Raw genomic sequence first — 72,089 nt, 5'->3', positions numbered from 1 at the left:
CAAGCTGGTAAAAAGTTGAGTTAGGCCAAGCCCTGAAACTTTCTTCATCCAGTCCCAGCATTTGTTTCTGTCCCAGTAGACCCCTCTGCAGAAAGGGGAACTGAGAGAGGGTGTATTTCTCCCCAAGTCAGTGACACTCTGGTTCTCACTGGAGAAGTCCTTCTCAAACAGCTGAGCAGAGCAGGGCTCAGCCAGCCCCACTAACATCACCCAGATAGGGAGAGCCCGAGGCTCGCAGTGCTCAGCAAAGGGTGGCAGTGATGATAGGGTGACTGGCTCAGCAAATGGCGACAATGGCAGGAGAATGATTGCATCCAAATATGTCTCCTACACTAGGAATCGTGTTGAATTTTCATCCAGCCGCCTCTCAGATGCCACTCTCGCTGTTCTTTGCCAAGCTGTCCCTTACCCTGCTGTCATTTTTTGCTCCACAGAAGATATACTCTCCATGGTAATCAAGAGTCTGCTTTTTAAGAGCAGGGTCAAGGGGAACTTGGAGTAGGGAGGGGCCATGACAGGTCCCTCCCATATTAATCTCTATCTGCAAATCCATTCCAAATCAACACACAATTTAAGAAAAAACTGAAATCTTATACAAATTCAAGACACATTTTCTGGCACCACTTGAATGTGCTCCCTCTAAGTGCTTCCCCCCAGGGAAATTCTGGACCCCTCACTGCTGCTCTCCACTCTTCCTCAACGCTACCCTGAGGCCCGCCCTCTGACACCAGTGCCCACCCAGTGCATCCCCTGGGCTCCGTAATTTAAACGCAATCACACATTTAACTAGCTTAGTCCTGAGTGTCTGACACAGAGCTTACATTTCATTTCTCTCTTTCCTGCAAGCTTCCAGAAAGCTGTACACAACCGGATTCATGTTGGGAGCTTTAGGGGTCATCTATCTGTCTTCTCCTTTCCTCTTTACTGGCTAAGGTGACTTCTCCTCACTCAAAATGATTTGCAGACCCTCCAAAAATAGCTGTTTTATACTTTTCCACCTCCCCAGCAAACACATTTTTGTCCTGCATAATGATTAGTATTCACATGTATGGGCACACATTGATTCATCACTTACATTTAATAAAGGTATTTCAAGCACCTAATATATCAGGTTCTGTTTTAGACACTGGGAGCTATAGCAGTCAATGAAGCAGATAGGGCCTTACCCTTTAAGAGCTTCTATTCCTCCCCCGGATCCCCAGGTAGCAGCAAAGCAAAGCAAAGCAAAAAAAAAAAAAACAACCCAAAATAAAAACACAGAGAAGTATCAGCCTTTTTTTGCTGATGGGGAAGGGAACCCAATAATTGCAAGTGATGGCTGGAGTGTAAAGATTAAATGCTCAGATCCTGGAGCAAGACTACCTGGGTTCATATCCAGGATCCATCACTTACTAGCTGTGTGACCTTAGGCAAATTATAATACTTAACCCTTCTGTGCTTCTGTTTTCGAATCTGCAAAATGGAGGTATCTACGGCACCTATAAGGAGTTGTGAGGATTTATGGTGCCAGCATGTAGAAGCCGTCCATAAAGCTTGTAACTGAAGCCCAGTAACAAAGATTCCATGGCTAATGGCCAATACTACCTTCCAAGCATAGTTGTAAACACCTTATACGTACTGAAGCTCTCACAACAACCTTATAGATCAGGACTAGTATTACTATGCTTATTTTAATGAAGAAATGAAAACACAGAAAGGTGAGATTACTTGCCCAAGATCACACAGCTAACATGTGCCCAAGTTGGGCCTTGAACTTGGGCCATGTGGGTCCAGGGTCTCCTCTCCTCTTCATTACACTATGCAGTTAAGATGCTGGGCATTAGCTCAGTTAAGACAGGCTTTGGATTATTTGTACCTTTTCATTTTTCAATCAGGAAACTCCAGAAGGCAAATTAGTGAGCATGGCCTTAGCATTTTCGATTGTGACCTCCCTAAGACCTTTCCCCTTTCCTTCCAGAGCAGACATATTGGGACCCCTACTGAGGGTTTCAAAGGCTCTGAGATCCATGTTGGGTGAAGAAAGAAAATTGGACTGACTCAAATGAACATGCACAGCACATGCATCGTATTGGTTTCTCTATCTTATGTTTCCCTCTGGGATAATTTAAAATCTTTATGCTGGTATCTCTTCATCATTAGTGTGAATTTGTGAGGTCTGAGATATGTAGGTCTGTCCCTCTCTCCTCCCCTGGAGAGAGGGACAGAACTACATATGGGCAAAGTCACTTTCATCTCATATTGTGGGGACATTCTCCTTATTTCTGCCACATTCACAGGCCTTCAGTAATCTTGTTGCCCTTCAATGGGCCTTTGCATTTCCTGTTACCTCCAAAAGTATCTGTCCTTGGAGGTAAAGTGACATAGCTGAGTGCGTTATACATGAAAGTGAGGATGCTCCATTGGCTTATGTTACAGCTTTATGGCATTTTTCATATTATCTATTCACTTAATATAGTCTAATTTGTGTACTTTCTGACTGCCGCCGTGGATTCTGCAAATATCTTTATTGGGCTGTTCTTAACAATGCCTAGATCTACTTCCTGTGAGGTGGCAATTTAGATTTATCAGTATATGGGAGCATGCTACAGTCTCGTCTCCAAAGTTCTCCTATCAAAATAGGAATGTGGAAGATTAACACATTTAATTAATAGACAAGATATTCATTTGTTCCTAAGGCCATCTACTCAAAAGGGAGATAAGCATTTTACAAGATATAATTCTAATTATGGGATGAGTTTTAGTGGTATTTCTCTATAATGTATATAAGCATGGTGTGACAATTTGAGATGGTATTATTCCATAAAGCAATTCCATAAGGATGTGTTATGAAGGAATCAAACAGTGTCTTTGTCTTCGTCTCTCAGTCACACATGTAATGCATATACATAAGATCAGACATACCTTGTTACAATACACAAGAGTACCTACACTTGCACTCGTACACACACTCATAGAATGCTATTGACCCAAACTCAGTAGGGTGGGTGAGTTTTCCTACCCCTGCTGATAAATCTTTACTGATTTATCCATGCCATTGTCCCCAGTAGCTGTGATTACCTTTCTCTGTACCGTGTTTCCTTCTTCTCTCTTCGTATAGAGATCCTTTCCTTCCTAAAGCCCAGATCAAATCCCACCTTTTCCACAAAGCCTGCCCTGATTAGTCCAGCTCACTTTGTTTTCTGCCTTGTTTCTATTCATATAGGATTCATGGTCAGTAACGTAGAATCTGAGATTACAGTTATTATCTAATTGCTTTGGGTGAATTATGTTGCCCCAGTAAGACTAGGGACCCTTGAGGAACCCTGATGAGACGTATCCAACTGTGCCTCGAATAGTGTAGGTTTTCAAAAATTTTAGTTGCTTCCAATGTGAAATATTAAAATCTTTTGTATTCTTCATAAACATGTAATACAATATTGGAGCAGTAATTGACATCAGTAAATTTCTTTGTGTAATGCATATATAGGTAAACACAATAGCCTGTGTTAAAATAGCAGGTTTTACAAAATCAAAGCATGTTCAGCATGAGATAATTGTTTTTTCGTAGAACAGGAAGTTTTTCATCAATGTAGTTTTCATGAAGTTACATGTGCAGGAGTAGCCTTTGGGGCTGTTTAGAAAAAAAATTTGTTTCTGAGGAGCTCTTAGAAAGTTGGCTTGAAGTCAACATCGCTTCTGGGTTATCCTCAGCAGGCAGAAACTGATGAATGCAAAGGGCTGGATGCCGCAAGGGGCTGGGAAGCCAAGTGTAAAGGAGAGCATGTGGATTTCTGCCTTAATGTGAAGACTGTCTTCCTCAGTGGCTCGAGTAGTGCCTGGCCCCAGTAGGTACTCAGTAAATATTCATTGGATTAATTTAGATATACTTTATGAATACTGATGTCAAGCAAGTTTTGTGATTTCCTAGTCTGTTGATCACAAATATTCATGCCAGACAGTATTTCTGGAAGGAATTACATCAGCATAATGCAAAGCCCAAGACAGTCTTTGGATAACCAGCTGGCTACATTTTTGGTGTTAAGTACTGACATGCCCTATAGATTATTTTAGGGGGCCAAATGATTTACTTTCCCAGTTTCAATACCAGTTAGGAACTTGATTAAAATGTGCCAGAATCAGGACCTGTCTCTCCCTATCAGTTGGTGATTCCTGTTTATTGCTTACATAATTTACCATTTTGCCTAGAGAAAAGACTTCGAATGCGGGGAAGCTTGTAACAGGTGTAGTGTATGTTCTTGTTTTTCCTAGTAGCAGATGGTGCTGAAAGAAGATCATCTCTGTGGGACCATTACAGGATAATGCAGAGGAATAAATAAGCACAATGATAGGTCTCAGCAAAGGTAGCCTGGTCTCGGGCTGGTCCCACATTTGGAAATGGTACAAGTACTATGAGCAGGTTTATCTATAATCTCAGAAAGGCTTATTTAAAACTCTAGCTCTTTCCTTTTTATTTTCCTTTGTATAACATTTCCTCCCACAAATCAAACCACCCTGCTTCTCACTTGAATTACAGGTAGTGTATTAAAAAAGATCTAAATAAAGTGAAGTTCTTTGAACAGTGCTTTTTACTGCAAGGGAAGAGGTGATTTGCCTTGGAGTTCCTTCCCAGCTCCCAACAACTTCTGTTTGTATTTTAATGGATTTGATGGGACCTGGTCTTTGATCTTGGCCTCTTAAAAACCAAAGGAGCAAAGGAAGGTTAATTCCAGCAATTCTATCATAATGCACCTCTGCTATTCTGCATGATGGACACTGCACTAATATAATTTAGCCTGGTAGTGGACTGAGGATATAATTATTTTCTCTTGTACAAACATAATTTTCATCTTTCCTGGAAAAAACAAGCCCCCTTAATATAAAAAAAAAAATATATATATATAATACGTATATGTATATGTATACACACACATATGTATTTTCAGCAGATATACTCTTATATTTCTCATATTTAAAAACATTTAAATTTGACAATGCCAGGGCAGTATTTCAGCAGGACCTAGGCTCATCTTTTCCCTCTCCTTGTTTAAATTTTATTCCTTAATATCCCAGCCTCAGCAGTATTTGAAGAATATTGTTCCCTTGGCCTGATGCAATTTTTTCCACATGATGTATTCTTAGCCTGTCCCTTATCTTCCCTTCACTTGCTGACACTACTGTTTAGTCCATTTGGGGCTAAAATGCACGGAAAGCAAATATGTACTATTTTAACATCCTGCCTGATTCTTGTTCATTAGTAAGAGATTCTCTCTAACAGGTTGGTTAAATGGCCTTCACCCCTTTTAAGAAAAAAGAGCAAAGGATTCTGTTATGTCTTTGAAAAACAGAAGTGGTGCACAGATACAAGCCTATCAAAAATAATAACATCTCCCAAAGCATCTGAGTGTGTATATGTGTGTAGCATGCATGTAGGTTTATACATATAATTGTGTATCCACAACTAGAGTCATCTTTCTTATTTCTCAGCAGCATAATTATTGATGCTTTCTGAAATCTCATTATGCATCTAGGTCTAAGACCTACTGAAATGCTTCCTTTCCTATATTAAAAAAATCATGTTTAAGTATTTAAAATGTGGCCTTTGTATGGCTAACGTCTACATGAATACAGGCATTTGAAGTATGGTTAGCCTCTGCAGTGCAAATTTCTGTGGGCCAGAGTGGGTTAATTTTTGATTGCCTTTTCTACCTGCATCCTTGGAACTGAAAGAAGCATGCACGAGAAAGAACAAAAACAGACCGTCTTTGTGCTATCACATGCATCTGCCTCTAAATTTTAGTATAGAACATAAATGGCAATAAGAATTGAAAGAGAAAACAAGAGAGAGATTGCTCTTGAACTGGAATTATTCCATTTTAAAGCTCTAAATTAATTATCTCTTCAGCTTTTGTGATTTCTCAAACATGGAGTTCATGTATATGAGTGGTGATGGGATGTGCAGGGCAAGAGAGGACTCATAAAAATTGGCTATATCTGAAGAAATCCTTTGTCATCCGCCTACCCCCCGACTCCCATTTGGCTAAATTGCCAAATAGTAACAATGACTAGGATATAAACAAAGTTAAGAGAATGATCTTTTTTGGTCAAGGCCTTGTGCTTAATAGTAATGAACACATAGAGAAGGCAAAAATAATTGTAAGGCTGATCATGTAGACTAAGCTTGTTAAATGAAAACAATACATTCTACAACTGAGAATCACACAAAAGAAAATCTCTGCTTTAGTTGGACAACTTAATATGAATTCCTTTTAGTGTTTACCACATCTAATTAGCCTTAGCTCCATTTCATAGGCAATATTTAATTATTAGTATTTTTTATTTACCTTTTTAAAATATTATCATCTTACCTCGAGTGCAATTATCCATGCCAGTCTAGTAGGAATAATTTGCTCAGGAGTTACTGCAAGATAAACACTGCTTAGAAACCATAACTTGTCTATTGTATTTGTCTAGTTAATAAAGGGAGGCATTTTATTTTCCCCCCGTGACCACTTGTACTTTGTTCAGTAATTAAGGAAGTAAGCTCCTACATTTTAGCCTTTCTATAACCTCTTCAGGTCTGTCTGGGATGCCAGAGCCGGTTGTATTCCGGTGTTGGGTAGTTATGGAAAAGCCTGGGATGAAACCGGAGAGGATTCTAATAGTAACACCTTAAATTAGTATCAATAATTTGATCAATATAAAATATATCAAATATGTTCTGCCTGAGAATAATCTGCAAGCTCCTTTTCAGCCTGTATGTTTCAGAGTTTTCAGAAATAGCTCTTCAGCTGCAACGGAATGCTTTAAAAAATACGTGTCATCTCTGTATATTTTTATGTGTACACTTGCTCATAGGAGAAGCTGCATTTTTGCTGTCAGATGAGGGTTTGAATCCTGGCTCTACCACTAATTAGTTGCATGATCTTGGGCAAATTACTTAGCCTCTTTAAGATTTTGCTTTCTCATCTATAGAATGAAAATAGCAATATTGCTTACTTCATAGTATTAATGTGAGGATGAAATGAGGCAGTGTATAAGAGGCATTATATGGCGCTAAGTACTTAATAAGAATTCAATAAATATTTTAATTATTTATTGTTAAAGTATATTTATATATAGACTGTGTGTTGGGTTATAAAGTTGTGATGCTGATTTTTGGATGAAGTTCATGAAATCATTCTGCTCACTTTCTTTTTCATTTATCAGTACAAAGCACAGTTACAAGCAATGCTCATGAAGTACAGTTTCTTGTTTTGTTCTAATCATGCTTCAAGTCTCCACCCAGATGTTTCCTCTTCATGGAAGCTTCTCCTCACTCCACTCCATCCAGCTGGAACCTTTTATTCTGTGTGGCACAGCACCCATCTCCATGAAGGCTTGGTCATTATATGTGCATTATAATCATTGCTTTCCATGTCTTCTTCTCCAGAAGGTGAACTTCGTGTCCTGTTTATCTTGGCAGTCACACTGCCTTCTGCACATGTGGTCATAGCAAGAGATCAGTAAAGGTTTCTTCAATAAATAAATGAAATAGAAAACACTGTTGTTTACATATGCAAACAAATAGTGATCTTTTTTCAATGATGTCCTTCCTTATATTATTTTCCCCTTATATTACCTTTAACCATGTTTTTGGTTTTTATTCAAGTCATCTTCAGAACTTGTGATACATCATGCAGCATTTAGGAAAATTTCATGTCATTTTACTTAATCCCGCAGGATCCCATGACGTAGCTACTTAGCTGGGTGGGGAAGCAACCTTTTCTGAAACCATTACATTTTTAACTGTTTTATGTATGTTGACTTGCCAGTTGTTAAGGCTAAAATGAAAAGAGACTAGAGGAAGTGACATGAAAGTCAAATTGTCATCCAGGGACAGCATTGTTTATGGAGTTTGATTGCTGCTTACCAGTAGCACAGGTGCCAAAACTCCAGATCTGACCCATGAACAGATTTGCTACCTCAGGGCAAAATCCAGCTATATCCCTTCCTGGCTCTAGGGCTAGGTTTGGTTAGTTTGCTTATCAACATCTAAGGCTCTGAGTGATAGTGTACTTGCTCAGGATTGCACACGCAGCATGGGATGCTTGTGATTCAAGCCAAGGCTTTTCTGACTCTAGTCAGAATGCAAGCTTTCTCTGCATAACATATTCAAGGTTGGAGTTACCACTTCATTTGCTGGTGGGGTCAGTTTGACCACCCCCTGCGTGCCTGACTGGCCACTGTCTGAAGAACCCATATAATGCTGATGCGTCACCAAGCCTGACCCCAGGCGACACAGCCCTGCAGAGAGAAGCTCTACTATCTTGAGTTGGAAGGTCAGCAGGGGGCAGAAGCAGGGTTGGGTAAAGGGGCAGCAGTTGCAGAGCTGCCAGAGGTGCTGACCTAAAAAGGGGCAAACGTGTCTGGAATAAATTAGCAAAATATAATATTTTCTCTCTTGTCAAAATACACAATAAACCCTGTGTGTGTTTATTTGTGTGTACATATATGTGTGTGTGTTTATCATGATCTATCTTCTCAGATGCGTATACAATAACAGTGACTTAAAGTCTACAGACTTAAAAATTCTGAAACTAAAAAGGCACGCTTAATGCCATTTACCAGGAATCAGAGTTCTATGTTATTATCTAAATTTCAAACCCTTAAATATATATCCTTAGAAGTTTCCTAGTTTTCACCTTCCAAACAAATTTAAAAAGTGGAGAGAGAACAAGTATTACACAAAAGTGGGAAATGTTTCCCGCCCCACCTCTGTTTTTTCCTAGCTATTGTCTGCTTTGGCTGTGGTAGTAAATTAGTAAGTAAATATATTTCTTTATATAATTTTATTAATTAAATGAGTTTCTCCTGCTTCCACCAAACAACTAAATAATTGGCCGCTTGGCACTTTATCCCTGGCACGTATGCTTTTCGTGGTGTTGAACGTGGCCGGTGTTAAGCCTTCAGGATCGGGTTGATAACTTTTGTCAACACTATGGGCACACTACATCTTCTGCTCTTCTACCCGCCCCCCCATGCTCTATCGTACACTGCTCCCTTTTCTGATCCTTAATTTCTTGTGAGCAACTCTACCCTTGTCTGATAGGGAGGGTTCCATCACAGGCACAAAGACATGGGAACACCCTGTGTCACTATGATGTCCCTGTATACACTTGGACTTCTTTGGTACTGTTATTTTATCAAATTCTGCATATACCTTCAAACTTAATAAGATATATGCTTTTCTTCTGGCCAGAATATTGAAGCTTATTCCTTAGCCTAGAGGCTGTCATACAGAGTGAAGTAAGTCAGAAAGAGAAAAACAAATCCCGTATGCTAACACATATGTATGGAATCTAAAAAAAAAAAAAAGTGGAATCTAAAACAACAAAAAAAGTGGTTCTGAGGAACCTAGGGGCAGGACAGGAATAAAGACGCAGACGTAGAGAATGGACTTGAGGACACGGGGAGGGGGAAGGGTAAGCTGGGATGAAGTGAGAGAATGGCATGGACATATATACACTACCAAATGTAAAATAGATAGCTAGTGGGAAGCAGCCACATAGCACAGGGAGATCAGCTCGGTGCTTTGTGTCCACCTAGAGGGGTGGGATAGGGAGGGTGGGAGGGAGATGCAAGAGGGAGGAGATATGGGGATATATGTATGCATATGGCTGATTCACTTTGTTATACAGCAGAAGCTAACACACCATTGTAGAGCACTTATACTCCAATGAAGATGTTAAAAGAACAAAACAAAACAAAAAACTTACATTCCACCTACAAGTAATTAAACATAGAACATTTTATCTTCACAAAGGACCTGAAGGGTCTTTCCCCCAGTATAAATGTCAGCATGCTATTGATGCTGAAGTCTCTGGAAAACCTAGCATCTTATAAAATGTGGCCCAAATTAGGTCATTACTTGAGCCCTCTCTGTTCCAAATAATATATGAAACCAAGAAAAAGGAATTGTTTGTTTTAACCATAGGTAAGCCTTTAATGTGTGTACACATGGATTTGAAAGATTAACCTCTCTGAAAGTTAAAAAACAAACAATCAAAAAAAACCCCTAAGGGTAACTGATGAGATATCTCAACTACAGGGAGAAAAAAAAATGCTTAAGGATAGATTTTATGTAATTTATATAACTTTGATTATTTGTACTTTAGATTTCCTTAACTAACTCACCAAGAACAGTTGAAAACACCCTCTCTTTTCCAGAGAAAATTTCTTAGTTTGTGGAAGGGCTTGATCTCTAACATATTGTAGGTGACACTTTGTGTGACAGCAAAAATATGTGAAACTCTTTATTCGTACACTATATTTTGAAAATTAGTTGTAAATAAGGAATGATGATTCCCCAGCTGCTGTTTTACTTTTATAGAGATAATATTAATGGCTATCATATTAAGAGCTAAAGTGCAATACTCTGCGCTTAGCAATAAGGTTACCTTTTTGCTTTTATTTAGTACGCCCTCATTTAACATTCAGTCACCTCTGTTATGGACTAGGCACAGGGAACACAAAGATGACTGAGGCATGGCCCATATGCTCAAATTGCTTATGAATCCAGTACAGGAAGGAAGAAAAATACCCAAATAACTACAACACGAGGCAGAGCTTCATAAGCACACTAGGAGAGTTACTGGGTTGTGGGCACGTTTGGAGCTCTGAGAGACCTTATATGTTTGGGAGGATTTGGGAAGGTTTCTTGGAGACGATGAACTTAGAACTAGTTCACAAAATATAGGTAGGACCTTGCCAGAGGCAGAAGGACAGAAAGAGATGGGAAGGTATGTCATGCAGAGGAAATGGTAGGGACCAGTTGTGGAAAGGACACTTTGTGGGGTAGTGTCTGAAGCCCCAGGACATGTGCATTTGGCTAGAGTAAGAGAGGCACAGGAGAAGACTGGGAGAAATGTCTGAAATTATAGGTTGTTTCTGATCATGAAGGAACTTGACATCATGGTTAAGGAGTTTGGAATTTGTTCTGAGGGTATAATCACAGGAAGTGGCTACTCAGAAGAGGGGCAGGATTGGCCATGCCTCAGGGTAGTTCCTCTGGTAGTGTGTGCAGCTCTCCCATTGATGTTGGGGTAAAGTCACAAATCCTTAATATAGTCTATGAGCCCCTGAGTAATCTAGCCCCTCTTCTGCCTCTCCAGCCTGCTCTCTCCAGGCCCGCACCAGGCCCACTCGGGTTCTTTTAGCCTGGGGGGGTGGTAAGCAAGCTGCTTCTTGCTTCTCCCACATCCCCTCTGTAACCAGTTAGTACTCACCTCTTCTTTCACAGCTTAGCTAAATGTCACATCCTCAGGGAAAACATCCCTGACCACCAAGCATCTTCCCTTTTTCTTTGTATTTATCACTTTATCTCATTAGTGGAATTAATAGTTACTGTGTCTCTCTGCCTGTTACAGATGAGAAATTCAAGCTCAGAGAGGTTTTCTTCCCCTCCTCCCAACAGGAGAACAAAGAAGGAGGAGAACAAACTAGGGCTCTGAGAAGTATTTACCCCAGAATAAATAAAGAGAAACATTTCCTATACTTAGTTGATTTTATGCAATGACTTCCTGCTTGTAGTCCTTGAATTAGAAAATATCAATTTGTCCTCTTCCGTAGTAACTAACCGTTACGGGGCTTTATAATTTTCATATCCACATGAATGTGATCTTTGTATCTCACTTGACCTCATAACAATCCTGGGAAGTGTGCAGAGCCGGTGTTACCCAGTTTTACAGATAGTGCAGTCCAGGGCAGAGAGGTGACTGGCCCAAGGGCATGGCTATTAAATGACAAACTCGGACTTTATCCCCTTCAACTTTGAATTCTGGTCTTTTGATGGAGTCATTTTTTTCCTCTGAAATAGAATATTACGAAGAGATATTAATATAAGTGCAAAAAATGCTGTGTAATGTGTAGCATAAACATCCAGTATTCAATTAACGTATGGAGAAATGGCGGGAGAGCAGGGAGCTCACTAAAAGAACGGAATGGAGTCAGATTAGGGCATTGATGCACTTCCAACTTGTTAGAGAGCATTTCTTTAAGTCAATTTGAAAAATTGGCTAGGAAAAAGTATTTAAATCCTGCCTAAATGACCTCAATTTCTATTCCAATAAATTACTGGTCTTTTTTGCAATTAGTCATTCAGCTTGTCAACCATATGAGCAGAGGATTTATTTTCTGTTTCAGGCAGTTCTGTTGAGCAGATGGGCAGGCTGCCATGTTAGACCCTGGCTGTGCTTCCAGGTAATAGGGGTGGGGGTGCCGGTGGAGGGGAGGGACACAGAACCTGGGATTATCATCTGGAGAAATTTTCTTATTGTTCAGTCGGCTCTGAGATGATATTCAGGCTTTGTTCTAAAATCTCATTTTAGATGTGTGGTTTGGAAGTTGAGAGACTTTTTCCTATTGTTGTGTCTGGCTCAAGGCCAGCTGGGCAGAGGGAAAACCAGAATGTGTGCAGGTTTAGTCCTAGAAAGCATTGAGGGAGTGTTGCTTAGTTCATCATCTGCAAGGCGGGATCTTGAGCAGCAGCCAGATTTAATTACTTGGAGGTCCCTGGAAGGTGCTGTGATCTGAAGCAGGAGGGGAGCTGCAGATCAGAGACTGGGGAAACAGAGAAACAGAAGACCGAAATGTAGGAAGAAGTGGACACGGAGTGATGACTGATCCTGCCAAAGGATGTTGCTCTTGCCCAGGATTAAGTCACCGGATTGTTGCAGACATATGCCTTCCTGCCCACTGGGCAAGTGTCTATGGGCAACACAGTCAAGGTTTCAATTTGGCCTTTTATTTATTTAGATTTTTTTAAGGTTTTTTTTTTTTTTTTTTGATGTGGACCATTTTTAAAGTCTTTATTGAATTTGTTACAGTATTGCTTCTGTTGTTTTTATGTCTTGGTTTTTTGGCGGCGAGGCATGTGGGATCTTAGCTCCCCAACCAGGGATTGAACCCGCACCCCTTGCACTGGAAGGCGAAGTCTTAACCACTGGACTGCCAGGCCGCCTGGCTTTTCCTTTTAGATTAATGCAGTAACCTCCTAACAGGTCTCCCTGTTTCTACCCTTGCTTTGCTTCAGGAATATCTCAATATGACAGAGTGATTTTGTTAAAATATTAAACATTGTTAAAATGTTAAAATATTGTTAAAATGTTTAAAATAATGTTAAACATTTTGTTAAAATATTAAAACATTGTTAAAATGTTAAAATATTTTGTTAAAATATAAGTCATATCCTATTGTTTCTTTGTTCAAAACCCTGAGGTGACTTCCCTTTTTACTCAGAGTAAAAGCCAAAGTCCTCCTGGTGCTTACTTACAGGATCTTATCATCCATTGTTGCTCTTACCTCACTCACCAGATCTGACCCTACTGGCATCTTTGCAGCTACTCAGATGCACCAGACATATTCCCACTCCAGGGCCTTTGCACTTGCTCTTCTCTGTTCTTAGATCCTTTTCTGCCCTGCATGAGTCTCTTCTTTATTACCTTCAAACCTTTGTCAGCAATTGCCTTATCAGAGAGTCCTTTCCCAACTACCTTTTTAAAAGTGCACTTCTTGCCTCACCATCTTCCTTCCATGCTTTATTTTTCTAACATACCATATCCTTTACTTAATGAGTTTATTGTCTTGCTCCTCCCTAATATAAAGTTCCATTAGGGAAGGGATTTTTTTCTGTTTTTAAAAGTTTTAATTTGTTAACTCTTGTATCGCCAGTGCCTAGAACTATGCCAGACATATAGTAGGCATTCAGTTACTATTCAATAAATAAATAACCTTATGTTGGGCTGGGTTCTCTATTTTTTTTTTTCATCCATCCAGCCACCCATCCAATCATTTATGACCCAGTCACCCATCACTTCCTCTGATACTGCTTTCCCCTCTGTTCATTATTCTCCAATTTCACTTACTTTCTTTTTGCTTCCTAATCAGTCCAAATTGGTTCCCTTCTGAAAGCCTTTGCACTTGCTCTTCCTTTTACCTGGAAAGCTTTTCCTCCAGATCATCTCATGTCACTCAGATCTCAGCTCAAATGTCACCTCCTTAGAGAAATCTTCGCTGACCACCCTGCCTAAATCCTCCCCTGTCCCCCATCCCAATAACTCCATTCACTGTCTTGTTACCCTATTTTGGTATTATGTTTGGGATTAAATATGACCATTTAAAATTATCTTGTTTATATATTTGTTTGTTTGTTTACTCTTTCTGTCTTGCCTCCTGGTAGAATGTAAGTTCCATTAGAGCAAAGATCCTGCTGGTTTTGTTTCCCATTGTATACCCAGTATCTAGACCAAAGCCTGGAGCATGTTGGTTGCTGAATAAATATTTGTTGGTTGTATGATTAAGATTACATTGCCTGGAGTTAAAACTATCTGTATTGAAATCCCAGCTTCACCACTGACTATCCCTATGGCTTGGGGACAGTGTTTGACTTTCCTATGCCTAAGTTTCTTATCTGTATATGGGTATGGTAATAGTAAATCTCTCATGTGATTATTGTGGGGATCAGTGATAATGATAATTATAGTAATAATAATAGTGATAGCTACCATTATTGGTCAGTTACTATAGACCAAGCACTGTTTTAAACTCTACCTATATTTAATTATTTAATCCTCCTCATAACTCTATGAAGTGGGCACTATTTTAATTCCCATATTTCACATGACTCAAGTTTTAGAAAGGCAAATAACATGTAGTTACAAATAGGTGGAAAAGGGATTGAAGCCAAGCAAGTTTGGCTCAGATCCTGTGCTTTTACATGTGCTCGGGACATAGTAATCATTCAGTAAATGTCAGCCATTATTATTATTAACTACACATTTGTAAATGAATACACAGTAAATCCTATTATTTTCCCAAAGATATCAGCTGCAAAACTGGCATCTTCATATTAAATTCCAGTAAAAGCAAGAGGAAATTCACACTGATGTTAGACTGTAGCTCAAAAATACAAATCCTTTTGTTACATAGGGAGTAATCAAAATACATAAAAAGGAATATATTTTATTTAATTTGAGCATTAAATTTATAGAAGATATAACATGTGCTATATTATACTGGCAACTGACATCTGTTAAAACAAGCTTCCAGAATGTCAGTTTGGCTTAGGTAATTTTGTGAAAGAGGTTCAATATCTGTGTTCTGGATAATTCCCCAAAGAAAATATCTTGGCAAACCACAACATACAGGCTTTCAAACTTGCTTTTGAATAGTTAAAACTGAGCTCCAAGTCTTCAAATGTCAAAGGAATACTGTGGGGTTTTTTTGTTTGTTTTCTACTTTGTAATTTTCATTATGGACATTTGTATACATGTCAATATTTACTAAGCTGCAATAATTTTTGAGAACAGGTATTATATGTTTTTATTTTTTCACACTATATTTATGCCAGCACCTTGCATTTTTTGTAGGGAGTTAAAAACTTTTACCACTCATAGATAACCATTGTTAACTTGTGCATATTTTGATTTTATATTTCATATTCAGGGAAACTTTTTCCTGGAGTTAGATGATGACGTTGAGTGATTAAGTGTATATACACGTCAACTCTGGTTTATAGGAGATACAGCATCTCTGTTCAAATGGAAGATTTGTGTTTAGACCTTCTATAAGGGTAGTGGGTGCACCCAGTGGAGGCATTTAGATAATAATAGGATTTCAGAGCTGGAAAGAACATTGGGACCCTATAATCTAATTTCTTCCTTTTATAGATGTGGAAACTGAAAACCAGGGAGAATAAGTGACTTGTCTAAAAGAACACAGCTAGTTAGTACTAGAACTAGAGCTAGGACACAGGTGTTCTAATTCCTGTTTTAATGCATTGTCAGAGGGAAGAAATAATATGCTCCAGGAATTTTGCTTTCCTATTGTAGACAGTTACCCACCATTTTGCCACTCTTAGACAACCATTGTTAATTTATGGATGTTTGGTTTTTGTGTTTCATGTAGTATATGTGTGTACATGTATGTGTGTATAAAATATACAATTATATATAGTATAGTTTATATCTAAACGTATATTACATATTAATATATATCAATACAGGCCTTTATTATTATATGTAATAAATAACATATTCTATAGTTTTATATACATATAATTAACATTTTCTTATTTGGGATCATATGAAACTTTTTTTTTCTTCAGAAAATAAGCCTTTATTTGACACTTCTCTTACACAGCAGGAGTTGAGCAGGATTGCTTCTCCTCTTGCTTTATGTGAAGAAGTTCACCCTCAAGATCACCTGCAGACTTGATGGTTTGGTGACAGTTGCTGCATTGTTTCACCTGAACTATGAAACATTATTTTAAAATTTAAAAATGTGTTGGAGAATATTCTCTCTTTTCTTATCCTTGAATTTTTTTAACTTTAGAATTACTTCACTATTTGGTAAAACTCACTTTGTCTGGGCATAATGATTTTGGGGATTAAATTTAATTCATTTAAACTATGAATTCACTTTCTTACGAGTAGAGGTTTACTTAGTATTTCTGTTTCTTCTTCTTCTTTTTTTTTTTTTGCGGCATGCGGGCCTCTCACTGTTGTGGCCTCTCCCGTTGCGGAGCACAGGCTCCGGACGCGCAGGCTCAGTGGCCATGGCTCACGGGACCAGCTCACGGGCCCAGCCGCTCCGCGGCATGCGGGATCCTCCCGGACCGGGGCACGAACCCGTGTCCCCTGCATTGGCAGGCGGACTCTCAGCCACTGCGCCACCAGGGAAGCCCCTGTTTCTTCTTGAATCATTTTTGATATGTGATAGTTTCCAAATATATTGGCATAAATTTGTTCATAATATTCTAGAATTGAAATGTTTTGTCTTTAGTTTTGTCCCGTTTTCATTCTTAATATCTTTAAGTTTTTTGTCTTCTTTATCTTTACTTTTCAATCAAGCTTATCAGATGAAAGTCAGTATTATCAGATATTTCAAAGAACCAGCTCTGGTGGACACACACCTGTGCCACCCAGATCGTTCTCTTAGGATGTCCTTTTTGCCCCAGCTGCTGGAAGTGCTTTCACCTACAGGGAACCTAAACTACAGGGAACCACCTAGTCCAAGGCCACACCCTTATCATGGGGCAGCTCACATGCAAAGACTGACTGAGGCAGGAGTATAAAGGCCAGTTATTTTGGTCCAGTGGGACAATTTTAATGGGTGAGTTCAGCCTCAGAGCCCCCCATAGAGTCTGCTGAAGTTCTCTGGCTTGCATTGCAAACCATCTTCCCCCTCGGTTTCCTCTTCCTCTCTTCTACAGGTGTTAATCCCAAGAACAAGTCCTAATAAACATCCTGAATGCTAAACTCTGTCTCAGAAACCCCTTGCTGAAGGACACAAACGTCAGCATTTGGTCCCAGGAGGAGGCCAAGAAACTGGCAATAAGATGGAGTTTTGGAGTTGTATCATTCACTGCCCAGTTGGTAGTGAGGATCTCATCACTTGGTGGCAGGAAGAACACAGACAGCGCCTGGCAAAAGGTGATGGTCCAGTCATGAAAACTTCCATTGGTGGTGATTTGGGATATTTTCTAGAAGCAGTGCCTTAACTAATGTGAAGCATTAGGCATTTGTAAACCATGATGGAAATAGTAAGTAAAAGGACAGTGGGATTAGATAGCTGTTTCTATGCTCTGTTCTAGGAAAAGATGATGAAAGACTGAAAATGAGTAGCAGGCAATTAAAAGCCAAATGTGAAAGAGTGGGGGCCCCTTTGGGAGTCTTTAAATAGGACTGTATCTCTTGTAATGGGAGGGAGAGAGAGCTGAGGACCAGGGGCTCCATCAAAGAGTATTTGAGCTCCAAAGTGGTTAAACCTCCTACCAAGGCACGTCTGCTACACCAAGGTCAGGGCCCCAGGTGGGAAAGAATGAGTAAAGATAATAGAAAAAAGAGCAAGAACCACATTAAAGGATAGACTGAACAAACGGGTAGTCAATTGTAGGGAAAGTGTTATAGAGATGTAGCCAGTTAATCAGTCAAAGTATGTTAGTTTTGTGGCTTTGTGAGGTTTTTAATTTGTTGTGATTTCTTTTTTTTTGAATTTATAAGTTGTTGTGATTTCTTTTCTCCACCTAAGTAAATACTCACTTTGTACTAAAAAAAAAAAGAGCAAGAGGCTGAACGTGTAATTTCATAGAACAGGAAACAAGAACTGCTCTTAAATCTGTGTAAAACTCACTAGTAATCAGAGAAATGCAAGTTAAAACCACAACTAGATGACATATTTTATATTTTAAATGGACGGCAGTTTGGAGACATAAAGAGACTTTAGTCTATAGCGATGCAAACAAATCAAAATGGACTATTATTCATTTCTGACTTCGAGTCCTTTGGCACAACTAGCATATGGATTTCTTATTGGTTCACTTCACAAGGTCCACTTGCTATTTATGTTGTTCTGCTCTCTCTTCTATGCTTTTTATTACCACCTACATTTCTGTTTGTTTCTAAGGCAGAGAAGATTAGCATTCTCAATATATTTTTCCAACTCTTCCTCTCAAGGTCTATTCTTGTTTGGGCAAGCTTTATAGAACACTTTCCTCATCAGAAATACTTCTCTCCTTAAGAGAAAGTTGATATTAGCCACGCATTCATCAATATTAACTCAAATGTCACCTCTTTTGGTAAGTCTTCTCTTATCTTCCTAGGCAATTTATATCTCATTCCACTGTGTGCCCATAGCTTATAGCACTTATTACACCATAATTATTTTCTTTCGTTTTTGTCTTTCCCATTTAACTTGTGAGCATTGCTAGGGAGGAAAGAAATCTTATTTTTTATAAAACCAATTGTTATTTATGCCTAGTCCAGAGTGCGTATCAACTGATGATTATTGAATGAATGCATGCCTGCAGGATCCAAGCAGTATCTTGAAACAATTAGAGGGCCCACAGAATTGGCCTGATTCCTTTTCTCAAAGCTTAGAGTTCCTCAAATTTATGGCTGACCCAGGTAGGAAGTCTTGCCTGTTCTTTTTGTCCTTTAGCCCACTTGTATTATTTAATAAACATAGGTGTCAGCAACTTTATATGTGTTATTTCACACCATCCTTAAAACAGTCCAGCTGTGGGATATTAGTATCCCTATTTTAAAGATGTCAAAGTTGAGGCTAAGTAACTTGCTCAAGATTATGTAGTTACAGAACGTTAGAACCAGGATTCAAACCCAAGCTTGTCTCTAAAGCTCAGGCTCATTCCACTGCATCACATTCTTCACATGCCTGAGCTCTGAAACTTTGATGTGATCACTTGGCTTCTTTTGGAGAGTAGACTGAGGAATGAGGAGGCTCAGTTATGATACACCAAAGGGTTGGTGCCATGATGTTCAAGAGTTGCTGATGACTGCTGCTGTCAAGATGATCGGTGACCACTTTGAAGAAAGGCCAGGCTGCTGGATACCTCTTGGGTTAGCAGAACATTGCTTTTTCTTAAAATAACACAGCGAGCCTGGTTGTTTGAAGTGGTGCTTTGGTCTGTCTTTATAGCTTTCCTTCTGTCTGCCTTGCTTATGAGTTCTTACTCTCACCTACCATTCAGTGATACTTTACACATCCCATAGTGGCCAGTGCAACAGTGAGTCCCACCTACCTGGAGGATATTGGCAGCTTTTTTCACTTGCAAATGCTCCTGCTGTATTGACTGTACTGGAGGGGACCTTAACTAATGTTTCATGATGCTAATGAAGTTGTTCTTGCTTGAATGATTGGAGCTACACTATTGCAAGATTAATCTGACAGCCTTGGAAAATATAGTTGGGAGTTGGGGGATAGCAGTTAGACAAGCCAATTAGAACATTAAAACTGTCTGGGAGGAAAAGGATCAGATGCTCAACTAGAGTAGCAGTGGAGACGTAAAGTAAAAGGCAAATGCAAAAGACACTGGGAACATATCTGAGGTGATAGTTGAGGCAGTTCCAAATCTCCTAAGCATATAGAAGTCACAGCATTGCTACTTCCTTATAGCTCTTTGGTCTCAAATTTGATAGACCATGCATTCAATTTATTCAACAAGTATTTGTTGAGCACATGATATATGCCAGGCATGCTATTAGAAGTTGTGAGACCTGCCCTCAAACATCTTACAATGTAGTAGGTTATATAGATAAAATGGTGAAATATGGTTCACTTGAATTGTGAGAACTGGGGAAAAGTTTTATGAAACTGTTGGCCGTTGAGATAGGTTTGATAGATGGATGTGGTTTTTAACAGGTGGTGATAGGGGAGAAGAGAGAAGGTATTCCAGATGGAAAGAGATTGTATGGGGGGTGGGGGACACATGGCTCGCTGCCGCCATCTTAAATTGCAGTGTTGTGCGTGGCGCTTCTGCACATGCTCCGGAGCTGCGGTGTTGGTGCAGCCATTTTGCACCAAGAACTCTGGTCTGAAGGGCCAGGTGTGAGGTCTCTGCCTGCGGCCGCCTCTAAGCAAGTGAAACCAGACTAAGCACCAAGGAAAAGAAAAAAGGGTCCTTCGTCAGGAGGGAAGCATCATCCTCAAGGATAGGAGTCCTTGAATCTGGCATCAGAGTCATTTTGGAGAACTGGTTAAAAACACTGCCCCGTTTCTTCTGGACTCAGCCCCATTGGGAGGGATAATTACTCCAGCAACCTCACTCAATTCTGTTGCAGCTGTGTGCCTGACAGGGTCTTGGTGCTCCGGCCTGGTGTCAGGCCTGAGCCTCTGAGGTGGGAGAGCCGAGTTCAGGACATTGGACCACCAGAGACCTCCCGGCCCCATGTAATATCAGTTGGCGAGAGATCTCCCAGAGATCTCCGTCTCAGTGCTATGACCCAGCTCCACCCAACGGTCAGCAAGCTCCAGTGCTGGATGCCCCATGCCAAACAACTAGCAAGACAGGAACACAACACCACCCATTAGCAGAGAGGCTGCCTAAAGTCATACTAAGTTCAAAGCACACCACTGGACGTGGCCCTGCCCACCAGAAAGACAAGATCCAGCCCCACCCACCAGAATACAGGCACCAGTCCCCTCTACCAGGAAGCCTACACAAGCCACTGAACCAACCTAACACACTGGGGGCAGACACCAAAAACAATGGAAACTACAAACCTGCAGCCTGCGAAAAGGACACCCCAAACACAGTAAGTTAAACAAAATGAGAAGACAGAGAAACACACAGCAGATGAAGGAGCAAGATAAAAACCCACCAGACCTAACAAATGAAGAGGAAATAGGCAGTCTACCTGAAAAAGAATTCAGAGTAATGATAGTAAAGGTGATCCAAAATCTCAGAAATAGATTGGAGAAAATACAAGAAACACTTAACAAAGACCTAGAAGAACTAAAGAGCAAACAAACAATGATGAACAACACAAGAACTGAAATTTAAAATTCTCTAGAGATTGTATGGGGGTAAAAGAGGTGTCAGATTTGGAGTAAAGGAGTCCACAGGAGATAAAACTAGAATCTGGACTTTAGCCATATTTGTAGGGTAAGGAATTTTATTCCACTTAGTAATAGAGACCCATTGAAGAGTTTTATGCTAAATGCCATAATGTGAACTTAATTTTAGGGAATCAGACTCTGACAAATGTGAAGTGACAAGCTATTAGAAAAAGAATACTGGGGCTTCCCCGGTGGTGCAGTGGTTGAGAATCTGCCTGCCAATGCAGGGGACATGGGTTTGAACCCTATCTGGGAAGATCCCATATGCCGCAGAGCAGCTAAACCCATGCGCCACAACTACTGAGCCTGTGCTCTAGAGCCGATGTGCCACAACTACTGAGCCTGTGCTCTAGAGCCTGTGAGCCACCACTACTGAAGCCCACTCACCTAGAGCCCATGCTCTGCAACAAGAGAAACCACTGCAATGAGAAGTCTGTGCACCGCAATGAAGAGTAGCCCCCAGTTGCTGCAACTAGAGAAAAGCCCGTGCGCAGCAATGAAGACCCAACGCAGCCAAAATAAAATAAATAAATACATTAATTAATTAATTAATTAAAAAACAGAAAAAGGAAAAGAATATTGAACTTAAGAGGTGGTATACTTGAGTCCTTGGTCTAACTCTTTTATTTACTAGGTAAGCTGCCTTAGACTGGTCATTTAGTTTTTCTGAATTAAGATTTCTTCATGAACAAGGGCAGATAATAATCTCTGAGTTCCTCAACCATTGTTGTGAGCACCAAATGAGAAGTGGGTGAAAATATTTAATAATCAAGTAAGACTCAATCAGACTATTTATAAAGTTGGGAATAGGGTTATGATTTTAGAGAATATGATCACTGTTTGAGGTGATAGAGAATAAGGAGAGTATCTACAAAAAAAGAAAATTACAGACCAATATAACTGATGAATACAGATGGAAAAATCCTCAACAAAATACAAGCAAACAGAATCGAACAACACATTAAAAGGATCATACACCATGATCAAGTGGGATTTATCCCAGAGATGTGGGGATTCTTCAGTATACGCAAATCAATCAATGTGGTACACGATATTAACAAACTGAAGGATAAAAACCATATGATGATCTCAATAGATGCAGAAAAAGTTTTTGACAAAATTCAACACCCATTTATGATAAAAACACTCCAGAAAGTGGGCATAGAGGGAACCTGCATCAACATAATAAAGGCCATATATGACAAACCCACAGCAAACATCATTCTCAATGGTGAAAAACTGAAATCATTTCCTCTAAGATCAGGAACAAGACAAGGATGTCCACACTCACCACTATTATTCAACATAGTTTTGGAAGTCCTAGCCACAGCAATCAGAGAAGAATAAGAAACAAAAGGAATCCAAATTGGAAAAGAAGAAGTAAAACTGTCACTGTTTGCAGATGACATGATACTATACATAGAGAATCCTAAAGATGCCATCAGAAACTACTGGAGGTAATCAATGAATTTGGTAAAGTTGCAGGATACAAAATTAATGCACAGAAATCTCTTGCATTCCTATGTACTAACAATGAAAGATCAGAAAGATAAATTAAGGAAACAATCCATTCACCATTGCAACAAAAAGAGTAAAATACCTAGGAATAAACCTACCTAAGGAGGTAAAAGACCTGTACTCAGAAAACTATAAGACACTGATGAAAGAAATCAAAGATGACACAAATAGATGGAGAGATATATCATGTTCTTGGATTGGAAGAATCAATATTGTGAAAATGACTGTGACTATGCTACCCAAAGCAATCTACAGATTCAATGCAATCCCTATGAAATCACCAGTGGCATTTTTCACAGAACTAGAACAAAAAATCTTAAAATTTGTATGGAGACACAAAAGACCCCGAATAACCAAAGCAGTATTGAGGGAAAAAAACAGAGCTGGAGGAATCAAGACACCCTGACTTCAGACTATGCTACAAGCCTACAGTAATCAAGACAATATGGTACTGGCACAAAACAGAAATATAGATCAATGGAACAGGATAGAAAGCCCAGAGATAAACCCACACACCTATGGTCAACTAATCTATGACAAAGGAGGCAAGGATATACAGTGGAGAAAAGACAGCCTCTTCAATAAGTGGTGCTGGGAAAACTGGACAGCTACATGTAAAAGAATGAATAGAACACTCCCTAACACCATACACAAAAATAAATTCAAAATGGATTAGAGACCTAAATGTAAGACCGGACACTATAAAACTCTTAGAGGAAAACATAGGAAGAACACTCTTTGACATAAATCACAGCAAGATTTTGTTTGATCCACCTCCTAGAGTAATGGAAATAAAAATAAAAATAAACAAATGGGACCTAATGAAACTTAAAAGCTTTTGCACAGCAAAGGAAACTACAAACAAGATGAAAAGACAACCCTCAGAATGGGAGAAAATGTTTGCAAACGAATCAACAAAGGATTAATCTCCAAAATATATAATCAGCTCATGCAGCTCAATAACAAAAAAAAAACAACCCAATCCAAAAATGGGCGGAAGACCTAAATAGACATTTCTCCAAAGAAGACATACAGATGGCCAAGAGGCACATGAAAAGCTGTTCAACATCACTAATTATTAGAGAAATGCAAATCAAAACTACAATGAGGTATCACCTCACACTGGTTAGAATGGGCATCATCAGAAAATCTACAAACAACAAATGCTGGAGAGGGTGTGGAGAAAAGGGAACCCTCTTGCACTATTGGTGGGAATGTAAATTGATACAGCCACTATGGAGAACAGTATGGAGGTTCCTTAAAAAACTACAAATAGAACTACCATATGACCCAGCAATCCCACTACTGGGCATATACCCTGAGAAAACCAAAATTCAAAAAGAGTCATGTACCAAAATGTTCATTGCAGCTCTATTTACAATAGCCCAGAGATGGAAACAACCTAAGTGCCCATCATCAGATGAATGGATAAAGAAGATGTGGCACATATATACAATAGAATATTACTCAGCCATAAAAAGAAACGAAATTGAGCTATTTGTAATGAGGTGGATAGACCTAGAGTCTGTCATACAGAGTGACGTAAGTCAGAAAGAAAAAGACAAATACCATATGCTAACACATATATATGGAATTTAAGAAAAAAAAATGTCATGAAGAACCTAGGGGTAAGACAGGAATAAAGACGCAGACCTACTGGAGAACGGACTTGAGGATATGGGGATGGGGAAGGGTGAGCTGTGACAGGGCGAGAGAGAGTCATGGACATATACACACTAACAAACGTAAAGTAGATAGCTAGTGGGAAGCAGCTGCATGGCACAGGGATATTGGCTCGGTGCTTTGTGACAGCCTGGAGGGGTGGGATAGGGAGGGTGGGAGGGAGGGAGACGCAAGAGGGAAGAGATGGGAACATATGTATATGTATAACTGATTCACTTTGTTATAAAGCAGAAACTAACACACCATTGTAAAGCAATTATACCCCAATAAAGATGTTAAAAAAAAAAAACAACTAAAAATAGAATTACCATATGATCCAGCAATCCCACTACTGGGCATATACCCAGAGAAAGCCATAATTCAGAAAGACACATGCACTCCAGTGTTCATTGCAGCACTATTTACAATAGCCAGGTCATGGAGGCAACCTAAATGCCCATCGACAGATGAATAGATAAAGAAGATGTGGTACATATATTGAATGGAATATTACTCAGCCATAAAAAGGAACAAAACTGGGTCATTTGTGGAAATATGGATGGATATAGAGACTGTCATACAGAGTGAAGTAAGTCAGAAAGAGGAAAACAATTATCGTATATTAACGCATATATGTGGAACCTAGAAAAATGGTTTGCAGGGCAGAAATAGAGACACAGATGTAGAGAACAAACATGGACACCAAGGGGGGAAAGTGGTGGGTGGAGGGTGGTGGGATGAACTGGGAGATTGGGATTGACATATATACACTAATATGTATAAAATAGATAACTAATAAGAACCTGCTGTATAAAAAATAAATAAAATTCAAAAGAAAAAAAGAATAAGGAGAGTATCTACTGAAGTGAAAGTATAGGAAATGAGAGCAAACAATTTAAAAATAATGACTAACACCTTCAAAGTACTTACTAAAAGATATTCTTCCAAGAACTTTGTATACATTAATCCAACAATCTCCCGAGGTAGGAGCTATTATCATCTTTACAGTAAGGTTAAAAATGTTGCCCAAGTTCATTCCACTGAAAATGGCTGAGATTTGAACCCAGGCAGGTTGACTGTAGAACTTCTATTTTCACTGTTATAATACTAACCTTCAACGTTGTAGAGGAAGCTTTGGTTAGCTTAGAGTTTCTGTATTAGTTTTGCTGTTGACACTTGCATAGGTAGGAAGATACTGAATAATGATTCAGTGTTTAGATCTGGAATCAGACAGTATGGGTTTACATTCCAGCCCAGCTAGATTTCTTAGCTCTCTGGTCCTTGGTTTTTCCACCTATAAAATGGGGATTCATTTAATGCTTAACTTCTAGGGTTGTTGTGAAAATGATTACAGGTGATCTCGTGAAGCACCTGGTATAAAATAATTATTTTTTAAATTCTGAACCTGCTTCTCAAAGCATTACTCCATTCAGGGTTATGCTCCCTGGTTGATCTTTTTGTTGTCTTTGTGCGTTCCAGTTCCACAGCATCCTTAACAGCTGAGTTTTATCGAGAGCTGCACTCTTCAGTAAAAGCCCCACACTGCTTTTGAAGCACGATCCTCTTTGATTTATTGTGTGACTTTCGGTTGTGCACTTAACCTTTGTGGGTTTCAGGTGACTCCTCTAGGAAATGTTACTTACTCTTCCACAGAAAACTCAGTTCGATGAAGTGGAGTCAAGGTGGTTTAATCCTGGATGAGAACCGTGTCAGAAGGGTTATGAAAGTGGTAGGAGACTTTGATTCCAGCTAAGAGGGAATGACAGATGGATTGGTCTATCTCATTTAGGGTTTCAGGCCTACGGGGAAAAAGGTACTGGCTATGAGGGAAACGAGCACAGTGTATGGTTAGGAGCTTTGGGATCACATAAATCTGAGTTTGAGTCCTAGTTTTGCGCTTACTTTGTGAGCCTGTGACTTAATCTCTCTGACCCTCAGTTACCTTTTTTTTTTTAAATCATAAGACTAATTATAATTTCATGAAGTAACTTTGAGGATTAAATGAGGTAAAGTATAGTGGGTCCAAAAAAAATGCTATAATTGATTTCCATGTCTAGGCTCTTGAATGAGGAAGGAACGTATCATCATGTTTCTTCACTTTTTCTGAATGACCCCAAAAGTCATAACTTTGTCCACTGAAATGGGAGACAAGTTTGAGAGCCCTTACTGTTCAAAGGTACCTAGAATCTCTGAGGCCATTCATCTTAATTTCAATTAAGAAAAGTTATTTGCAGAGATAGAGCAATTACCTCCTAACCAAGTGACCAAACAGTACCACTAATAGTGGGGGCACCCTGACATCATGGGTCTCCTGATGTGATGCAACAGTTCACGGAATTGCCTAGGAAGTGTTCTTGCTAAAAACGTTTAAGCTGAATCTAATGAAGTCTCTATAACTAACTTCAGTTTACATGAAATACAGAGGATAGAGGATTAAGATATATGACATTGTAAGGAAACAGTCCAGAATGTGGGACATTCTATAAGACAGCTGGTTTGGACTCTTTAAAAAGTCAATGTCATAAGAAAAGGAAAGGCAGAGAGAGTATTTTAGCTTAAAAGAGATCACAGATTAACAATTAAATGCAAGGTATGGACTGAAACAGGGTCCTCAAGTGGAAAATAAAGGAAAACAAGAATAAAATACATTTTGGGACAATTGGTGAAATTTGAATAATTACAGATTGAATGTTGAGAAAAAAATGCTTGACATCCCACCTTCCCATCCCCCTCCCATCCCTCATTTTCCCTATCTCCCCCACCTCTGCCCCTATATTTTGAATCAGTCATTTAGTTGGTCTGTGACGGGACCAGGGCATCAGTAGCTAGTGAAACTTCAGCAGGTGATTTTAATGAGAACCATAGCCTTAAAATAACTCTTGCAACTGTGCACCAGGAGACACAAGATAGTTCATAGCAGCACTGCTTGTAATATCACAGAATGGAAACCACCCACATGCCTATCAACAGTAGAATGGATAAACTGTGCTGTTTATAACAAAGGACTATGATTGTTTTAATGCCTATGAATATCTGATAGTCAACTTTTTGGTCTCCTCAAGTTGAATTCCCAGTTTCCATTTTAATCTACGCTCTTCTGCCCCAGCTTTAGTTGTATATTATAATAAGGACATTCCTAGACATTGCCTTAGAAGCTGTCTTTACCTCTTTCTGCAGATTTCACTCACTGGTTATCAACTTCTCTAGGGTGAATTTTGCTATTCTGCTGAGGTATGTAATTCCCAGATTCCAGTTTGTGGTTTGTAGAGAACGGGAACTGGCTTGCTTCTTTAAAAGCCATTTGCAGTAGTCTGTCTGGAATTTAAAATTTTATGTCTTATTCCATCAGTCCATGTATTATTACCCCATCTGAATTTAGCTAACTGAACTAATGCATAATTAGCATTTCTCTCCACTCATACCTGTGCCTCCCTAATGAATTGGAAATTATGTTTTCACAGTGTGTACTGGGAAGGAAGACATGTCTGGAATGACTTTCTGAGGTGATATTTCTTCTCTCTTCCCTGTAAACTCCCACTTTGCTATTTTTATTACTATTTTTAAAAAGTTTTCCTACAGCTGATGGAAATATTATTTAATAAACTTACCAGGTTTGCGATTTCTCATAAACCCAAGTTCCCGGCATTCTCACCTTCGCTATTAATTAACTGGGCCTCTCCTAGTGAAAGTAACAGTGTTGTTTTATTTCTTACTGTTGAGATGTGTTAATGACTCATCAGCAGGGTATTAATGTTCATTTTCATCCAACAAGAACTGAAGATACACCTTTCACAGTTTATTAATTTTAAGGTTCCCTGGATTAAAATCATCTGTGAGGGTTAGACCCCTCTTAAAAATTGTAATGCACTTATTTGGTTTAGATATTTGGAGCCCATGTTTGTTTTGACAAAGGGAGGTATATTAGTGCATGAAGGTATGATGGTGTATGATCAAGGTAAACAACTTTGTGAGCTTACAAGATAATTCCAGAAGCTGTCACTAATTATAAATCTAAGATTCAGATACACTTACCTCTGTGAGGAAGGGATCTGTGGTAAGAACCTTTGGATTTCATTTTTAAAACATTACAGGTGATAATACTGTGGCCTAAAAGAGCATTGTCTTCATTTTCCTAAGGCTTATTTTGAGTACAGTGCCAAAACCTTTCAGTTAGTGGATGTATGAGTTTTTACTCTGTGATAAACCACCCTAACATTTAATGATTTAAAATGGCAATGCTTTCTTTCCTGCACAGTTCTGTGGGTGGCAGTTTGGGCTGGGCTGAGCTGGGTGCTTCTTTTGCTGGTCTCAAATGGAACTCACTCACATGTCATTGGTCAGTTACCAGGTTGGCTTGGGGCTGGTTGGTCTAGGAGAGACCTCAGATGGGATGGCTGGTCTTTGCTCCATGCTCTCTCACAGCGTCCAGGAGTCTACTTTGGGCTGCTTTACGTGTGGTGGTTACAAGGGACCTAGAGGCCTCAGGAGAGGGCAAGCCCAGAGACAAATGCACTTTTCAAGTCTCTGCTTGAATCATGTGTTTGGTTTTGTCTTATTGGGTAAAGCGAGTCCACAGCCAACTCCAGAATCAGTGTGTGTGTGTGTGTGTGTGTGTACGCAGGAGGGAATTACTAAGGGCAGGGATACAGTGAGGTGTGAATGGATCAGGGCTACCACTACTATAATCCTCCAGAGTGAGGTAGAAGAAAGATTATTTGTCTAAATTACTATAGACCAACATTTCCCAAGTGGATCCTAAGACATATTCAGGGAAAATGTCTACATGGCATTGAAAGAGGAGTTCTGGAGTTAAGTCTGGGCAATATTGGATTAAGCAAAGTGAAAGAGGTTTCTTTATTGCAAGACTTCTTATAGTTGTTAATACGCTAACGTTCATTGTGAATCTTTAATAGTAGGTACAGAATTTCCCAAACTTAGTTGACTATAGAACTTTCTCTTTCCCCTCTCCTGCCACGGATCTTCTTTAGAGATATGTGTTCTTTAAAATATATTAAAAATACTATATCACCTTAGTGTATTTTTTGTTTTTAACCTATTTCCCTAGTATTAAAACAGTAGCAAGTAAATTTTGCTCTCAATTTTCTCAGGAAGAAAATGAAACAAAACAGTTAGGATTGAAGAATAGTTTTGTGATAAACCTGGTTGCATTCTCCATTGGTGTCTCAGGAATCCATTTGCATGCAATTTTACTATGATTAGATTTTGAATACAGAGACTTTTCTATAGTTTGAAGCTTTATTCTAACACTTTTCTCCTGATATCAACTAGGAGTCAAGATTCAGGAGTAAATAATCTCCATATTTAATCTTTGGGAGGAATTAGCAGTATGTTTTCCATCATTTAATCCAGCATATAGACAGTTTATTCCACTAGTGATGAAACAGGGAGAAAAACATGGATGTTGAAGTCTCCATTTAAATCTTGGGCTAGTCCCTCTCCAGCTGTATGGCTTTGACCATGTTTCTCAACTGCACTGAGATTCAGTTTCCTTAGATATAAAATGACTATGACAGTATTTAACTTTTAGTATTTAACTTTTTGAGGATTCAGTGAGATAATGTGAGTACAGTTTTTTTTAAATCACAGTCCTTGATTTAATATGGTCCTTACTTAATATGGTAGAGATTGCTATTGTGGAAGGAATCTTGCTTTTGAGGAAGGGATGGGAAAAGCTTGGGGCCTTATTGTGGATTGGGTTCAGCCTAAAGCTCTGAATTTGCAGGATTATGATAGAGAGATTCTCTTTCTAGCCCTCAAGACAGGCCAAAGCTTGCTTTCACCCCAGGGCCTTTGAAATTTGTGCACCTTCTTCCTGAGATGATGCTCTTTCAAAGGCTTGTGCATGGCTTCATGCCATTTAAGTATCATTTCAAAAGTTGGATCCTCAGCCCTTTTCTGACCACACTAACAAAAGCAGCCCTTTCCTTCACTTAATTGCTCCCTCCCCAGTCTGAATCCCATTACACAACTGCTTTATCTTATAAGACTTAGCACTTTCTGATATGACTCCATGCATTGATTTGTTTATACGTTTGTCTGCCCCTGTCCAGCTAGAAATTAACCTCCATGAGAGCAGAAACCTTATATGCTCAGGGCCTAGAACATGGTCTGGCCCATAGCATTGGCTCAGTAAATATTTGTGATTGGACATGGAATAAGAGAGCAGATAGAAAGTTCATCTTGTGGACTTGTCAGTGAAGGTGTCACAAGGGGCAGCCCTGGAGTTCAGCCGTCCTCCCTGTGGTTCTGGACCTTGACCACATGTGGCCTCTCCAGCTGACGGAGAGGAGATCTCTGATACACATCACATTACGCTGAGTGTCAGCTCCACCTGGAGCAAGTGGAGACCTCTATCTTTGGAGATCCAGGGACAGCAGAGATGGGGGGAGGCAACATGGAGGAATGTCCTGCATTCCCCCGAGCAGACCAGGCTGTTTCATGGCTCAGTGCCTTCGCTCAGGAAGCAACCTCCTTTTTCTTTGCAAGGTGCAGCAAGCACCTACTTATCTTTTAAGACTCAGTCAAGCGTAAAGGAGCCTTTCCTGATTTTCCCTTCCATAGACAGAATTAGCTGCTCTCTTCCTTCATGTCTTCCCATGTTCTTCTGCACATGCTTCCCTAACATGTAACACCTTTTGCACTTTGGTGTGTGTATAGCTGTAGAGGATGTATACAGTTTTTATCTGGACAGCATCTGTTTCTCTTTTGTTTGGTAACAGCACCTTGAATTTTTGATTCATGTTCTCAGTTCATGTGATTTAAGAAGACTTGGCCACTCTCCCTGCTTGGTGAGTAGTGGGGGATAAGTGGTCCACTGGCAATGCCATCTCCTTGACCACAGTGAATGGTTCAGAAGAAGATGCATATCACAAGCCTGATGAGCCAAGTTCAGTACTTTTGGTAGAATTATTGGAAAAGAGACTCTCCCTATCCACTGGTTTTGCAAGACTAGTTGGATATAAGCCTGGAGTGGCAGAAGGCAACTATGCCACCAAAAGTGTAGAAACTGACTGTAACAAATTAACATGGAAGAAAGCAGAGCTTTTGATGAAGAGAGACAAAATTTTATTGGATGTTTGAATATCTGAATCCAGAAGTGCCTGAAGCAACTGAACTTTCCAACGACGTAACCATTTCTTTTTGTTTGTGCGTTTAGGTCATTTGGGGTTGAAATTAGCCCCTTTTGTAATGTCAGTGTCCTGGCTAGTGCAATACTTCTTCTTCACCACCAGAGCCAGAGCTCCTTGAGAGCTGGGATGGTCTCTTTGTCATCTTGGCATCCCGCTGTCTGCTCAGTGTCTGTCTCCTGACTTCGCTTGAGTGATTTAATGAATTAGTGAATGAGATTTAGTAGGCAACTGGTCACATCTTTAATGGCAAACTCAGGTTTTGGGATTTTTGTCATTCTTGGTTTTCTCAAATAAGTCACTGTGTCCTGGTCCCATGTCAGCAACTGGAAGTATTATTTTTTTTTCTTGCTTCTTTAAAATGTCCATTAGCTTGTTTCACTGTCATTTGATTCTTTCTCTTTGTGCTGAAGTGCAGGGGAAACAAATTCCCTTTAATTGAGGGTTCTTATTATGAGGATTTGCATTATTGCTTCTTTTTAACAAACACGATATTACAGAAACTGGTGATTAGTGTGATAGGAAGGAGTGTACATGCTATATGAGTCATTACATTCAACCCAACATGTTTAATGGTCTGTTATGCTGAGCAGAGAGCAGCAAGGAGCCTGCAGGGGGAAAGACAAGCCAAAAAGCTCAGAGACTCATTTTTTTCAAATTGTCTAACTTGCAAGCAGAGAGCTGTCACCATTCTCTGAACTGCAAATGAAGCAGCAACTCTGAGGACTTTCTTTTCTTCCTTTGACCAATGAGTGGGATGTGAGTTGAGCCATGTTGTTGAGGGATGTTCTGAAGTGATATGTTGAAGGTAGTGATGGTCGACTCTTGTGACCAGATAAATTCAGTGATGCATTAACATCTGATTTCATGCCTGGACAATGGAAAAGTAAGAGAGTTCGAGTTTATAAAGTCATAATGAAAACCCGCTGGGCTTGTTAAAAGGTTTGTTTTTAGCGGGGGGAATTAAAGTACAAAAGTATTGCACTGGGAGTCAGGAATCTTGGTTCTAGTTTTGGCTCAGCTTCTGTTTGGATGAAGCACTTCGGTCAAGATAGTTAACATAAACTAAGTTCAGCCTTGGTTTTCTCATCTGCCTAAAAGGCTTAGTAATTTCTATATCACAAGGTGATGTGAATATTGATAAAGGTTTGTGAAATGCAAGCAATGGCAAATGTAAGGAATTTGGTTATTGAGTAGTAGTATTATTGATAATAGTACTGTAGTTCCCATGAGCTGCCTAGAATTATAAAAGTATGTTCTCAGATGTTTTCCAGGAAAGTAAATGAAATTTCCCTCCACTCCCACCCTTGGCACCTGCAGCCTATTCTTCACACTGAAGCCAAAGTGATCTTCAAAAAAAATTGAAATCTGCTGCTATCACTCCCAATGCTTGGTGGCCTCCAGTGGATTCCCTCCAGTGGGGAGGGACTAGAGGGAATCCTCCAGTCACTGTTAGGACTGCAGCCAATGTTCTCAACATGACTAACAAGACTGTATACCATCTGGCCCAATTTTACATCTCTCTTTTCATCTCACAACATCTTTTCTTTTGCTGTCTAGGTTCTACCTACATTGCCTTCTTTCAGGAGCTCAGTGTACTGTACTCCTTCTCATCTCAGAACCATTGTACATGCTGTTCCTTTACCCTAGAATCCTCTTCCCCCTCTATTTCTTAACTCTCACCTCATGTGGTAGGCTGAGTAACGACCTCTCCCCTGCCCCCAAAGATGTCCATGTGCTAAACTCCAGAAGCTGTGAATATGTCATCTTACATGGTAAAAGGGACTTTACAGATGTGATTAAAGATCTTGGGACGGAGAGATTACTCTCATTATCCAGGTGGAATCCAGTGTAATCACAAGGGTCCTTATAAGAGTGAAGAATGGGAATCACAGTGGTAACAGATGTGACTAGGGAGGCAAGAGGTTGGAGTGAATGTAAACAGTTACTATAGCATGAGGCAGTTTGCCAGTGGAGCACATGGGGAGAGCATCTGGGCCATTCTTGAGAATGCAGTCAGTGGAGACTTCTTACAGAAAATGACTCAAGTGGAGCTCTGATGTTTGCCTGAAGAGGTGGGGGCAGAGAATGTTCAAAGTTGCAGGGACAGCATGGGCATACATTCCTCAGGCAAAAGCTGTGAAGAGCACAGAATTCTGATGCGTGCAAATATTGATGCTTGAGAGTGGAGAAGAAATCAAGGGCCTTATGAGAAGTTTAGTGCTGTGAAAGGGGCTGTGGAAGGATTTTAAGCAGGGGAGAGAAATGAGATTTTAATTATTGGGGGCAAGTGAGAGAAAAGGAGACAGTGGCTCTTTCAGTATTTGGCAAAGGGAAGACCTTGGTCTGAGAAGGGAAGTGGCAGTGAGAATGAAGCGAATTGACAGGTCCTGGCAATATTTAGGAGGTAGCCTCAGCAGGACTTGGACTGATAGGATATAGGGAGAGAGCGAGCCAAGGATTCCTCCTAGATTGTTAATTTGGAAAACTGAGGAGACTGCTGGTGATGCCATTGAGATAAGGAACAGGGGAGGAGGAATGCACTAAAAAGAAAAGTTATCTACTCAAAATGTCTGTAGTAAATAAGTACTTTTAAAAGAGGTTGCAGATTCAGCTTTAAGATAGACTAGCTAACCTGGAAGGTAGTTGGTAGCAGGGATTCTTGGTTGTGAATATGGTGTAGAGGGGTTAGATTCAGAGGATGGGATACTTCTGAGAAGGTTAAAATAGAATCAGGGTAATTATATCAAGCATTTAAGTTTCCAAATTTATCTGCATTGTATTGGCTCAAGGAGATATAATTTCATAGTACACGTAAAACGTATCTTACATGTTTTAGCTGAACACAAACCCTGTAATGTTATGTAATTTCTACAGAAATAATATTGGAGACATAACATTTAAAATGAACAAGAAGATGTTGCTACTCTACCCTGAGCTGCTCAGTCCACTTCTCGAGTATTATATTTAGTTCTGGATGCCACAGATGAACAATAACATGGATAATCTTGAGAATATTCACAGGAGAGTATAAAGGATGGTGAAGCAGTTTTAAGCCATTGATGGAAAGAGATTTTTTGAGTAATTGGGATGTTTGCTGCAAAGAGAGACTTCCTGTTTGTAAGGGTATTGGGGAAGATGCATAATTATACCAAGACTGTCATCTGAAAGAAGGATTAATCTTATTCTATATTACACCAAGGAATAGAAGTGGAATTAATAGAAAAAGTTGACGTGGTCAAGGGGTTGAGAAGTTTTGAATAGATTGTCTTGAATAGAGTTTTGTGGAAGATTTGAAATAAGTGTTGAATAGAGTGGCAGAGTTCTATCGCACATAAAGGAAGACGACCAGTGAAATAATTAGTTTTTACAAAGGTGAAAGAGGTTGCCTCAATTCAATACCCTTGGAGGTTCATAAGTGGAAGTTTATGTTCAGTATCCGAAGGCTCATTGGACTAAATGACTTGATGTCTCCTTTGTGCCTGAAGGCCACTAGTTATGTTGAGGATGAGGATCTGGGTATACCAGTCTGCTCAGACAGGGGTTCTCAGGACTGGGGGCAGGGGTGAGGAAATAGCAACGGCTGCCAAGTCCATGCATCCACAACTCTTATCTTGTCTCTACTAGAAGCCAAAGGGGAATGGGGTGGCAGTGTCCATAAATGTGTCTGCTTGCCATCTGTAGTTGAGCTGAGTGAACTATGACCATGTGCTGAATAGTTATGTGGGAGGAAGGATGATAGAGCTGAGCAACCTGGGGTGGATGAGTCCCAGGGATGGTCTTGATTGATCCCTCTCATCACTTAAAAAAATGGAGTATCCTGGAAACTTAATGATGGAAAGTACCTTACCTTAGAGGTCAGCTTCCCAGGTGACTTCTGATCCAGACTCTGCTGGGAATGACAGTGGCTTCCCAGAGGTAGGAGGTACTGAAATGATTCAGTATGATTGAAGAGTCTTGAATTTTAAAAATGCTGTTATGCTTTGGATAAAATTTCAGTATGTACACAATTAAAGTCAGTCAGGAAATACCTTTCCTGTTTTGTGGAATGTATGACACATATATAGACACAGTCCCTGTGTGCTTAGTAATACAAAAACATTTGCATCTTTAAATGTATTTGCTTGATTTGTATGGACTTTCCTTGGTTTCTGTCAGCCCCCTAAAATAATATTTTACCAGGAGAAACTGGGGAGCAGATGCAGAGATTTTTCTCCTCCCTGGACCCTGGAAACAATGCATTGTTCCACAAAAGACAGAATTGAATTTATTGTCTGTTGCTGAAGGGATCAGCCATTTCTTTCTAAGAACTGCCATGGTGACATATTTCCCCTCATTTATACTGGAAAATGGGACATTTCCTTGTAAGAGAGGTTGAAAACAATTGATCTGGAATTTTGAAAAAGGTGGAAAATGAACTAACCTCTCTCCCTCTCTCCCTCCCTCTCTTTCCCTTGCCCTCCCTTCTTCCTGCATTTTGACAGTTTGTATGTAGGTAAGGAATATTGCAGCGTTAGGGAGGCTAATTAAAATCAATTATAGCCTGACTGACCTGTCACCACAATTGAATTACCAAAAGAACAGTGGAGCATATTTGGAAACAGTTTCTTCTAGAGCACATAAGCCCGATTTGGCCACATTTTATTTTAGGGATCTCAGTACAGTAATCACTTAGCTGCATTGTCACTTAGTTGTACCTCATCTCTTAATATATTTATTTTTCTACAGTAGGATCCTGCTGTTAGAAAATTTAAAAGGAGGTAAGGAAGGCATAAGGAACAAAATGGAAGGGAAGATAGGGAAGTCAGAGATGCCTTAGATTAATTGGAATTGAATAGATTTTTATAGGGCTTACCTTTCATTATTATTCTGTTTATCATGTAGTTTGGAGAGTCTTCAAATTCATTAGCATGACATAAGGAGCCCTTGTCTCATTGTTGTCTCATATTTCTCCAGCCTCATTTCTCAACATCACACAGTTCATTCCAGCCACACCAATACTATTTCTATACTAGTTCATAAAAATTCTCCAGACTAACTGGTGTAGCTTTTCCCCCCATTCTTCTTTTTTTTTTTTTTTTTTTGGCGGTATGCGGGCCTCTCACTGTTGTGGCCTCTTCTGTTGCGGAGCACAGGCTCCGGACACGCAGGCTCAGCGGCCATGGCTCACGGGCCCAGCCGCTCCACGCATGTGGGATCCTCCCGGACCGGGGCACGAACCCGTGTCCCCTGCATCGGCAGGCGGACTCTCAACCACTGCGCCACCAGGGAAGCCCCCCCACCATGCTTCTTGATTGCTACATAATAGTCCATGATGTGAATGCTCCACAATTTATTCAATTATTCCCTTATTAATGGGTGTTTGATTTCAGTTTTTGTCACTACAAACAAAATTGCAGGAAGCATCCTTCTACACGTATAGTTATGCATTTGTGGTTCTAGACAATTCCAGGAGTGGGGTTTCTGGGCATAGGATATGTGAATTTTTACTTTTAACAGATATTATCACCTCACTTTCCAAAAACTGGTAACATTTCATGAAACACAAACAGTTTAATAAAGGATGATCTCCTTCATGTTATCACCAAAAATAATTATTGTAGCTCTTTTCCATTCTTGTCAGCTTGATAAGGGTATAAAGTGAATTAATCTACATTTTCCTGGGTTTTAGGAAATTTGACTATTTTTATAACTTTTTTGCCATTTGGATTTGCTTTTTAGTGAAATACCTATTCAAGTCCTTTGCCTGTTTTTGTACTGAATTTTCTTTTTCTTGTCAGTTTATAAGAGTTATTTGTGTATGATAGATATTACCTCTACATTACAAATTTTCCCAATCATTTGTCAACTGGATGTTTACATTATCTTTTGCCATACAGATTAAAAAAAATTTCTATATAGACAATTATTTCTCTATTTTTCTTCTTAATTTTTATTAAAGTATAGTTGACATATAACATTAGTTTCAGGTGTACAACAGTGATTCAACATTTATATACCTTACAAATTTGTCACCATGGTAAGTTTAGTAACGCTCTGTGATCATGCCAAGTTATTGCAATATTATTGACTATATTCCCAATGTTGTACAGTATATTCCCGTGACATTTATTTTATAATTGGATGTTTGTACCTCTTAATCCCCGTTACCTATTTCACCCAACCCCCCCGTGCCCCTCCCCTCTGGCAACCACCCGTTTGTTCTCTGTATCTATGAGTCTGTTTCTGTTTTGTTTGTTCATTTGTTCTGTTTTTTAGATTCCACATATAAGTGAAATCATATGGTATTTGTCTTTGTCTGACTTATTTCACTTAGCATGATACCCTCTAGGTCCATCCATATTGTCGCAAATGGCAAGATTTCATTCTTTTTTATGGTAATATTCCATTGTATATATATATACCACATCTTCTTTATCGATTCATCTGTTGATGGACACTTAGGTTACTTTCACATCTGGCTAGTGTGAATAGTGCTGCAATGAACATAGGGGTGGACATATCTTTTCAAGGTAGGATTTTTGTTTTCTTCAGGTAAATACTGAGGAGTGGGATTGCTGGATCATAGGGCAGTTCTATTTTTAATATTTTGAGGACCCTGTATACTGTTTTTCATGGTGAATGCACCAGTTTACACTCCCACCAACAGTGCGTGAGAGTTCTCTATTCTTCACATCCTCACCAACATTTGTTTATTGTTGTCTTTTTGATAATAGCCGTTTTGACACGTGTGAGGTGATATCTCATTGTGCTTTTGATTTGTACTTCCCTAATGATGAGTGATACTGAGCATCTTTTCATGTGTCTGTTGGCCATTTGTATGTTTTCCTTGGAAAAAACTCTATTCAGCTTCTCTGACCATTTTTAGATCAGATTCTTTGTTTTTTTACTATTGAGTTGTGTGAGTTCTTTATGTATTTTGGATATTAACCCATTATCAGATATATCATTTGCAAATACCCTCTCCCATTAGGTAGGTTGCCTTTTTGTTTTGCTCATGGTTTCCTTTGCTGTGCAAAAGTTTTTAAGTTTAATTGGGTCCCATTTGTTTATTTTTGTTTTTATTTTTGTTACTCTAGGAGATGGATTCAAAAAGATATTGCTGTGATTTATGCCAAAGAATGTTCTGCCTGTGTTTTCCTCTAGAAGTTTTACAGTATCTGCTCTTACATTTACATCTTTAATCCAATCTGAGTTTATTTTTGTGTGGTGTAAGAGAATATTCTAATTTCATTCTTTTACCTGTAGCTGACCAGTTTTCCCAGCACCACGTATTGAAGAGATTGTCTTTTCTCCATTGTATATTCTTACCTCCTTTGTTGTAGATTAATTGACCATAGATGCCTGGGTTTATTTCTGGGCTTTGTAGACTGTTCCATTGATCTATGTGTCTGTTTTTGTGCCAGTGCTATACTATTTTGATGACTATAGTTTTGTAGTATTAGTCTGAAGTCAGGGAGCCTGATTCCTCCAACTCCATTTTTCTTTCTCAAGATTGCTTTGGCTATTTGGGGTCTTTCATGTTTCCATACAAATTGTAAAATTTTCTGTTCTAGTTCTGTGAAAAATACCATTGGTAATTTCATAAGGATTGCATTGAATCTGTAGATTACTTTGGGCAGTATAGGCATTTTGACAATATTGATTCTTCCAATACAAGGACACAGTATATCTTTCCATCTGTTTGTGTCATCTTTGATTTCTTTCATCAGAGTCTTATAGTTTTTGGAATACAGACCTTTTGCCTACTTAGGTAGGTTTATTCCTAGGTATTTTATTCTTTTTGATGTGATGGTAAATGGGATTGTTTCCTTAATTTCTCTTTCTGATCTTTCATTGTTAGTGTATAGAAATACAACAGATTTCTGTGTATTTATACTGCATCCTGCAACTTTACTGAATTCATTGATGACCTCTAGTAGTTTTCTAGTAGCATCTTTAGGATTTTCTATGTACAATATCATGTCATCTGCAAACAGTGACAGTTTTACTTCTTTTCCAATTTGTATTCCTTTTGTTTCTTTTTCTTCTCTGATTGCTGTGGCTAGGACTTCCAAGACTATGTCGAATAAAAGTGGTGAAAGTGGATATCCTTATCTTATTCCTGATCTTAGAGGAAATGCTTTCAGCTTTTCACTATTGAGTACGATGTTAGCTGTGGGTTTGTCATATATGGCCTTTATTATGTTGAGGTAGGTTCCCTCTATGCTCACTTTCTGGAGAGTTTTTATCATGAATGGATGTTGAATTTTGTCAAATATTTTTTCTGCATTTATCGAGATAATCATATGATTTTTATTCTTTGTTTTGTTAATGTGGTGTTTTATGTTGATTGATTTGCACATGTTGAATCATCCTTGCATCCCTGGAATAAATCTCACTTGGTCATGGTGTATTTAATATATTGTTGAATTTGGTTTGCTAATATTTTATTGAGGATTTTTTCATCTATGTTCATCAGTGATATTGGACTGTAATTTTCCTTTTTTTGTAGTGTCTTTATCTGGTTTTGGTATTAAGGTAATGCTGGCTTTGTAGAATGACTTTGGGAGCATTCCTTTCTCTTTTTTTTTTAAAATAGTTTGAGAGGGATAAGTATTAGCTCTTTAAATGTTTGGTATAATTCACCTGTGAAGTCATGTGGTCGTGGACTTTTGTTTGTTGGGAGTTTGTTGATTACTGATGCAATTTCATTACTAGTAATCAGTCTGTTCAGATTTTCTATTTCTTCCTGATTCAGTCTTGGGAGATTGCATGTTTCTAGGAATTTACCCATTTTTTTAAGTTGTCCAGTTCATTGGCACACAATTATTTGTATAATCTCTTATGATCCTTTGTATTTCTGTGGTGTAATTTATAACTTCTCTTTCATTTCTGATTTTATTTATTTGGATCTCTCTCTTTTATTCTTGATGAATTTGCTAAAGGTTGATCAATTTTGTTTATCTTTTCAAGGAACCAGTTCTCAGTTTCATTGATCTTTTCTATTGGTTTTAGTCTTTATTTAGTTTATTTCCACTCTGCGCTTTATTATTTCTTTCCTTCTATTAACTTTGGACTTTGTCAGTTCTTCTTTTTCTAGTTTTTTTAGGTTTTGGGTTAGATTCTCTATTTGATATTTTGTTGTTGTTTTCTGAGGTAGGGCTGTATTGCTATAACCTTCCATCTTAGAAGTTCTTTTTCTATATCCCTTAGATTTTGGAACATTGCATTTCCATTTTCATTTGTCTCAAGATTTTTTTCATTTTCTCTTTGTTTTCTTTGTTGACCCATTCATTGTTTAGTAGCATGTTGTTTAGCTAACATGTGTTTGTGCTTTTTGTAGTTTTTATTCTTATAGTTGATTTCTAGTCCTCTATTCTGCTGTTGATTCCCTCTAGTGTTTTTTAGTTCACTTATTGTATTCCTCAGTTGTGATTGGTTCTTTTTTATATTTCCTATCTCTTTGTTGAAGCTCTCACTGAGCTCATTCTTCTCCCAAGTTGGACAAGTTTGTTTATGACTATTACTTTGAACTCTTTATCTGGTAAATTGCTTATCTACATTTCACTTAGTTCTTTTATGAGGATTTTGTCTTGTTCTTTCATCTGGAAGGTATTCCTTCATCTCCTTTTCTTAACTCTCTGTGCTTGGTTCTTTGAAGTAGGTATATCAGCTATGTGTCCTGGTCTTAAAAGAGTGGCCTTATATAGAAGATGTCCTTTGGAGCCCAGTGGTGCAGTCACCCATCACCTCCAGATCCAGGTGCTCCAGGGGTATGCCGTGTGGGCTGCATGTACCCTCCTGTCGTGGTTGGGCCATGATTGCTGCAGGTGTGCTGGTGGGCAGGAGTTGTTCCAGGTCAGCTAGCTGTGGAGGCCTGGCTGTGACTGCTATGGGCATGCTGGTGGGCAGGGATGACTCGACCTGGCTGGCTGGGAGGTCTGGCAGTGACTGCTGCAGGCATGCTGATGTGTGGGGCTTGCCTCCTGAAAAGGAAGATGGTTGGGAGGGGTACTCCGGCCTGCTGAGGCCACCTGCTGGGTGAGGTGGGGTTGGCCCCCTAGGGAGGGAGCTGCTTTGGGAGGGCTCTGGTGCCAGCTACCACTGTCTTTTATTTCTTTTAAAAATGTCTTCAGCTTTTAAATCTTGATTAAAAGTCTTCCCTTGCTCTTAATTTGACCATGTAGCTTTCTAGATATTCTTGCAATATTTTTGTCTATCTTCTTAGCTAGTTTTGCCAGTTTAATTTGTTAGGCAAACTTCATTATCTCCATTGAATTAAATAGTATATTTATCATGTATTAAATTTTTATGTATCCTGGAATTATTCTCTATTCCTATGCCAGTGTCATTCAGATTTGATTAAAGTTTTGGGCTTTATGATATTTTCTGATATCTGTTTGGGTCAGTCTTCTCTCAGTGTTAATCATGTTACATTTGTATGTTAATTTTAAGATGCTTAATGGTTTTAACTCTTCTCATCCAAGAGTGATGATGTGTTTTTAAAATATATTCAGATCTTGATTTAAGTACTTTAGTAATATTTTATTATTTTATTCACATGGATCCTGTCTTTCTTGCTAAATATATTCCTATACATTTTAAAGGAAATGGAATATTTTTGTTTCTATTTTCATTTATTGGCACTTATTATAATAAGATTATTTCCTGAAAATACATATTTATCTTATACCCATCCATAAAATTAAAAAAATAATGCTAGGAGTTTTAAAAAAATGAAATATCTTATTTTTGTCCTTGACTGATAATTTGACCTATTACATAATTCTGCTCACCTTGGACTACCTGCAGTGGGAGAGCAAGTTCTTTGAGCACTTCATTGAGGGTGGGTGGGCCATCAAGGACTTCTGCCAGCATGAGGTGGAGGCCATGTGCAAGGAGAGCGACCACATCCACATCATCGTGCTGGCCCAGGTGCTCAGTGTCTCCATCCAGGTGGAGTACGTGGACCGTGGCGATGGTGGCACCACCAACCCCCACATCTTCCCCAAGGGCTCCGAGCCCAAGGTCTGCCTTCTCTACCAGCCTGGACACTATGATATCCTCTACAAATACTCTTCGTTGCAGCGCACAGGCTTCTCATTACGGTGGCTTCTCTTGTTGTGGAGCACAGGCTCTAGGTGCGCGGGCTTCAGTAGTTGTGGCGCGGGCTCAGTAGCTGTGGCTTGTGGGCTCTAGAGTGCAGGCTCAGTAGTTGTGGCACATGGGCTTAGATGCTCTATGGCATGTGGGATCTTCCCAGACCAGGGCTCGAACCCATGTCCCCTACGTTGGCAGGCAGATTCTTAACCACTGCGCCACCAGGGGAGCCTCTTCTTTCTTTCTTCTTCTTTTTTTTTTTTTTTAATTTGACCTATTACAGAATTCTAGATTGGAATTACTTTTCCTTGTAACTTTGATGGGCTTTGTTCTTTTGTCTTCAAGCACTCAATGTGGCTGATAAACCTGATTACCAGTCGGATTCTCATTTCTTCATAGGTAAATTTTATTTTTTCTCTGAGAAAACTTTTCGGGTATTTCCCTTTATCTGTAGTGTTCTGGAATTTTATAGGTTTTGATATGTCATTTATTTTGCTGGAAATGGATCATTTCAATTTAGAAATGTCTCTTTTCTTCAGCTCTATAAATTTTCTTTTTTAAAAAGATATTTTGTCATGTCCTCCATCTTTTTATTGTTCTTATTGTTCTTATAATCTTGAACTATTCTTAGTCTAACTTTAAGTGTCCTGCGTTGATTCCCTATGTCTGTATATATTTTTTTCTTTTCTATTTTCTAGAAACATGAATCTGGGCATAGCCGCCTGACCCAAACACTTGCATAGCCACCCTGCATCCCTCATGTAACATAAGCAAGAATACATGTTTATTGTAAACCACTGAGATTTAGGGGTTGTTTGTCACATAGCAAAAGATGAATAAGATAATCTATACATTTCTGTGTCTTTTTACAATATATACTGTTAGGTTCATTACCTTTTAAATTCTTTAATATAGTTTTCTATTTTTTGAATTGCTTCTTTTTTCATAATAGTCTGTGTTTTTATTTCTGTGGATTTCTTTAGTTTTTCTGAGGACACTAATTAGATTTTTAAAGTTCATCTTTTTGTGAATTATATCCATTTGTCTCGTGGTCTTCAGTTCTGACAATTTATAAATATACAAATAGAGTTGAAAGTAAAAGGTTTAAAAAAGAGCATGAAAACTGTAAGCATAAGAAAGTAAGCATAAGAATGTGGCCATATCAATACCAGACAAAGTAGCTTTCAACCCCAGAGTACTGTAAGAGATAAAGGAGACATTTCATCACGATAAAAAGGTCCACCCGAAGATATGATAGAGAGATATTTTTTTTCCACACTCTCTGGCAAGAGATGGATACTTTGTTTTCCTAATCTGACCTTTCACTAAGGATGGTGCCCCTTCACAGCTATCACAGGTACTGCTTTGGGTTTATTTATAGGCCTAAGGTCTCTTCTCTGTGTGACCATTAGTCCTGGTTTTTCTACGTTCCCTCCATTACCGCTTGCTGGCCGGAAGTGCCAACTTGTGAATTTACTTACCACTCATTTTACAGTATAGGGCTAAATTTTTTGGTCTTTGTGAAATTCCCTTGCTGTCTTTTGAGACCGTATTTGTTGTAATTCATCTCACATCAATATAGTTTTCAGTGGGAAGGGTTTTCAGAATATTTGGTTTAGTACACTGCCTTAAGGGAAAATCCTATCTTGCCTTTTAAACTCCAGTTTCACCATTTACTGGTGACCTTGGACAAATTCATCTCAATGATTTTTAACTTCTTCACCTATGAAAGAGGACAGTAATATCTACCTCGTAGTTTTGTGTCAGAGGTACTATAGTATGTATTAAAAATGTTTAGCAAAGTGTATGACACATAATAAGTACCCTATAAGTGGTAGTTATTCTTTTTTCTCCTTTGGTTTATATTATCAGTAAAAATGAGGGGTTCAGTAAATCTATATTGAATAAAGTGGAATCATAAAACATTCTGCTATAGGAGTTGGCAAATGACTGTTTGCAGGCTGGACACCTGTGTTTTTAATTAAAGTTTTATTGGAACATAGTCATGCCCATTAGTGTATTGTCTAGCATTGCTATCGCATTACAATGGCAGATCGAATAGTTGCAACAGAGACCAACGCAAGCTTAAAATACTTACAATCTGTGTTTGAAGAAGTTTGCCTGTCCTTGTAGTATTTAGGAACAATGACTTTTCAAGACTGAGCTCACTGCTAAGCCTCCTAAAGACTTGTATATATCTGCATTAGATCTTCTATTATACTATCTGGCATTTACTTTTTAAACTAATTACCTTAATTACTTCCCCCTCATTCCCTCATTAGCCTCCAAGCTTTCAGTTGTCCTAAACCCTCTATATCCCACCAACTCCTCAAATATTGGGTTGGCTAAAATGTTTGTTCGGGTTTTTCTGTAAGATGTTATGGAAAAACCTGAACGAACTGTTTGGCCAACCCATAGAACACTTCTCAACTATCCTTTTGTATCCTCTAAGATTAACTGCTTTTTTTTTGTTGTTGTTAGATCTCTTCTTTTAAATTATCATATTATCTTTATAACTTTTATTTATTCTCCTTTATTTTACTTTTTTTGCTTCAAACAAAAACAAAATTCCCCCAATAAAATAATACACGTGTTCAACCAGTTTCCTAATTGTATCAAGTCTTTTCTAAGCTGGCTGTCATTCTTGAATCTGTTGACCTCCTTTTTATTTTTACTGCTACTGACCTAGCTTACATATTTGTTTCATCATGTTTGGATGTTTTTCCTAATCTGGGCTCACGTTTCCATTTCATCCGTATTTCCCACTATACTCTTCATATACTTTAAGCTCTTTATTATTGAGTTTCTACAAACACTTCCTTGCCTTCCATACCTCCTTGCCTTTATTTGCATGATTGAACCTGGAGGTCTGTCAACCTTTTCATTCCTCTGTCCATCCCTGCTCATCCCTCAAGGCTTAACCCAAACTCTCTCTCTTCCTAGATTTATTTCACTAACTCTCCAAGCAGAATTTCCTTCCTGCTTTCAATAACCAGTGCTCCTCTAATACATTAGAGTGCTGACCCTATTCTTAATAAGTTTTTTAAACGTATGTCTCTATACCACTAGATTATAATACACTTGAGGGTAAGTCTGACATCTCTCTTATCTTTGTGCTTAGTGTGGTGCCTGGCACAGAAGCATATCCAATAAAGGTCTGTTAAATAAAGGAGCAAATTTAAATACATTCTAAATAACTTCAGTCAAACTGTGGATAATTGCTCAGGCATACTTTTTGGGTTTGATGACACAGAAAAACAACCACAGCCACCCACACAAACCCTCTGGATGCTTGGACAGAGCTATTGCTGACCTTGTATGGCAAATTTTTATATCCATAATAATCCTGAGCAAGCAGCTCTTTGAAAATTTCTTTCTTCTTTAGGGAGTGAGTAAACCAAAGATATTAATTGTGAAAATGCAGAGAAAAGTCATAATCTGTAGAATGATGGTTTAAAAATCTCGAACTTCGGCTAAAAATAAGTAGTTTACTCAGAAACAGTTTTTTTCTACTCATCTTGAATTGTATAAAAACCTCATATCAAAGAGTCAGCTAATCATTGTTCCTTGAAGAGTGCATGGCATTTGGTTATATATCACACTATCATCTTTACAAAGAACGTGTCGATAAACACCATGGGTCAATCTAATACCCATAAACATTGATAAAAAAGTCTAGATCTTATAGGAAGTCTGTAGGAATGAAGGTTACACAAAACTCATTTCCTGTATCAGTTACTCTGACTGTAAAAATAACTTCACGAGCTCTCACTAGAGGGCTAGAAAACAAACAGTGGAGACTCTGGAAGTGGTGGGCATGAGAAACAATACAGTATTTGTGCTTCTGGCTACCAGACTCCTAAGAGCTCCAGCCAGGACACCATGCCCAGGAGAGATTGTGACTTTGGGTAAGCTTCCTGGGGAAGGTGAGCCGAGTTTAGGGTGGGCTGATAGACCCCACCATGAAGCCTAGTTCTTTGGGGATGCATGGATGACCTTCTGGTTGGTTTTTGGTTTGAGCTCACTGGAACTAATCTGACCTCAGAGTGTACTACCATCAGTAACTACAATGAAGTATGATTAAGTATAAAAGTAGAGTCATTTGTAAAATGCAATGAGAATGCTAAACTCATTTTTTCAGTTGAGGAAATCAAGGCTAAGTATCTTTCCAGGGTGATCTAGCTAATAAATGTCAGGGTCAGGATTTGAACACAGTTCTGTTTTACTTATACATGTGTTTTTAATCAGTATGTGATTCCACATTTCTGAGACATCTATCTATATTTGTATGTGGTGTGTATATCACATATATAAACACGTATGTGTTTGTATACATACACACTCACACATATATATTATTTGCAATATGTGGTAAAAATTTAAGGGGCTCCGCACACATGGAGAACTCAGGAAACTTTGATCTATATTTATGGTTAAGGAGTCTGTATTATTTGACTATTGCCGTGTAACAAATTACCCCAAAACTTAATGGCTTAAAACAGCAACCGTTTATCATTTCATAGTTTCTTTGGGTCAGAAATCTGGGAATGGCTTAATCAGATACTTCTGGCTCAAGCTTTCTCATGAGATTGCGATCAAGCTTTTGATTGGGGTTGTGATCTTGTCTAGAGTATGGCATGGGAGGGGCTTCTGCTTCCAGCTCACTTGTGTGGTTGTTGGCAAGCTGCAGTCTTTCACCACATAGCTCTCTTCACAGGGTTGCTCCACTACATGACAGTCTGGCAAGCAATCTAAGAAAAAGCAAGTGAGAGCACCCCAAGACAATCTTTGGAAGTGGCATACTATTATTTCTGCTATAATCTATTCATTAGAAGTGAGTTATTAAGTCCAACCCTCATTCAAGGGGAGGAGAATTACTTAAAAGCATGAATAGCAGAAGGTATGGATTATTGAGCCATCTTGTTTGCTTACCATAGGAGATGTTTCTTAGTCTTTTTTTGTTGTAGTTTTGTTTTGTTTTCAATTCTGTTTATTTTTTCAAGTCTGTCTTGAAAGTACAACCAGTGTGATTAATTGTGCCTTAAACAAAATCAGTGTCTAAACAAATTCAGTATCCAAATACATCTTCACCAATGAAATTAGGGAAAAGGGGAGGAATTTCAAAACACAGACCAGGAAACAATCACAAAATATAGGTTTAATTACTACTGTTAAACTTAAAAAAAAATTTAAAAAAAAACTACCAAGAAAACAAACATAAGTACTTGAGTAAGTCTTGCTATTCTGAATAATGTAACATCTTTTCTAAATTGTATAAACACAGTAGAAGTTTTAGAACACACAGACACTTAGGAAAAGAAAGACTAGTTCCTTGGGAATGACTATCCAGTTTGATACAATTACTTCAGGATAACAGAAGCGGAAACTTCCTTACAATTAGATTTTATCATCAGCCTTTTCTAAGACCATGTTCAGGCTCCTGGGCTCAGTGTTACTTGCGTTTAGGGTATTGAGGAATCACTACTGCAGGCATCAGACATAAATAATGCAATATGGCATTGCATCTTATCATTTTAGGCAATCCTCACAGCTATTATTTGTTTCTAGCGATGGATCTGTAAGTGTAAAGCATTCCATTAGGATCAGTAAATTAGGTCATAGTTATTACAGTTGCCTTTGGCAAGAGCAGAGGCACAATAACATTTACCTATTCATTACACTTAATGAGATGTTAAATAATATGTATCCATATGTCCAATAGATATTATTAAGGGCAAAATTTACAATAAGAAAATAAGTAAGGTGGCATGGATTAGGAGACTGGGACCTAGGTCTTGTCCTTGTGTGGATGTATTATTTAATCTTTCTGGTTCTCAATTTCCTTATCTGTAAAATGAGGTAACTGAGCAAGAATATGAGTTGACAACTCAAAAGCCTTCAGGGATCAGGCAAATAATGTGAGAGAGTGAAGAGACCAGGTATAAGACAGCAATGAGCAATGGGACTATGACAACTGGAGAGGGCACAGACTGTCTCCAGGAGGGACCCTTATTGCCCTGGGGAGGTATAGGCACAGTGTTGCCAGATCTTTTGACTTTTCAAAAGAACTCAGAAATCAAGGTTTTTTGTAACATTTTCCTGTTTTTAAAAACTCTGTATAGGCCAAACACTATTTATCTTGTGGGTGGTCAGTTTGAAATCCCTGAATGAGTATATATTTAAGACCTCTCCAGTTTAAAAAATTATGTTTCTATTGTTCATTTAAACATGTCAACTTAGGAATACTGTAATTTAGGACATATTTGTTGCATACATTGGAAAAAACATCTCTCCTACAGTACGATTGTTATAGGTATGAATAAAAATATTCCATGTCTTCCTTTAGGTGGTTTGTCTTTCTAACACTTCAGTTACTTTAGAAAGATCTACATTTCTGCTCCAAGGGATCAATAAAGAACAGTTAATGGGAAAGACACTTCTCATTTCATTTATATCTGACCCTTAGTGCTGCTGGGAAAATAGAACAGGAATTACAAAATGAGAAATTTAAATGAATCTTGATGCTATCTGATAGGAATCTTTACCACCTCAGGTCATGGACTCAGTGATAGCATCTATCTAATACTTGTTAAAATTAAGTCATAAATTGTATTCATAAAGATTTTTATAAATAACCTCACACAGGGTCAATGTCAACAGAAGAAATTAAAAAAGCAATTGAGGAGTCCTGATGCATGAGCTTGTGGGCCCTAGAATTGACTGTGTGATTGTCAGGACCCAATTTTTACCTAATAAACACGCAAATGCCATCGTTAATATTGACACAGGGAAGTTAAATGGAGATATTCTCCATGATAAAATGTCATTTTGGAAGAATTAATGTGAATATCATGAATTTAAATACACTGAGTAGACATGAAATGGAAAATTCTGGGCCCTGTTAGTTGTAGAAGTGATAACTGAGAGGGAGCTATTTCTAGAAGATTCTATGAAATTCTTTTTAATTGGTTAGGTGAAAGGGACTGCTATTGTGCTAATTTCAGGGAAACTATTGCTTTCACCGATGTAAGGCTTCAGAGAGAGCACACCAAACCCCAGTGAAATATTTTACCATTTCTGCTTTTACATCAGCCAGCAGGCCCCTGACTTCTGGCCCTGGAGGGAGGTTAGTACCCAGCATAGACTTAGTGATTTGTGCTCCCGGATCAGAGTTTGCTAATCATCCTCCTGAACTCTGGCTCCTGCCAAACTGACTACATAGCCCTGTTGGTTTTGAGGCCATCTAGCCAAGAAATGCTCAGCACAGACTTTGCACTGAGATGTCCTGGGTTTGCCTCCTGTTTAAATCATCTACTTGTTAACTCTGTGACCTTTGGCAAGTTGGTTAACATCTCTCTGCCTTGGTTTTCTCATCTATCAAATGGGGATAATCCTAGTACATGGGATTGAGAATTAAATTAGTTGATGCATATAAATAGTAGAAAATTCTCATAACACGCAGTATGTCTTAAATCAGTTTTAGCTATTACTGTTATTATTGTTTTTCCCTAAGTCCTTTGCCAACCTCATAGGCCTTCTCCCCTTGTTTGCTATGCCTGCTATGTCTATTGCCAGTTTCTGGTGCCAAGCTTACTTAAGGTTCCTATCTGTGATTAGATGTTCTGTCTGGTCATCCTTTTCAAAATCATCAATGGGTCTGAATTTCTTACACATGACGGGTACCTGAATCATACTTAATAGAAAGAAGTATTCCTGGATATTTTTCCACGGGACTGGCCTACTGCAGAGCTCTGTATGTGGGCCCCAAGATTCTTGTAATAGGCGCCGCCACTAAAGTGGATCTTAGTATTAAACATTTTTCAGTAAGGTTTCAATCTCCTCCCTTATTTTTTTAATAAGGAAGCAACACTCACTTCTCTTTCTAGATTTAGCTCATTTATCACAATCTTTCAAAATGTTTTGAGAGCCATTGTTCCCCACATAGAAGAGACCACTTTGTCCTTGGGGCTGCCACTGTATCCTGCACCAACTTTTTATCCTGGGAACCACAGCATTTTAGTGCAACTTCTGTGTCCATGTCTGATCTCTACTTATGAGTCCTTTGAAGGTATCTCCATTACTGAAAACAGGCCTGGCATACAATAGACTCTTTAAAAAATGCTTCTTGATTAAGGATGAGGAGCAGGTTGGCTGCCAGGAAAATGGCTTTTGTTGGTGAGGACCTTTGAGGGAGGAACATCTGTTTTTTTGTTCAGACAGGATCAGCCTCTGTTCAGGTATTTTTTAAGGAAGACGGGTGACTTGAGTCATATGTCTGAACACAAAAAGAGTGATTCCCAAGAAGGTTACTGAACCTGGCCTTGGTATAGCTACCTTTAGCAATGCTTGAGTGGGCTTATATAACTTAGTACTTTGTAAAGGCAATTAAAAGAATTTTTTTTTGAGAATGGAGCCCAAATTGTGGAATGAACTTGTGCTATTATTAATATTCACTGTGAGCATAAAATCACACACACACAATAATGCACAGATATATCTAATGTAGAAGAGTATTGGGGTGTGGTGTTAAACTATCAAACTCTTTTACTATAGTATGTTGAACTCCTTAACCAGGAAGGTAGTATTTCTTCTGGCTTTATTAAAGTCTTCTCATTTTTGGAGCCCTTTGTTTTGGGTTTCTAACTCACTTGATCCCCTTCCGCATCTCATGTTGGTCCTCTGGTCTAGCATCTTCCTTGTGTCCAAGCTAATATATTTAATGTGGACAGGTCTCAGCCACTTGGTCAATAATGCTTGGATATAAATTCTTCTAGGTTTTCTGATTTGATTATATTGAGTATGGCAACCACATTTCAATGATCATTGCTATTTCTATATCCAATAGGTATTACACAATTAAGTTAAAATAGTTAAGAAGCGGTAACTCTTTCTAAAGTCTTTAAATGACCTAGAGTGTCTTCGGCATAAATAGACCTTGTGATTTCCGTTGGGAATGAAAAATATTGTTTCCATTATTTATATGCCCTTCTTTCCACTCTGTTTTCTGTCTATCACTACAAATGTCTCCTGATGACATAGCTAAGGTCAAAGCCATCAGCAAAGGTGTCTGTTATAATATCCTGACTAAAGATGATGTGGTTGGACCTTTGTGAGTTAACAGTTTCATGCCAGCCACGTGTGGTAACAGAGTTTTAGTTTAAACTTGGCATTTAACCAGGCAGTTTTCCAGTGGTAGCTTTCACTATTTGGGTGAAGCAAGGAGATTAAGAGAAGAAAGTGGAAAGGCAGCATGGTGCCATAGAAAGAGTGAATTTGGAATCAGGCGCTCCTGGCTTCCAATTCCAGGCCTACCATTTATAAACCATGTTATATTGGGCAAGTTACTTAACCTCTATTAGCCTTAGGATTCTTATCAAAGATGAGTGATTACTAAATATTGCCTGTCTCATAGAGTTGTAGTGAGTATTAAATGAGATTGTATGAAATCTCAATGTTAGTTTAAAAAATAAAACCCAGTCAATTATTGAGGCCTTTGAATTAGATGATCAGTTCCTTTCCTCTCTGTGAGCAAGTCTGAAGTAGTTTTGAATAAGGAGGCAAGTGGGAAAAAGGTCTAGACACTGCAGTGACATTGAAGGGCAGAGGAGACTTTAAGGCAGAGAGTGCCATGAAAGAAAGAAACAATAATACGGCATTGCTAGTCTGTCACAGACCTGAAGAGACTGTTTACTCATATTGTCTGACTCCATTTTTACAACCTTTTGAGTTATACATTCAGGCCATTGTGAAAATGAAAAAATTGGGGCTCTCTCAGAGAGAGGGGAAGGGACTTGGGGATTATGTAGTAGGGAAGTAACAAAGCTTCATTGACTGAGTAGAGATTGATCTGAAGTTCATGGTCTCGGCCATAGTTCTTCTCCACGGAAAGAAATGAGGGGAGGGCTGTGGTGGGGTTAGGGGGTTGGTCTATACCAGCTTAATTCTCATCGTTTCAAAGATAGTAGTCTATATGTAGTGATGTGATAGTATTTGTCCCCTTCTTGAGGAATCCAGAGAAAAATTCCCACAATCTTTCCAAGTGTTTTACAAAATAGATGATTTCTTAGATGATTTAAGAGACAATATTCCATTGGATTCTAGCTTGTTGGTTTTTTTTTTCAAAATTGGTCAAAAGGAAAGTGTCAGGCTAAGGTGTACTCAGGCACTTGGTCCTTTAAAATAGCTTGATGCCAGCCCCACAACTCACCAGAATGGTATTAAAATTAATGAGTGCCTACTATGGGCCAGGCACTGTGCTAGGCCCTGGAAATATACATGTGAAGAAGGCAGCATGGTCTTTGCCCCCATAGAACTTTCATTCTAGACGGGAAGACAGACACTAAATAATTACGCAGAAAAGTCTGTAATTGCAATAATGAGAAGAGCTATGGAAGAAGAGTAAAGGTCATTAAGGTATTATAAGAGGATGAATAACTATGTAGAGGTGAGGAGGGGATTGTCATCGAAATCTGTCCCAAGGCTGTGATATTTCAGCTGAGCCCTGCAAGATGAGTAGAATTTATCCAGTTAAATATAGGAGGGAACTCTCCAGGCAGAGCACATACTTGTCTGTCATCTGGCATGCTGATTCCTTATTTTTCTTGAACACCTGCTCACGCTTTGATCTTGGTACCAATCTCACTCCACTCTGGGCATATTCTATTTCAGATAGAAGGTAATTGGCTTGGGCTTCGACCAGTCACTCTCCCTTGCCTTTCTCACTGGCTTTGGAACTGGTTCACAGCTTCTTCTGTATTGCCTTCTCTATGCCTCTTGGTTTTTGCTTTCTTCTGCTTGCTTTGTGCTTACATGTTAAAATCGAAGAGGAAGAGATTTTAGAAAAATACATTTTTCGTTTCAGAAAATGATAGTTGTATTGAAGAGTGGTTCCCTGAGATGCAGAGCAAATTTAAATTGCATCTCTTATTTGATACGACTGCTGGTGAACATAAGAAAATAGCATCCATTTATTAAGGAAGCCATGTGCAAATGCAGGGCATGTTTGCAAAGGCTTATTATAGTACAAGAGGCAATTGCTGCTTTGTTTATTTGGTTTGTGGCTAAGTCATTACAATGCTCCTTTTCTAAGAAAGAAAATGCACATAGACTCAGATGTCCTCTGGCAGCACAATTGCTTCCATTTTACTTAAAGATAACCCAAAATTTAAAAACCATTGTTGTATTGAACATTGCTTATTTTGGGCTGTCCAACATCCATTTGCCCAATATTCTTTGTAGTATTATATTAAAGTGTTGATGACTGTTGTAATAAACAAATGGTAAATTTTTAATGCCTAAGTGTTATAAAATACATTTCCTACTCATGTCATTGTCTGATGCAGGTGGTCCTAATAAAGTGGCTTCTACTTCCTCATATGGAGATCTCCACTCCTTCCATCTTCTTGGCTCTGCTCTCCTCTAAATTTTTAGAGTCCTATTTTTAGCAGACAGGTGGGAAAATATAGAGAGTATCACATGTGGAAGGTTGTTATGGGCAAAGCTTTCATACCATTAGCCACAGTTGAATCACATGAACACATCTAGCTGCAAGAATAGTCGGGAAATGCATTCCAGTTTCCTGTGTGGGAGGAAAAGGAACTAGCAGTTTATGCTGCAGATATCTGCCCCTTCCCCATGTTTCAGAGGTTGCTGACTCCACCTGAAATAGCGTATATCTCATCTCTCATGTATTCTGCTCAGGGATGGACATATGACCTAAGCTAGTTCAGTCACACTGGACTCCAGATTTTTGTTGTGATTGGATGGCATACTCTTTCTTGATGGGGATAAGCAAGGAATGTAGTTCTATGGCAGCCATCCTGAGATGGGATGTGGGATGGGGGAGGTGCCTTAGAGATTGAAGCCAACACCCAAAAGCACATCCAGAAATGGAGACAGAGAAACCAGTTTCTGGTCATTGTCTTAGCTGTTGGATCAACTCTTTCCTGAAGCCTTATCTAGTTTTCCAGAGGAGCCAGTTAGTTCTCTACTTTTGTTTAATTCAGTTTGTGTTGTAGTTTCTGTTCTTGAAAACTTGCAGTCTTGCGGATGGTATCATAAGTGATACAATTACACAAAGATTTTGGGAATGTATACTGTTTATGTGACTTTGGGGAATTATTTAATTGGAGAAATGGGATGTTTCTTAATTTAAGGCACTGTAATTACATCTGATTACACAATTGCTAGTTCAACAAAGGCTTTATAATATGCACCTATTATGCTTTTTAACCTCACCTGAGGCCGTTTACATTATAAACGCTCAATTCCCTGCTGGCCAGCTTGGACTTCCCCCTTATTGGTAATATTGGTCATTTCAATGGTTACACTATTTAAACTCATATCTCTAAATACATTAGATTTCAAGCAGAAGCCAAGGTAGGGCAGGGATCAAACTTTCCCAATGGTTACACATGTGTGGGTGATCACGTTCATCATTTTCATTTAACACTTCCTGAGAGCTAACAATTAGTGCAATGGTGTGTCCAAATCTGTTTATAAATGCATGGTAAAGCACAGAACTTTAGAAGTTTCAATGTTATGGTAACAAAGGGAGCTTTCAGGATTTCTTTGAGGTGAAAGAGTAAGCAACCAGCTAGAGGAGGCATGGGCTACTTTATTAGTCAGGATTTAGATTTAGCTGTAACAATAAAAAATGTTTTAAACAAAAGAGAATTTTATTTCTCTTTCCTAGAGAAATTTGAGCTAGTACTATGGCTCTGCTCTGAGAATTCTTCAGAGACACAGGTTCCTTTCGTTTTGTTGCTCTTGTATCACCCTGATCTTGTTCATATGATCCAAGGTGGCTCACCATCATGTCTGAGTATCAGATAGGATGAAGATGGAGAGGGAAAGGGGAGGGAGTTTAGTTGGAATAGGTTAGATTGTGCTATGGTAATAATCATCTTCAAAATATTAGTGGCTTATTTTTTGCTTATGTGATTTGTTTATTATGGATCACAAGTGATTCTGCCTCATGTTACTCTCACTCAGGGACAGCACAGGATGGATCTGCACCATTTGGAGCATTGCTAGGGCCTGTGGCAGGAGAAGGGCAAGCTGGATAGTCTTGCATCAGCAGTTAAAAGACTTTGCCCTTCAGCTATTGGGCAGAACTGGTGACAAGGCCACACCTAACATCAAAGAGTCAGAAATTAAAATCTTACAATAGAATGTAGGTGAACAATCTTAATGACTATTACAGACAGCATGCCCCTTCAAAGCCTGACCTGAAAGTTGCACATATCAGTTCTTCTCATATCCTACTAGTCAGGACACTGGCATATGGTTACACCTAGCTTAAAAGGAAGCTGGTAAATATTAGTCTTCATTTCTGTTATAGTGGTTAGGATTTCTAGCATTTCCTTTTGATTTTTTTCATAGAGTTTCCATCTCTCTGCTTACATTACATCTGTTCTTCTGTGTTGTCCACTTTTTTAACTAGAAGCTTAAGATATTAATCATAGTTATTTTGCCTGGTCTGATAATTCCAAAATATCTGTCATATATGACAGATATGTCTGGTTCTGTTGCTTGCTTTGTATCTTAAGATTGTGTTCTTTTTTGCCTATAAGGCATTAGCCTACCTTGTAATTTTTTGTTGAAAGCCAGACATGGTGCGTTGGATAATAGGAACTGAGGCAAATAGGCCTTTAGTGTGAGGTTTTATTTTTATCTTACTAGGAGATGTGCTCTGTTTACCAGCTGTAGGTGTCTGAAGCTCTGGCTTTCTCTAGCATCCTTATTTTTGTCTTCTGGGTTGTCTTTGTGTTTCCCTAGGAACTCCTTCTTCAACAGAGTCTTAGCCTTGAAGTTTCTTCAGTTGAAATTTTCTGTTATTATCCTGGAACTCTGTTGTGGTGGTAAGGTGTGGGAGGAGGAGGGAAAGCATTCTATACTCCTGTGATTCACTCTCAGTCTTTTAGTGAGAGTCACTGGACTACGACCTTCACAAGTGCTTCTCAACTTTTAATTTTTCTTACTTAGGTGAGACAGGAAGGTTAGAATGGGGCCTGAAGTTGGGTATTTTCTTTCTCGTACATGAGTTAGGTTCTATAAAGTAGTTTCCCTTAAGGGCAGATGAAGAAGAGAAAGCTTTGTGTGTTCTCTACTATGATTCTCTGTTTGCCTATTTGTCTTTCCAGTTTCCAGGGCATTGGTTTGCCCTATAAACTCATTTCTCCAATAAACTTAAGCAGAGTTGTTGATTTGCATCTTGTTCAGATTTTCTTTTGTTGTGAGGAATGTAGTGTGACTTCCAAGTTCTTTACATGTCCAAGCAGAAGCTGGTTGTTAAAAGAGTTTTCATCATTAAAGTACTGTCAGCTGGTGAATGTGGTCTTTATGCCTGGAGGTCATGTGTCCAGTTAATGATCAGGATTCCATCACTATGTAATAAACAGGGGAGAATGGATATTGGGGGAAATGTCAGTCTCTGACACACACACATTAATGGAACTGCAGATGAGAACACTGCAGGGCTTAGGTATCTCTGAAGAAACCACAAAAGCATCCTTAGAGAACATATCAGCATTTGGAATCTGTTAAGCACAAAGAATCCCAATGCTAAATTTATAACTGTGTTGGCGAAGTTGGAACTTTCTGTCCTCCATCTCTCTCCTTCTCCAGCTGTGACACTGGAGAGCCATTGGTGGTCTAAAATGAGGTAAGAGGAGTGGAGGTGAGGCAATACAGAAGCTAACTTTGTCCTACTTTCTAGTACACGTGGGGAAGATTTTAATTGGATGAGGGTTTGGAGTTTTAGTATTATAAAGGACAAAGTCTTTTATTATCTGACTGTGTCCAGAAGACAGCTGAATTGCTGGAAGAGCTAAGGAAGCTGTGGCAGAGACTGTCAGTTGCCTGTCCCTTCTCCCCTCTTTACTTTGTAAGAAACCTGGATTTTCAACGAGGCATGTTGGGTCCTACCTAAAAACTACCTTAAACAGCCTTCTGGACAATAAACTGCAAACAGAAGTGTTGTGTTGTACCTATAGTAAGTCTCCTTAAGCACTCCTTTCCTTTCTTTTTCCTTTATCCCACTCCTTGGAATGTGAATCTCCAGCAGCCATTTTGGACTCTGAAGATGGGGGAGGGGTATCACACTTTAGATTTGAGGGAGCAGTGAGCTAGAAAGAACTTGACTCCCTGAGGAACATGAAGCTGCAAAACCAGCCCTGCACATTTCACTCCAAACTTATTTTATATGAGATATTTATAAATATATTTCTATCTTATTTAAGCCACTCATTTTCAGGGTTCTATTTCTCCTAATAAAACCTAATTCTAACTGATATAAAACCCACCCAATATTCTATCCATGGAGAGAAAAATGGGACCATGGGGCCGGTTTGCAGGTCTGCAATGGTTAGAAAGAATTAACTTGATTTCTGTAGAGTCTAACTAACTCATTGAATAAACCAGTTAGAAAATAAGACACTCACAGCTGAGCAAAGTCTCCTACCCAAACCAAGAAAGAGGAGGGTAGCTGTGTAAGCTCGGGTCCTTCAAAGAGCAGACATCAACGTGCGATTAAATATGCAAGAATTTTATTAGGAAAAACACCTGAATGAAAGTAATGAGAGAGGCTGGGTAAGGCCGGGAGAGCCATCAGACTGCTACGCAAGTATGACCTCATGTGAAGAGAGAGAGGGAGAAGTTTGGGTTGAAGCATGGCAGACTGTCATGCAGTTGAAGGAAGATTGTGCAAAGCCATCAGGGAGACCAGGAGCCCAAGCTCACCCTTGAGGAATACCGTATGTCCCAGAGATGGGTCTGTCTTAATATCCCTGCCACACTCAGTCTGTGGCTGGGGGCAGCCTATGCAAGGTATGGCCTCACCAAATGCTGCTGAGAATTTCAGAGCTCTGCAGCTAGAGCCCTTGTCAGTTATACTCCCTAAACTGGGGGCTCTGCGAAGTGCATTCTCATGGCCATGACAGAAGCTGAGTAGGCAGCTCCAGACAATGGGTACCTAGGTGTGCCCAGTGATCTCTGTGCAAGGGGAATAGGCTCACGGCAGAATCACAGGCTCACCCTGCATCCGACAGGGTCAGGTGCCACACCGGGGTTACCTGTGGGAGGCAAGGAAGAAGGTCAGTAATGTCAACTCAGGGCCACCTTGAAGCAGATGGAAAGACCTTGATGTTGATGAACACATGGGCTACCAGGCCCTGGGCAGGGGTCAAACTGCACTCAGCATCAGCTGCAGTACAAGGCTCACTGCAGGTTCAGTTCCACATAAAACATCAAAACCGTCACCTCATTTGCCAAGATTTTGGAAGTACACGGGAGAGTTCCACTATTAAAAAGGGGAGATGACTTGAAAAATCACCTGAGAGGTTTCCCAAAGCGTTGTGTATATAACAGTGGTAATATATCTTAATTAGGAGATTCATAGATAAAATTAGTTTGATAGTTGTAACTTTACTTTTAGGGTTCATGGATAGTGATACATTGCCAATTATATGATGATGTAAAGTTTTTAATTTTAATGTATTAATATTTAATTTTATTTAAATTTAAAGAAAAATATGAAATACAAGCAGATGACTTATGGATAAGGCAAAAAATTATAAGGTGAGGAGGTTATCTACTATGCTGACATAGCTGTCAGATGACAGGGCCGTGGCAAGAAGCAAGACCTTTTGACGCTAAGACATTTTGTTTTCTCTCCAAGAATGACTGGCTTTCAGAAAAGGAAAGCTGCCTATAGCATGATCTGGGTGACACGTCTTTTAGAGAGGCAGGTCCTCTGTGGAATAATATTGAAGGTTTACACAGTGTCCTAACTGCCAGTTCTATGTGCATATTCAGGAAAGTCAAATGTGAGGGGGGAAAACGTTATTCAAACAATATCCAAGCGAAAACTGAGACTGAAATTCATGAAAAGAAGTGGAAAGCACTCTCTACGAAGTAGGAAAGAGTCTGGAGGCATCAGGACAGAGCTAAGTGGACCTGAAAAGATAGAGCAGGAGAGAACATTGGCTGGAATCCTGTCATGACTGCTTTTTGTAGGGCATCTTTAACTTGTCAGTGGCTGGGAGAGGGAGCTATATAGGGGACAGGCCACTTCTGATAGGGACAATAACATTGCAGGGAGGCTTTAAAGGTTTATTTTTCGTTTCTACTTTAAACTTTGAGAAGGTACGTAGAAAAATTTAAACTATATTTTAAGCATGATCCCTACTAGTGGGTAGGAGTTGTGTCTTCTTGAACTTACCGTGTACATAGGTGTAGAATAAATGTTTAGAAGAAATAATGGAATGTTTGATGTCATTCCTTGTCAGCAAGCAGAAATAAACACTTTGGGAACATGCCTCTTTGCCATAGAATCTCTTTCCTCCTTTTGTTTTTATGCTGTCCTGTGATGACTGCGTGAACTAGAAGGACCTGTCTTGAGAGATGCCTGGATTGAATGTCTTGGAAATCAGGAGAGAGAGCACGATTCAGAGGAGAATGAGAAGATAATGACAAGAAGGTGAGCAGGTCTAGTGCTGTCAGATTTACTCTTTATTTGGGATTGTCCAATAACTTAGAACCTTGTCTTATGACTGAGTTCATGCTGCCTGTTGGTTCTTGTCCTGTAAAGGAATCTAGGGAATGAGATGTCTATGACTTGTATAATGTCTTTATGTTTTGGTTCTGCCAGAGTTTTGATAGTCACACTTGCTTTCAGGCAGCCTGTTGGGCAAATGGTGTGCAGATCCCCTCAATTCTCAGATGCCCCCAATTCTCAGATTCCCCCCGCCACATCCCTCTCAATAAAGATATGCTATCTTCTCCAAGGATTCTGGCAGGTACATTGTATCAACTCTGTTATTGAAATAGTAGAAAATTCTACCACAAAATACTGATTTATCTTTAATTTGGCCCATTGTAGATATTTAATAAGTATCTGTTAATTAAATGAATAAGAAAATGTGTCTTACTCCAATTGTAATAAATTGATTTTTATATGTATTTTCAATTATGACAGTTATTCAATACCCCCTATAGTTTGTTAATTTCTTTGAAGGCAAGGGCTGGGTAGAGTTAGTACAGTAAATTCAAAGAAGTAATATACTCCAAGAGTTAAGAAAGAAAGCACTAGATGAGACATCAGAAATCATGAGTTTCTTGGCTCCATCAAGAATAGTTATTGTAATTAACATTTCTTGCATGCTTATGATATGCTAGGCACTTTACATATCCTATGAAAATTGTCGCAGTAAAGCTCTGCACTCCTACAGCAGGGGTGCCTAGTTTTCCACCAGGATTCAGTGTTGTGTTTTTTCCTTCTTTGGCACACCTCTATACCATATTTCCAAGCCCTCTTGCTTGTGAGAGTGGGTATATGACAGTTCTCAGCCATGGAGTGGGAATACAAGTGATGTGAGTCACCTCTGGGTTGAAATGAACAGAGTTCGTGTGTTTTCTCCACACACTTTCTTCCCCATCCACTATCTGAGGCAGAGATGGGGTCCTAAAAAAGTAGCAGAGCCATATAATCAAAGTTATTATTAACTCCATTTCACAGCAGAGGAAACTGAGGCTAGAGAGATCAAGTAGCTTACACAGAGTAGGCAAGCGGCAAAGTTGGAATTTGAATCAGTAGTTTAACTCAGCATGTCTTCATAACCACTGAGTGTACAGCTAGTTATGTAAACTCAAACCACTGCAGCTTTCAAGTCTCAACTTCCTCAGCTATAAATGGAGGTATTAAGACTGTCTTATAGGCATGTTATTGGGATTAATGAGCTAACACATTAAAAAGCTAATAAGAAAATAGCGCAAAATAACTAAAAACCGGGACTTGTGTGTGTGTGTGCGCGCACACACACACACATGCATGTGCACACGTGTGTGCGCGCACACACACACATGTATGTGCACACATGCTAGGAACTCTGTCACATCAAGGCTACTTTTTAATAATGGTCCAGGGCTGAAGGCTGAGAATCTTTTTATCACTCAAGGATTTCTGTTCAGTGACATTTGTTAGATAGGGTTTGACCTATTGTATGAATTATGCTCTCCATCTAAGGAAACTGTTTGGATACTAATTTGCTCTCTTGCTTCTAAGCAACCATGGATAGGGAGAGGGTCAGGCAGCTCCTCAAGCTGTTTCAGGGCAGCATCTGTTACTGGGTCCTAGAGGAAGGTGTGTTCATCCCTCCTGAGAAGGAAAGGCAGCCAGGTTTAGGAAAACAGTGTGGGTGGTTAGCAAATGTGCAGCAGTGCAGGCTCTTCTGAGCTTCAGGAAAATCAAGTCAAGATCACTTCAGAGATAAGATTGTTTTGATTTTTATTTTCAAAAATAAAAAACATTTTGAGGCAACATGGTGAGAGAACTAAGAGTCAGAATAGTAGGATTTGACCCTTTAGTTAACTAATCTTTGGACTTTCATGTGCTTAATAATTTCTCAAAGTTTCAGATTTTTATGTACAGAATGAGGATGACATTGATCCTTACTACTTTCCTAGAATTGTTCTGAAGACAGAATGCAGTTGTGCCCAGGAAGGTGATCTACAAATGCTGAACAACTGTACAAATGTAAGTCCTTGTTGCTGTGACATTTTTGTGATTTGGTTACATTTGTAGTTTCCAGCATCTGAAAGAGAAAAAAAAAAAAAAACACCTTGTTTTCAGTATGAAAGAAATGATGTGTCCGTTCACCAGCGCTGCCTGATTCTTTTATCACTGTATGACTGTTTCTTTTGGCTCTCTTCATTGTTAATGGGTCTGTACCCAGGGTAGACCCATGGAGGGTACAGATGTTGCCATGTGAACTTAACTAAAAAGGTCAGGAAAGATCCATTGATTAATTAATTAATTAGCTAGCTTGTTTGTTAATTCAACAGTTATTAAGAGCCTGCTAAGTGTGTTGTGTACTGGGGATACAAAAGTGGAATGAGACAGAGTCCTGGTCTGGCTGCCAAGTTACAGAATAGCAAGAAGAACATATATCTTAATGGATATTATACAGTGATGTAGCAGATGCAATGAGAGAATTAAGAACAGGGTACAGTGGAAGAACAGGGGAGGGGTACTTAATGTATGCTGTGAGTTGGATGTGGAGGTCAGGGGAGGCTTCCTACAAAGGGTGACTTCTCCAGTCTTGAAGCGTGAACCAGAAGTACTCAGGTAAAGTGATCTGGTGAAGGTGGGAACAGAAGGCATTATGGGTAGGGGAGACTACCATGATCAAAGTTACAAAAACAAGAAATAACACAGTGTAGTGTAAGCAGTTTAATGTTCCTCTGTGTGTGTGTGTGCGCATGTGCGTAAGGGTGAGAGAAATATGTTAAGAAAATTTTATCCTGAATGGAAACATCAAAGGATTTTAAGCAGGTGGTGGTTGAGGATGGGGTGCAGTTGTTCGCATCTAAGTCAGGAGAAATACCATTATAGTAACTTCTGTGCTAGATGATGGGAATCTGAACTATGGCTATGGTAGTTGAGATTGAAATTTAAAAAAAAAAGGAATGAAGAGATAATAACCTGGTGGAAAATTCAGCAGCCCTGCAAGAGGGAAGAGTTTTGGTTGAATTCCAATTTGGTTTCTAGCTTGGGTTATGGGTTGATGGACGGTTTTACCACCAACTGAGATGGTGAATGCCAGAAGAAATTAAGATATAGAAGACAGCAAATTCAATATTGTACTTCTTGAGTGTGAAAGAATTTCAGGTCACCCAGGTGGGATGGTAGCAGGCATTTGGAAGCCAGATAGTGCCCAGTCAGAGGGAACTTGTGACTTCCTGGGCATGCGTGGGTGGATTAGACACATTTGGGGCAGGTCAGTAGTAACTAAGTGGGGGAATTTCATTCTTTTAGCAGACACTGCTCCTTGCTCTCTATGGCAGCTGTAATCTAAATGTCTTCTCTTGAAGGCTCTACCCTTAATTCTAAGTAATAGCCCTTGGGCTCTCCTGACTAAAAAGTGATAAATCAAATGCATCCTATAGTGGCAAAGAGCTCTGGGAAGGGAGTTGGGAGTCTAGAGGTCAGTTCCTATTCTGCCTCTAGGTAAGTCAGTTCACTTCTTGAGCCTCTCCTTCCTTATCTTTTAAAGGATGAAATGGGAATTGTTGGCTTCCAAATTTCATTAAAGTCTTGAGGTTCTCTGACCTATCTATACTGCTTTTCTGTTTTACAATGCTGACTTTTAATTCTGAAATTAGTAAAATATTAAGCAATAGACTCTCTTAAATAAAAAGTAAAGGTGCAAAATCTTCTAAATTACTGAGTTCCTGGAAACTGGTCATAAATCTGTGCACAGTACCTCCTCTGCTACCTGGATTTCCATTAACCCAGAGCTCTATTAACAAGTTCTGCAAACGCAGTGTAATCTCAGAGTGGGGCTCTAAGTTTATGCCCTTTGTATGCTGATGATTGATATTCATTGTGGTTGCCTTGAGGCAATGTGAAAATCCAAAGTCATCAAAGACAGAGGAAATTATGTCCAGCCTAGTTTCAAAGGTGAACTGTATTGCTTTCTTATGATTTGAAAGTCATTAATCTATGTGTGGTGTATATCAGGGCTCCCTGACCTTTTTGTGGGGAGAATTTTTTTAATTTCCGTGAGACAGATTCTTTGATTAACTAGAATTTCCCTTTTCCCTGAATATAATAGATAAGAGGGTTTCATATTTACTTACAAGATCCATTGCTCTATTCATCTTAATTTTATGCTTATTTGATGTTAAACACAAGGGAAGATGAATCTGATCTTTGAGGTACAGTGGAAAGACCTCTGGATTAAAAGTCAGGAGCCCCAAGTTGAAGTCCTAGCTGTGTCACTAATGAGCTGTGTGAACTTGGACAAATCATTACATTCTCTGGGCTTCAGTTTCACCATGTATAAAATTAGAAGGTTGTAGTAGGTAATCTTCAAGGTTCTTAAGGTTCTAAACTGGCATACATATCTATCTTCCAAGTGCTTCAGTTAAATGCAGCATTAATTGACTACACTATGGTATTTTTCTAGTCAAGATAACATTAGCTTTATTTTATAACTAAGGAAACTGGGATCCAGGGAGAATAAATACCTTGTTAATGGAAGAGCCAGAGTTTGAGTTCAAGTATTTGGTTTTCAAGCCCAGTGCTCTTTCCTACACACACTCTGCTGTGCCTCTCATGAGAGCAGAGTGGGGTGGTACCTGTGAAAACTGGGACTTTGAGGACGAGACGCTTTGCTCTTGAGAAGATGATGTATATGTCACTGTCTTTCTCAGTTTAAGAAATGCTCTGCACTGCTTTTTCGTGGCTCCTGATTGTTGCTTTCAATCTTTCTTGGATCAAATCATGTCTCTTGGCAGCTGTGATACTGTAATATGAGGATCAGATCTGCCTGCCTGTCTCAATAGCTGTCAGTTTAATCTCTGGGTATTTTTAGGTGCCTCAGATAAAGGTAATATAAATATAATGAAAGAATGAATTTCTTTCTGACACTTTGTACCATTTGTATAAAAGAAAGGAAATCTCCTTTAAAAATACTGTTTTTCTCAAAATGTGTTCTCTGCATGGTGTTACAAAACCATAAAAACATTGTAGTGGCCAAATGAATTTAGGAAACCTTTCTTAATATTGTGAGAATTCTAGGAGCCTTTAAAACAATAATGCTCATTGTGAATTTAAAGGAGGGAGAAAGCATATGCCTTCTCCAACCATAGTTAACTACAAATTGTCCCCCAGCCTGTCTCCCCACTCCAAGAGCAGAATGTTACAGGACTCATTTTCTGGAATCGTCTTTGTACAGGGAGTGGTACACACTCCCTGTGTCCCAAAAGGGAGGGTAACTGTAATTTATTAAACACCTACTATGTGCCAAGGATTTTTATAAAAGTTATTTTATTTACTTTTTTCAACTCTATGGGGTGGTCTTTTGATCCATATTTATTCGGTGAAGAACTTGAGGCTCAGATAGGTTAAGGAACACAGTTTGTGAAAGCAGAGCCTGGATTCAAACCTACATCTAACTGTCAAGTCCCGGTTGTTTATGACATTTCACTATGTATTTTAGGGTGAGATAGCGACAGTCCAAACACCTGGGCTGAGGGAGCAGTGTTCTCCACTGTGGGCTCACTCTCACTGCACTCAGATCTGTGCAGAGCCAGCTAAAGGCAACTTGCAGCTTATCTCCAGTGATAGCTTTCCTATCCATTGCTCTTTCCGTCCCTCTGCAGTGTTTTCCCCAATCTTCTGGGAAGAGGGTTATTTCTGGGTATATGAACAAGACAGACCTTATGGGGTTACTGTTTAGGGTTAGGCCTGATTCAGAGCACTGTATCTTCCAATATTTGGCTCTACTTTTGGAATGGGAAATTTCCCAGCAGAGAAGAGAAGCCTAACTGTATGGCACGTTTGACAGGAAGTTGCTATTCATGCACATCTTTGATGCATTTCCATGACATCTGATTGATTCGGAGTGTTTTGTTTATGCTGTTCATTTTGTGACAGAGTCAGTGGGATCATCTGGAAAGAACCAGGGGCATTGGAGGAGTCTGGCAGTCCTTGGGGTGAATTTCAGCTCCAACACCTGTTTGCTGCAGGCCGTGGATGTGTTACTTTATGTTCCTTTATGTTCCCTCATCTACCTTGCAAGGTGCTTGGAGGATTCAATTAGGCAATGCATGCATGATCACTGGCACATGGTAGGAGTTCAGTGGATGGTAACAATGATCATGACTACTATTGGTGTAATATGTATACCTGAGCCCTTTCTTTGTACCTCAGAGTAGCTGTTCCTTGCTGTCCTTGGTGAAATGGAATTCAAAAGAATATTTCTCATGATTACTCATGGTAGTGAGAGTCATCTGGTGGTCTGTAATTTCTGGATCACTTCTCTCCACAAGGGGAGAGCAAGTTCTTAACCAGGTGATACAGAGTGAGAGGCACTCCTGACACTGATCTTCCATGGACTGAGCATAACTGAAGTATGATGTAGGTTTAAGCTCTTCTACTAAAGGATGCATATGAGTAATCTATAGTGAATTTCAGGAATCAGAAATTATGGCTTTACCTAGGTAATCTGTTACTTGTACCTTAGATAGTAAAGGAGGGGCATAGCAGGGGGGATATTAAGAAAGGATCTCATGGTTTAAGAAATCCCATGGGGACCATATCTCATCTTTTTAACCTTTCATCTTCCCACTGCCCCCTTCTGCACCCCCAATGTAATCTTTCCCTCACCTCTGGTGTCGCTAACACTGTCCTTGGATTCTTCCACCTTTCTGTATAAACAGATTCTCAGCTATATCTGTCTTTTCTTGTTTTGCAAATGCTGCCTGAGTAGGTTTCAGCTGATTATTAAAGGGATTTTCCTTTGTGTAGTCATCTGTTGCCTCCAAAGAGGTGATAGGGTAACTCTAGTCCTCTTGGTGGGAGGTTGGGAGAATGGAATGTTTTAGCTCCAATTTCACTATTTTTCAACAAAGGTGCCTATATCTACATTTGCCCACATCACCCCCAGAGGAAAATAAAATGAACTTCTCTAGAGAGGCATTCTAAGAATCCACCAGTCACAAAGGAAGACCAGTGAGATGTGCAAACAGAACATGTACCTGAAAAAATCTGGATGACAATATAAATAAAAAACTATGAAACACTGGATGAGATTCAAATGCAGCACACACACATGTTTTGTCATGGAATAACACCATCACTACCACCAACCTCCCCCCCACCCCCCACCAAAAAAAACCCAACAGTAAAACTCCCATGATTTCCTGTGTAAACAATTCTGTAGAAGAATTGAAGGAGGAGATTGTTACTGTTGAGATAAAATTTATAAGTACAAGAATTATTTCAAAGCACAAAATTAAAAAATAAGCAAAACAATAGGGAAATGATGAGGGACTTAAGGATAAATCTATGAGACTTGGATAAACATTTCAGAAGAGAAGCAATGAAACAAATCAACACCTGAAAGGGATCACTGGGTTTTAGGATGAGTTGATGAGAAAATAACCAATACATTAAGGCAAGAGAAGATAAGGAGAGAAACAAGGGTGCAGAATCAATCTCAGTTTCTCTTTCACTCTAAAAATTAGACTGAAGAGTATAAAAACAGATTGGGAATATGTAATATAAGTACTAAACTAGGGGTCTTAAAAGAGAAGATACATACTGATTTACTGTAAGGAACAAATCAAATAATAATATAGAACTGAAAGCAATAATCCATTTTAACAAAACTAGGGTCCTGGGGTAGAGAAAGGGGAGGAAATAGCTCTTCTTATTGGGGTGGAGCAAAGGGAGGAAATAAATTGTCTTCGCGGAGGAAATAGTTGGTATTTTGTTTTCTTATAAGAATAGAGGATTCTGTGATTATGAGCACAGGAACAAAGAAGGTGGTCACCATCAAATGCAAAATATTAGAACTTCCAAATTAACAAGGGGAAAAATAGAATAGCAATTTGATCAAATCATCAAACACAAAGGAAAATGAGGAAATAATAATGCAAAGTAAACAATCAAACTAAATTATCATGAAAAGAAGAAATCAGATCATACAGAGTATGAGCAGACTGACTTTTCCCCTTTAAAAGACAAAAATTTTCAGTTGGGTTAAAACACAAAACTGAGCTATATGCCTTAACAAAATCTATGTCTATAACTATATCTTTATCTATACTTAAAAAAGTGATAAAGAAAGATAGAAGATTAAGGTGGATCAGAAAGATACAAAAGCAAAAGGAAAATGCAAACGAAAAGAAAGGAGGCATGGCAGCATTATTTTATGACATAGGTGAATTCAAGCTTAAATGTAATGAAGAAAATAACAAGGGACATTATGTAAATGCAGCAGTTTATGAGGGTAATATATTTATATTCATTTGTCCACCAAATATTTACAAAAATCAATCGTTTACTTAACCATGAATTAAACCTTCAAAATAAAAAAATAGATTTTATAAGGCAAATTCAATCATCATAATTCAATGAAAATTAAAATAAATAATAAAAAGGTGACAAAATCTTATCTTTTTGGAAATTATGAAAAACTCTACTAGGTAAACTTGGGACAAAAAGGATTTTGAAAGAGAAATTATAAACTACAAAAATAAAACCAACTTAGTGGCAAAACCTATGGGACATAGAACTATATACAGAGAACACTTTAGAGTTTTAATACCTATATTATGTCTTCACAATTAAAGAAGAAAGAAAAATATGAATACTTATTTTAAGAAATTACTAGAACAACAAAGCAAACAAAAACTAGGAAGAAGGAATCAAGATAAAAAAATCGAATTAAATGAACTAAGCATAGACATAGTAGAAATAATAAATCAGCCCAAGAGCTGATAGCTGAAAAGTCCACTAAAAGTAGATAAACCCACTGTAAGTCTGATGAAGGGAAAAGAGAGACCAAACATGAAAGAGAAAGTAGATATAAACAAAGATGCAAGAGCGATAAGAACAGTCGTGGAGATTACTACACATAACCTCTAGTGGGCACTGTGGTGTGCTGCCCTGGTACCTCCTTCAGGACTAGAAGACTCATTTTCTCATTGTGGGGAGTGTTGGTGGCTAATGGCTCACAGCTGTGTCTCTTTGCAGGAATTGTTTTTGGCCAAGGGAGCTGTCTTGCCCAAGTTCCCATCCAGTGTAAATGGTCTAGTATGTATTGGGGACAGCTTACATCTCAAAACTGGTTGATACAGAAACATGAAATCCCTACCCTCTTGTCTTATTTTGGGACAGCTCTGAAGGACCTCAGCTCCTAGTGGGATAGCCACTGTCACTGTTGCTCACAGTTCAACTGCTTCATCTGCTTAATCACATCTCCCATACTTTCTTACAGGTGCTTTTTCTGAGAGCACTTCCCAATAAACCCCCTTTATACAAATCTCCATTTCAAAGTCTGTTTCAAGGAAACCTGATTTAAGGTATAGTCCTATGACAATTAAATGAAAACCTAGAGAACATGGACAGGACAGTTTCCTATGAAAAAATAAATTACGGGAATAGAGATGCAGACGTAGAGACTGAACGTGTGGACACGGAGTGGAGAAGGGGGTGTGGAATGAACTGGGAGATTGGGATTGACATATATACACTACCATGTGTAAAACAGATAGCTAGTGGAAACCTGCTGTATAGCACAGGGAGCTCAGCTCAGTGCTCTGTGGTGACCTAGATGGGTGAGATGGGGGGTGGAGTGGGAGGGAGGTCTGAGAGGGAAGGCATATATGTATACATATAGCTGATTCACTTTGTTGTACAGCAGAAACTAACACAACACTGTAAAGTACCTGTACCCCAATTAAAAATAAATAAGTTACTGGAAAGGGGTGCTTATTTTCACCATTCTCATGTTTCCAAATGAACTTTACTGATGGGTAATTTGCATTAAAAACTCTACCCATTTTAAGTCTACAGATGGATGAGTTTTGACAAACGTATACATTTCTGTAACCATCACCAAAATCAAAATATAGGGTATTTCCATCACCCCAAAATGTTCCTTCCAGCCAACTTCCCATCTTCCTACCTCCAGCCTCAAATAACCAGTAATCTGCTCTCTATCATTATAGACTAGTTTTCTAGAGTATGTATGGTATGTACTCTTTAGTGTTGCACTTTGGTTGCTTAGCACAGTATTTTTGAGATTTGTCCATATTTCTCACAGGGCTTCCTTCCTCTCTTTCCTTTCTCTCAAGGATCATAGTCCTTTACTGCTTATTGAAGGACTGCTTATTACTGCAAACAGTTGTTTCATGTATTTTGTCTAGTTTTGTAATTCTTTAAAGCATGATGATGACTCTTGTGTCTGTACTATTCATGGATAGACGTGGGAAGCCCTTGCCATTTTTATTAAATATTTTCTTAAATGTTATAGAGAATTCTCTATGAAAACAAAAAGGAATTAGTGGTTTAAATATAGGTAAAAAGGAGATGAAGCTCATTCCACTTGCTGATGTTTAGCTTGTTTATCTGAAAAACTTTAGGGACCTTCTAACAATACTTTACATAATAAGAGAATATGGGAATTTGCCTGAATATAGGATAGAAACATAATTGGTTTTCATTGACCTAGTAATAAGCAACTAGACAAGGAAATGGGGAAAATATATTATTTTTAGTAGCCATAAAAATCTATTAAAAATTTAAGAATAAATTTTATGAGCAAGACCAGGATTCATATGAAAAAACCCAAAATTCTTATTGGTAGATTTTTAAAAAAATAGCTAAGCACTTACTTACTTTCATCACTACTCTGAGTACTTTACATCTATCAACTCATTTAACCTTCCAAGAAACCCTGGAAGGTGTTATTATTATTTCATGTATGAGATAACTGAGATATAGAGAGATTAAGTAACTTGCCCAAGTTCATACAGCTTGCAATGGATAGAGCAGATATTTGAAATCAGGACTGAATAAATGGAAAGAAATACCCGGTTCTTCCATGAGGTTACTTCACACAAAAATATATTTTAAAAATGTGAATATGATTGTGCCACTTTCCTACTTCAAACTCTTTATTTACTGCTGCTCTTAGGATGAAGTTAAACCCTTAAACATTTCTAAACCTCCAAAATATTTCTTCTATCACTACTGTTACTGTGCTAGTTCATATCCTCATCATCCACTTATTCATTCATTCAACAAGTAGATGATCTTGGTAGCAGAGGGCAGATTTGAGGAGGCCAGGAGAGACAGGAATGAGCCCAGTTATGAGATTGTCACAGAATAGGCAGAAAATGGTGAGAAAACTAGGAGTAGATAGGACAAGGTATATTTGAAATATATTTTAAAACAAAAAAATGGCAGCACTTAAAGGCTAATTGGGTGTGAATATTGAGGGAGTTGGTCCACTCCAGCATGGCTCTCAGGATTCTAACTTAGATGACGGATAAATACTTTCAAAGTCTTTGCCTTGTTGTTGGATTAAATGATTGAGTCCTACTCTAGTGTCCTTTAGCCAGACTGACATTAATCTATTAATAAACATTTTTGGTTTAACATAAAAACTAGATTTTACTCCATCAAAAGGTACAGTCATCCTTCAGAGCTTATACTTTGAAAGTCTAAGCAGTAGAAGAATATAGCAGTTGAGAAATGTGTAGGTGTGAGGGATTGGTTTGATGTAATGGTTAGAATCTGAAATAGAATTGCATGGGCCTCAGTCAAATCTCAGTTACCACTTACCAACCATACTTAACCTCTCTGTAAATCAGCTTCTCCATCAGCAGAGTGAGGATAAAGGCGATGGGGTTTTGTATAGATTTAATGAGGTAATGGATGTAAAGCTCTTAGCAAAATATCTGGCACATAGTTTAAAATTCCCCCAAATGACGGGACCTTCAAGATAATGG

Source organism: Grampus griseus (genome assembly GCF_964374135.1).
Source record: "Grampus griseus genome assembly, chromosome: 4".
NCBI lineage: Eukaryota > Metazoa > Chordata > Mammalia > Artiodactyla > Delphinidae > Grampus > Grampus griseus.
The sequence above is the reverse complement of the archived record's forward strand: the minus strand, read 5'-3'. Positions refer to the sequence as shown.